Raw genomic sequence first — 72089 nt, 5'->3', positions numbered from 1 at the left:
ATGCTTAAGTTGCAAAACAATACCAGCTTTGTTACGACTTGTCACAGCTTTCTGGACTGATGGCTGTATAAAAAGGTGAGCGGGTTCAACTATCACGGCATATGCCGGTGTCAAACACCTGGGCAGAGTTGATCAGTTATACATTTGTATTTCACCGCATGAGAAAATTAATTTGTGGCTTGACAGCGGGTGAAAACCGTCATTTGCAAGACAGCTTTATACCTGACGAGAATTCTCGTAACAATCTCACAAGATCTCTTGTCGTGGGATCTTTTCACACCCCTGCTAAATTCTCAAATGCCCAATCCTAAATGCCTAAATGCCCATTCCTAATTGGCCAAATGTCCAATTGTAAATACCGAATGCGTTTTTAATGCATAATTTTAGTTTTAGAATTAGTTTTAATTCTGACCCAAAAATCCCTCTATACATTTCTGTGCATATGTCAATGAAGTAGTCAATGAAGAACCTAATTATGACAATTGATACACAATAAAAGTATTGTCATCAAAACATTGATGTTGTTCTTCAGCAGCAGCTTGCTTCTTAAAAAGAATATTGTTGATCTCACAGATGTCTACTTTCTGTCTGGACAGATGAAATGACTACAATAGCCACAAAAATCTCAGAGCAAAGACGAAAATATAAATCTAAAATTTTCTCATATCGTGCCACTCTCCTCTTTTGCTGGAAGCTGCATTCTGTGGAATTACTAGATTGAAAAAGTATTTTTTTACCTAGGTAAACATTTTACCTTCTTCAGCAGACAGTAGACATTGGTGGAATTACCAAAATACAACCCACTGCTGGATAATATGTGAAAAATAATGTTCTGATTTTACCCATAGGTTTTGGGTACGGAACGCTATGACCAAATGACAGAGTAATGTCAGGACACCACTGGGGCTAAACCTTCTGCTGCAACTCAGAAAAGAATTACTGTCTGGACCAGGGGCGTTGCTAGACATAAAGCTCTACTGAGGCACAGGCCCCCTCATCCCCCATGTATATTTTGATATCTTTTTGATTGACGTGTGTGAAATGTGTTAGAATGTGCCTTACCAGCTTCCATTGCTTAGTCCATTAATATTGGTACTGTCATTTTAGAAAGGGCTTTGACCGGAGCATAAGCACACACCTGAGAAAAATCTGCTGTGGGTCCTGAATGGAAACCTCTTCTAGAAAAATGCACTACTGATTTAAATGGACCTCTGCACTCTGCACAGTCATCATAAAGTCTGATATGACTTATGCTGGCTGTACATCTCTGGCTGTGCTCGTACTGACTGAGGCTGCCTGTATTTTGCCTGGGTCTGGGTGACCTGCTAAAGACGTACTGTTGAAACTTACTTGAAACTTGACACTTACAGAAAGAAACTCCGGCCGCTACTGTCACTGATGCTTGGACTCGTCGGGAGAGAGCAGCGTTAACGTAACTTTTTGCAACTGCTCTTATAAATAGGATACAGAAACAGTAGTTCAGAAGTCTGGATTGACTTTCTTTCTTTTTTTATTTCAGCTGGTGTGGTAGGCCTAGGCCAAATGCTTTGTAAAAACCATACTCCTTGCTGCTGTTATGAATATGATATTAGTTAAAAAGTCGGGAGAGACTGCTTTCTTTGGGGGGTGAAGAGGGGTGGTAGTGAAAGCAGTGTTTCCCATTATTAGCCTATAATTTGGATAATTATCAACACTGAACTTTTATTTGCATGTTGCTGTCTGCACGAAGGTATCTCTTCAAGGAGGAACAGGCGGAATGATGTGACAAAAACTGTTTTAATGTACAAATAAAATGTGACTATAGTATTAAGGTAAAATTGAAAAAATCTGAAATGATCCTTTAAACGCCTTGTGATGCTACTTTAGAACATAATATTGTTTCTATCCTGAGCTCATCAGCCGTTTACATCCACTATCTGTAATTAAACACATTGTATGTCGAGGTGCTTTGCTGATGTTTGGTACTTACACTGGACATCTATGGATACAGATGTGGAGTTGATCTGGCCATACTCATTCTCAGACTTGCAGTGGTAGATCCCGCTGTCCTTAGAGCTGATAGAGGTGAAATGATAAACGCCTTCTGGTCCCTGAATCAGTGTCTGGTTCTCCTTGTACCAGGTGTATTTAGCTGCTGGGTTAGCATCACTGCTGCAGGTCAGAGTCACTGAACTGCCCTCCACTATCTCAGCAGAGGGACTCACTGACACAGAGGGAAGCTTTGGAGCATCTGGGGACAAAAGAGAGACAACTTATCAATATTTGTTTACAGGCCTGTTTTTAGGCATGGGGTGCTACGAGCTAGGAGGAGCAATATAATTATTTTGATTCATTATTCTGATGTCCCAGTGGTTACTTATCCACCTGCTTTAGAAAACTAGCTAGCAACAACCACTAATAGACCTGTACGTGAAACTTGGTCACAGGTGTCGTCTTCATGACCCATCTTTCTGAAGAAACTTGGTGGCCTCCCACATGAATCGCAAATTATTCATTTAAATTCAACTCAAAAGAGGATGAGAAGCCCTGATGATAGATGTTCCTGAGTCTTGCTCCAGCTGCTGTTTCTGTGTTCCTCCTGCTAATAATGTGTTCAGCCTCTCTTCTACGTTGACAACACTGCACAGGACTGAACTGCCCTCCATGATTTTACCAGAGGGACTCGCTGACACAGAGGAGGTCTTTGGAGCATCTGGGGGAGATGTGTTAGGATTATTCTAGGTTAAGGGTGTGTTACTACAGTAGCACATCTGGTATTTATTATAAACTGTGAACAGCTGTGTGCAGCAGCATTTTAGGGGAGAAGGTGGTCTGATGAATGGATGTGTGACGATTTGAATCCCAAAACTGCATAAAACTCCCAAAATCTCCTGAGCTGCTCAGTGAGTTACAGCAGACTGTTAATGTGCAGCAAGTAGGAGGATGTAGGTATGGTCAGTAAAATCTTCTGCAAAGACTGGACAGATTTAAGCTGTGTGTTATTTTTAAATAAGCTGTTTTACTCACATTTCACATTAATGATGTATTCAGATGTCTTCCTCCCCAGCTGGTTCTCAGCTGCACAGTAATACTCTCCAGAGTCAGAGGACTGGATGGAGCTGAAGACAAGCTGTGGTTCTTCACTGAGCAGTGTTTGGTTCTCCTTGTACCAGGTGTATTTAGCTGCTGGGTTAGCATCACTGCTGCAGGTCAGAGTCACTGAACTGCCCTCCACTATCTCAGCAGAGGGACTCACTGACACAGAGGGAAGCTTTGGAGCATCTGGAGAAGAGATGAACATGAATTACTTAAAGATTAGAATATGTTATCAATTATTATTAAATATTTTCATTAAAACTTCTCTGTGTTTGTCTCTTTTTGATTCTCTATAGTATTTGTCACAGCAGCTGTCCAGAGTGCTGATCCTTGTAAATAGTTTTGCTGAGTCTACATACCAGACTGTATAAAATCATTGGGCTTGATTTTTGTTTATACTCACAGCTGTTGCATCATCATCTACACATTTGCTATGTTTACAAGAATGAACAATAATCTTCAGTCTTGTTTGTGTTCAGATTCTGCTGCAAAGAGAGTTTTAGTTTGGTTGTAATAGTTTGCAAATGTTTCCAGTTTTATATTATTTCATCCAGCATCTGTGGTTGTAACAGCACTTGTGTTTTTAAGTTTAACCACTACTAACATAAAGATCGTCTGTCTGTTGAGTCTGTCAGGAATAAAGAAAGAAACTGGTAACTCCATTTAACTTTTACTATGAAAAATTAAAAGTTAAAGAATAACAATATCTGTCTCAGTCAAAAACTGTTCAATTAATCTAATTCAGAGCTATTGGACATGACATCATCCATAGATGTAATTGAGCATCTCAACCCTAACCCTTATTAGACTTAAAAAGAATTACTGTCTGGACCAGGGGCGTTGCTAGACATAAAGCTCTACTGAGGCACAGGCCCCCTCATCCCCCATGTATATTTTGATATCTTTTTGATTGACGTGTGTGAAATGTGTTAGAATGTGCCTTACCAGCTTCCATTGCTTAGTCCATTAATATTGGTACTGTCATTTTAGAAAGGGCTTTGACCGGAGCATAAGCACACACCTGAGAAAAAATCTGCTGTGGGTCCTGAATGGAAACCTCTTCTAGAAAAATGCACTACTGATTTAAATGGACCTCTGCACTCTGCACAGTCATCATAAAGTCTGATATGACTTATGCTGGCTGTACATCTCTGGCTGTGCTCGTACTGACTGAGGCTGCCTGTATTTTGCCTGGGTCTGGGTGACCTGCTAAAGACGTACTGTTGAAACTTACTTGAAACTTGACACTTACAGAAAGAAACTCCGGCCGCTACTGTCACTGATGCTTGGACTCGTCGGGAGAGAGCAGCGTTAACGTAACTTTTTGCAACTGCTCTTATAAATAGGATACAGAAACAGTAGTTCAGAAGTCTGGATTGACTTTCTTTCTTTTTTTATTTCAGCTGGTGTGGTAGGCCTAGGCCAAATGCTTTGTAAAAACCATACTCCTTGCTGCTGTTATGAATATGATATTAGTTAAAAAGTCGGGAGAGACTGCTTTCTTTGGGGGGTGAAGAGGGGTGGTAGTGAAAGCAGTGTTTCCCATTATTAGCCTATAATTTGGATAATTATCAACACTGAACTTTTATTTGCATGTTGCTGTCTGCACGAAGGTATCTCTTCAAGGAGGAACAGGCGGAATGATGTGACAAAAACTGTTTTAATGTACAAATAAAATGTGACTATAGTATTAAGGTAAAATTGAAAAAATCTGAAATGATCCTTTAAACGCCTTGTGATGCTACTTTAGAACATAATATTGTTTCTATCCTGAGCTCATCAGCCGTTTACATCCACTATCTGTAATTAAACACATTGTATGTCGAGGTGCTTTGCTGATGTTTGGTACTTACACTGGACATCTATGGATACAGATGTGGAGTTGATCTGGCCCAACTCATTCTCAGACTTGCAGTGGTAGATCCCGCTGTCCTTAGAGCTGATAGAGGTGAAATGATAAACGCCTTCTGGTCCCTGAATCAGTGTTTGGTTCTCCTTGTACCAGGTGTATTTAGCTGCTGGGTTAGCATCACTGCTGCAGGTCAGAGTCACTGAACTGCCCTCCACTATCTCAGCAGAGGGACTCACTGACACAGAGGGAAGCTTTGGAGCATCTGGGGACAAAAGAGAGACAACTTATCAATATTTGTTTACAGGATGTTTTTAGGCATGGGGTGCCACGAGCTAAGAGGAGCAATATAATTATTTTGATTCATTATTCTGATGTCCCAGTGGTTACTTATCCACCTGCTTTAGAAAACTAGCTAGCAACAACCACTAATAGACCTGTACGTGAAACTTGGTCACAGGTGTCGTCTTCATGACCCATCTTTCTGAAGAAACTTGGTGGCCTCCCACATGAATCACAAATTATTCATTTAAATTCAACTCAAAAGAGGATGAGAAGCCCTGATGATAGATGTTCCTGAGTCTTGCTCCAGCTGCTGTTTCTGTGTTCCTCCTGCTAATAATGTGTTCAGCCTCTCTTCTACGTTGACAACACTGCACAGGACTGAACTGCCCTCCATGATTTTACCAGAGGGACTCGCTGACACAGAGGAGGTCTTTGGAGCATCTGGGGGAGATGTGTTAGGATTATTCTAGGTTAAGGGTGTGTTACTACAGTAGCACATCTGGTATTTATTATAAACTGGAACAGCTGTGTGCAGCAGCATTTTAGGGGAGAAGGTGGTCTGATGAATGGATGTGTGACGGTTTGAATCCCAAAACTGCATAAAACTCCCAAAATCTCCTGAGCTGCTCAGTGAGTTACAGCAGACTGTTAATGTGCAGCAAGTAGGAGGATGTAGGTATGGTCAGTAAAATCTTCTGCAAAGACTGGACAGATTTAAGCTGTGTGTTATTTTTAAATAAGCTGTTTTACTCACATTTCACATTAATGATGTATTCAGATGTCTTCCTCCCCAGCTGGTTCTCAGCTGCACAGTAATACTCTCCAGAGTCAGAGGACTGGATGGAGCTGAAGACAAGCTGTGGTTCTTCACTGAGCAGTGTTTGGTTCTCCTTGTACCAGGTGTATTTAGCTGCTGGGTTAGCATCACTGCTGCAGGTCAGAGTCACTGAACTGCCCTCCACTATCTCAGCAGAGGGACTCACTGACACAGAGGGAAGCTTTGGACCATCTGGAGAAGAGATGAACATGAATTACTTAAAGATTAGAATATGTTATCAATTATTATTAAATATTTTCATTAAAACTTCTCTGTGTTTGTCTCTTTTTGATTCTCTATAGTATTTGTCACAGCAGCTGTCCAGAGTGCTGATCCTTGTAAATAGTTTTGCTGAGTCTACATACCAGACTGTATAAAATCATTGGGCTTGATTTTTGTTTATACTCACAGCTGTTGCATCATCATCTACACATTTGCTATGTTTACAAGAATGAACAATAATCTTCAGTCTTGTTTGTGTTCAGATTCTGCTGCAAAGAGAGTTTTAGTTTGGTTGTAATAGTTTGCAAATGTTTCCAGTTTTATATTATTTCATCCAGCATCTGTGGTTGTAACAGCACTTGTGTTTTTAAGTTTAACCACTACTAACATAAAGATCGTCTGTCTGTTGAGTCTGTCAGGAATAAAGAAAGAAACTGGTAACTCCATTTAACCTTTTACTATGAAAAATTAAAAGTTAAAGAATAACAATATCTGTCTCAGTCAAAAACTGTTCAATTAATCTAATTCAGAGCTATTGGACATGACATCATCCATAGATGTAATTGAGCATCTCAACCCTAACCCTTATTAACATTAAATGTAGTAATAGCATATTTTGTACTTTAAATATTCCTGAATCCCGCCAAAAAATCACATAATAGAAAATACTTTCTAAATTTCATGTCACAACGTTTTGTCTTTTTAATTATAAACTGATGCTGCGTCTACATTAAGATCTAGAAGACTACAATATGGCTATGTCTGAAATTATAATTGTATTGATGTCAGTGCGTAAGCATGTTTTTTTCCTGACACAGTGGAGTAAACTCACACACTGAAGGAGAGCAGAGATCCTCATGTCCTTTTACAGCACAGGAGATGATGTCTCCAGGATAAAACTGATCTTTATAAGAAGATGTCTCCACGCTTTCCATTTTCTGTCCATTCTTGAACCAGACGTAGGAAGAACGATCAGGAAGACGACAGCTGCTGTGACAAAGCAGCTCTGCCTCAGTATAATTCTGGTAGACTGTTGATCTGATCACCTGCACCTGGAGATCTAAATCTGTGGAGAAAAAAACAGAAATGTTTGTCTTTATGTGGAACTGAATCACAACATACACAGAGATGTAAACAATAGAACATTATAACAATCATATAATCAATTAATCACACAAACATCACTATTCTGCACGTTCACTTGTCATCAGATAGTTTAAATGTGCTGTTACAGTTTGTGTTCATCAGTACCTGTGACAGTCAGAGTTGTACCAGGTAAACTACTCCTCCATTCAAAGCTTCCTGCTGTGAATTTGAAGTGATACTCAGCTGAGTCGCTCTCTCTCAGGTCAGTGATTCTCAGAGTGGAGCGTCCTCTCTCTGTTTCAAGGACCTGAACACGACCTGCATACTGGGAGTCTTCACTAAGGTCCTCAGGCTGTGAGGGATTCTGCCACTGAAGACTACGTTCAGGTCTGAACCAGAATTTAGATGTGATATATGTGGAATAACTGTTGTAAGTACAAGAAATGTCCACTGATGAGCCTTTGAAGGCACAGATGCTTCTGTCAGTGTAAGTCACTCTGCTGCAGGTTTGACCACGAATACCTGAAAGATAAAACAGTTTAAGACCATCTTTAAACCAGATCTGGTGAGGAGTCACGATGAGGGTCTCTTTATTTAAAATACATGTAGTGATTCGGCTCCACCAGATGGTGTTATGTTAGTGGAAGATTGAGGAGTAAACTCACACACTGAAGGAGAGGGGAAACCCTCCAGTCCTTTCACAGCACAGGAATAACTGTCTGCAGAACCAAAGTAGCCTGAATAAGAAGATGTTTCTTTCTGAATTTTCTGTCCATTCTTGTACCAGATGTAGGAAGGACGATCAGGCAGACGACAGCTGCTGTGACAAAGCAGCTCTGCCTCAGTAGTAATCATGCCAACGTTTGGTCTGCTAACCTGCACCTGGAGATCTGTGAAGAAAACACAGAAATATTTGTTCTTTATGTGGAACTGAATCACACACAGAGATGTAAACAATAGAACAATGTGACAACCATCTAATCAGTTAATCACATGTGTAGCATGTCTAATTATGTTTTTAATACATTTATGAGAATTAATAAAAAATTATGCATTTTAATATTCAGAGAATATTTATTCATAAAGCTCTTGTTTCGCGGGCCACCACCGGAGATTTAATTCACCCAGAGTCTCCGGACCTCTGGTTAGCATTTTAATAATTATACAATTATTACTAGTGATCAGTTAGTTAATAATCGCTCAATTATCTTAAATCAATCAGTCAGTCTCATATTGAAGGGGTAAATTCTCGTGGCAGGGACTTGGAGGTAGGCAATACACAACACAATTCCGGTGATTACAGTGAAATTTATTAACTAATTAAGGTGACATAAATGCAGTTAAATATTCATCAAAGAAATAAGCAATGGCTAAACAAACATGAGGCAAACAAGAATGTTGAGTTCTATGTAAAATGGCTTCTCTTGAGGGGAGAATTTGATTAAAACGGGCAGCTAATGAACACAAGCTATGAGTTTTAGGAGTTAAAGATAATCTATTAACAAACTACTGGACATCACTGATCACAGAATGCAGGGTTTTGGTTTTACTGCTTGTCGTTTCGCCCAGCCGAGTTGCTGGTCGGCGGCCTCACGCTGGCAGAGTTCCGTGCGTTTTCGTTTAGGACGGCTTTAAACCGTCGGCCAGTCGCTTTCTCTGCCAGGAAATTGACAGAGGTTTGGTCGTTCTTTGTTACTGCTGTCTGGCCCACGTGGATGGGTCTGACCTCAGTGGGAGCAGTGCAAGTTAGCTCGACGAATAAAGCTTAAAAAGAACTTGGTTGTTCTCGAATTAAACTAGTGTAACTTAACGGACTGATAACTTTTAACAAAAAAAAACAAAGAAAATAAAAAAGCAAGTAAAGTTGCTGGAAACTAGGGAAAAATCGAGGTTGCGCCGCTTCACATGTATGGCTTGAAACGAACAAAGAGCCTTTGCTGTGCCAGGTCGAACTTCTTAGGGTGTTGCGGGGAGACGGGGCACGCTGGGCGCATGCCGAAGTGCAGGTGAAGAGAACAAGAACAAGAGAGCGAACAAGGGCGTGTGTCGCTGCTTTTGTGGGTTGGGACGTGGTTCCCAGAGGGCAGTCCTTTGTTCCCCTGAGGGAGGGCTTGTTTCCGGTTTCCTGAGAGACTATCTTATCTTTAACTTTTTAATATGTCTATTCAACAATCTATTTGCGCGTATTGTATCAAATATCTTCCCACAATCAAACCTTAATTGTCAAACGGTTATACCGTTCTTAGTTTAAGCATTTGATAAAAAGGAAAACAAATGTCAGTAGTTAAACCTAAAGGTTAGCATTTCCTAGGAATCGACATCGGCATTTCAGAAAGATGGCATGTAATACTTATTTTGTCCACTTGGGGGAGCTCGGGTTCCATGAGGATAGCTTTGATTAATCCTAAATCAACCTTTTGCTCAGGAGCAGGGGAATTTAGTTATTTAACATTAAATTCGAGCTGGAAAATTACTCGAGTAGTATAGGATGACATTTCTTTATCATATCCTTTCTAAAGGAAGTGTCATAAAGTGTTGGGAACAAAGCATTGGTTACAACATAAAATGAGGCAATGTCATTGATCCTTGTTGAAAATTAACACTGCAAAATTAACTTATTTAGATTCTTTTCAACAACAATATCAACACCAACGTGGTAACATAACTACTCAAATGGAGTGAAGAGACCTAGTTAAGTAACTTGAAGATTATTTAATTAAACATGGTAATACTTTGAGTTTTTTGAGGAGACAGTACTCTTTGTTTACATAAAGAGTTCAGGGCTGTCCTCCTCTGGTGTCCTGGAGTTTCTCACGTCTGGGTGTGAAGAGGAGAATATCCTTTGATGTGAGGTTAACAAAGAGGGAGGTCAGTTGCCATGGTTAGGTGTGTGTGTGTGTGGGGGGGGGGTATCTTCAACTTTGTTGAAGATACGAGAAGAAGTTTCGTCATTAATCCAAGAGACTTTTTCAGTTCTGAAATGACTAGCAGAGAAACTCAGCTATTTAAGCTCTGCGGGATTGTTTGCTATGCTCATCGATACCGCTGGTTGTAGTGCTCCTGGCTGTTGTAACAACAGTCATTATGGTCGTTAGAGCCACCCGTGGCCAAGTCTGAACGATCATCGCTGGCATCTTTACCTGAGGCCGAGAGGAAATGCTTGTTAAGTTTCCTGGGAAGATTGCTTTTCTTTTCTTTTCCTCAAGAAAAGCAATCTAGTGTATGCGGTCCAATGCACTGAGGAATGCACAGACCTGCATACTGGGGAAACTAAACAACCACTACACAAACGCATGGCTCAACACAGAAGGGCCAACTCCTCAGGTCAAAACTCAGCAGTTTATTTACATCTGAAGGACAGAGGACACTCGTTTGAGGACCACCAGGTGCACATTTTAGACAGAGAAAATGGATGGTTTGAAAGAGGTGTCAAGGAAGCCATCTACTTCTGGGTTGAGGTCTGCGCCACCACTTATCCTCCACTTATAATGCTGTACTTTCATCACTTCCCAGGAAACTTAACACACATTTCCTCTTGGACTCAGGTGAAGATACCAATGCTGGTCGTTCAGACTTGGCCGCGGTTGGTTTATGGACTGTTGTTACAACTGCCAGGAGCACTAACGAACCAGTGGTATCGATGATCTTGGCAAACGATTCCACAAAGGTCAAATAGCTGAGTTTCCCTACTAGTCATTTCAGAACTGAAGAAGTCTCTTGGATGAGGGACGAAAGATCTTCTAGTATCTTCAGCCAAGTTCAGTTGCCCTTGACTTTTACCTTTTTTGGATATACTGTGTGACCTGGATGACTGAGAACCTTCACATTCACGTGTCATCAGATAGTTTAAATGTGCTGTTACAGTTTGTGTTCATCAGTACCTGTGACAGTCAGAGTTGTACCAGGTAAACTACTCCTCCATTCAAAGCTTCCTGCTGTGAATTTGAAGTGATACTCAGCTGAGTCGCTCTCTCTCAGGTCAGTGATTCTCAGAGTGGAGCGTCCTCTCTCTGTTTCAAGGACCTGAACACGACCTGCATACTGGGAGTCTTCACTAAGGTCCTCAGGCTGTGAGGGATTCTGCCACTGAAGACTACGTTCAGGACTGAACCAGAATTTAGATCTGATAGTTTCATAACTGTTGTAAGTACAAGAAATGTCCACTGATGATCCTTTGACAGCACAGATGCTTCTGTCAGTGTAAGTCACTCTGTTGCAGGTTTGACCGTGGCCACCTGAAAAATGAAATATTTTTGATAATTATTATTAAAACTATTGTCTTTATTGCAGTAATTCACATCTGGTTGTATTCCTGTGGAGTGAACTCACACACTGATGGAGAAGGAAATTCCTCAAGTCCTTTAAGGGCACATGAATAGCTGTCTGCAGGATAAAAGTAGTCTGAATAAGAAGATGCTTCCTTAATTTTCTGTCCATTCTTGTACCAGATGTAGGAGTTTTGATCAGGTAGACGACAGCTGCTGAGACACTTCAGCTGTGACCATGTACACGTGTAAAACATGCATGATTGTGAGCTGCTCATCTGCACCTGGAAACCTGTATATGTAAAAAAACAAAATTATTATTTTACATTCACTGTAGTGTTTCCCAAATGTTGAGCATGTTGGAGCTAACTGACATGGTTTCCAACACAAATGTTACCTGTGACAGACAAAGTGACTCCAGGTGAACCATAAAATCTTCCACCTGGTTGGTTTGTTATGAACCTGAACTTGTACTCAGCTGAGTCGCTCTCTCTCAGGTCTGTGATTCTCAGAGTGCAGATGTTGTTAGAACAACTGTACTGCAAACGACCTGCGTACTCTGAGTCTGTTCTCAGATCCGTATATACATCTCCATTCATTTTAATGAACCAGAATGATTCCTGAACTGTAGTATCACGGCCATTTATTCTGGATGGGTATGTGTAGGTGCAGTTTATTTCCACTGTTGATCCTTTTAAGGCACAGATCTGAGTAGAGGTGTAAGTCACTCCCCAGCCATTCTGAGCCTGTATCACTGTAACACAGAGCACATCAGAAACTACAGTCAGACTCAACAACATCAGGACACAGACTTTCATTTGTAGTGGAGGTGCTTCAGTGTGTGAAGCTACATTTTCTACATCTTCTTTGGCTCTCATGCCATCCCACATTTAAGTCAGTGTTTTTTTAATGGATATACCAGTATAATGTGAAACAAGTTGTATCTGGTTTATGTCAAAGTGAACAGAGCTATGAGAATGATTTTGTTAATCAGTTAATCTCAAAGTGCACTGAGGCAGGACATCACACAGAGGCTGCACTGAAGGAAGAGCAGCAATATACTGAAACTGAAGTATACAAAAAGCTCTAGATTAAATATTAGAAGGGTGGAGCTCGGCTTCTTTCCTTCCTGTGGTCAGGCTGCTGCAGAGTGTGAATGATACTGCATGGTGTGATATAAAACATTACAGACTTATTCTACAGAGATAAATTGCCACAACTGCCAAGGTTTAAGGAAAATTAATTTTTGCTGACTCCCATGTCTGTTTTAATCATTAATGAATTATAACTGTATCAGATCCATTTTTAAGCATTTGACCTGTTATGCTTTCAAACACAAGCACAAAATTTAGGTTGTTCATAATCAACATTTTATGTAGCTCAGATCATAAAGTTTACATTGTTAAGGTATAAGCGTGCAGAGAGTCTGCTGGTGTAAAAAAAACCTCTTGTCTGACGTCTTGTAAAGACTTCAATTTGAAGAAAGAGAAGTGAATGTCTGGTTTTACAGAGATCGCAGCAGAGTTCATAACATCACACATCAAATCTTATAATTTACAAAATTCTCATTCTCAGATTTTCTTAATTGTGCTAACTGCATCATAGTACAAATGTAGATGGACAGTACCTTGTACTGAGAGAAGGAAGACAATAAATCCACTCGCTGCTGCTGTTAAACTCATAGCTGCTCCTCACGTCTGTTAAATCAGCAGGTAGATGAGAAGTCCTGTATGTCAGTTAGTCAAAAAAATTGGAATCAAAAAGGGATGATGCTGTGTTTGAGGACAGTTTGTCTCTCTGTGCGTGGGACAGTTGTTGATAAGTTGTTAAACGCTGCCCTGGCTTCCTTCCTCTTTACATTATTAATATGCATCAACAGATGATTGAGTCTGTAAATATCAAGTCAAATGAATAAATTATTAGTATTGTTCTTTTAATCTTAATTATTCTTACTGTTGTTTTGCAAATAATGTAGAAACATCTTAAAACATAGTTTAGGGAAGTAACAATGATGTTTTATTAGTGGGTCCCTGTTGTGTTTATCTCAGTGGAGGACAAACATTAACAAGTCAGCATATGGGCGAGGCTTTATTAATTGCTGCTGCTGGTTTCACTTTCCACTGATCAACAGTTGGTGCTAAAGAGAGACAGCAATGTGCAAATAATGGATTTAATATAATAAAAGGATTCTGCCACTGATGACTACACTGAGGACCCAATTTTCATTAATCTTCTTCATGGTTCTCATACATGTAAGTAATGTCCACTGGTGAGGAACTTTGGAGGAACAGATGCCTCTGTTGGTGTGAGTCACTCTGTGCACGTTTGACTTTATGGACACCTGACGAGTGGCGAGTAAAGCTAACTCGACACATCTCCGTCTCTTGTCTCCTCACTTATCGCACTCCACATTGGTGACCCCGAAGTGAGTTGGATACAGCTGAATTATGTCACAGAACAACGGGGGCAGAAATGCTGCTGCTACTGCCAATGGCGTGGCTAATGTCGGCGCTATCTACGCTGCCACTGTCAAGTTACCGGACTTTTGGCAGCACAATCCACAGCCGTGGTTTCAACACATCGAGGCCCAGTTCCAGCTGAGAGGAATAACACAGGACGTCACAAAGTATTTCCACGTGGTAGCGGCCTTAGGTGCCTCGATGACAGCCGGGGCTATGCCGCTTTTAGAGGCTCCTCTGGCTGACGGCAAGTACGACATACTCAAAACATTCCTGTTGAAACTCTTTGAACTGTCGGAGCTGGAGAAGGCGGATCGCTATCCCTGAACAGCCTCGATGATGGCAAGCCATCGGAGTTAATGGAGAGAATGCTAGCGGTGTTGGGCGGATCCCTCGTTTCTCTTCGCCCACATTTTTCTGCGGCAACTTCCAGCACCCGTGCGCATCGCACTGCGCCAGCTCCTCAAGAGACTACCGAGCGTTGGCTTTGGAGGTAGACAGGATTTTCCTCGCCAACCGGCAACAGATTGTCCATGCACTGCTGCCCCTCCAGCGCACGTCCGCCCACTTCCACCCACGGAGGACGACCCAGACACCACAGCTGCTGTGACGGTCCGTCGACAGCGTAAGGATGGGTGTTATTACCATTCCAGGTTTGGGACCAAGGCCAAACAGTGTTGTCAGCCTTGCAGTTTTGGAGCCCAGGGAAAAGCCAGAGCTGGTGCTCATTAGCAGCTATGGGCGCTGGCTGTGACTGCAAGCTGTTATTCATCACACTTTGTCCGGCTGGCAGCTGCTGGTTGATTGTGGGGCTCAGCGCAGCATCCTGTCGACAAAGCCTGTGGACACCATGGCTGGCGGGCATGGCCCCCCGATGGACGCCGCCAATGGCACACCCATTTGTACCTATGGCACAAGGTATGTGGAAGTGTGTTTCGGCAGGCGACGTTGCGGCTGGGACTTCGTCAAGGCCGCCGTGTCTATGTCGCTCCTCAGGGTGGATTTCCTCTGCGCTTACAGTCTATTGGTGGATGTTACAAACCGACGCCCTCTCTTTTGCTTTGTACCCCTGCATGCTGGGAGGGATTGGGGCGCTTTGTCTGTCGAACACGCTTGCCAACCATGGAGCTCATCACCAGCCCGTGGGCTCCCCCCCTGCACCTGGTGACCAAGGCTGATGGCGGTTGGCGTCCCTGTGGTGATTTCCGTTGCTTGAACAACGCCACCACCCCCAACTGGGACCCTGTGCCGCACATACAGGATTTCTCCGCCCACCTAGCCAGCGGCACCATTTTCTCGAAGGTTGACCTGGTGCACGGTTACCACCAGGTGCCTGTCCACCCGCTGGATGTCCCCAAGACAGCAGTCATCACACCCTTTGGCCTTTTTGAATTCCTACGGATGCCTTTTGGCCTCAAGGGTGCAGTGCAGACGTTTCAGCGCCTAATGGACTCGGAGGTGCTGAGGGACATGCTGTTCCTGTTTGTGTACTTGTTACGACTGTTACGGGGTGTGGTGTGTGGACAGAGAGGACCCAAATGCAGCGTTCAGAGGGAAGGAGGTTTATTGGGGGAAAAAGGGTGAGAGGGACTGGAGTGGAGGGAGAGTAGGACGTCGGGGAAGTACTGGCACGGGGAACCAAGGAGAACGGGGGCCAGGGAGCCGGGGAACACGGGCCAAGGAAGCGAGGAGAGGCAGGGGAACAGGGAGGACGCCGAGAGGGAGGTCCGAAGGGGAGTGGGCCAGTGGATGAGCCCAGCCGAGCGGAGGACGAGGGTGAGTGTACCTGGGAGGGAAACAAACAGAGAGACAAGGTTAGGGGGAGACAATGACAAGGCACAGGGTAAGTTTGAAAAAACAAGAAACGAGGAAGCCTGAACACAGGAGTGGCACCAGGTATGGAGCAACGACGATCAAGCAAGGATGGTGTGGAGAACCGGGGTTGAAATACAGGCTGGGATGAGGTTGATTACTGGCAGGTGTGGCAGGATGACGAGGTGGATGATGAGTTGCAGGTGCAGGTAGTTGGCTGGGCTCAGGAGCAGAGGGAGAGAGAGCACACGGGGGAGAAAACACAGAGAGGCGGGCAGAGAACAGGAAACCGAGGGAAAAAGCAGAAAAACTGATAAAAAGTAGAAAAAACCAGGACACTCACCGTCAGCCGGGCTGCCACCACAACAACGACATTCTTGTGGCCAGCGCGTCCGCAGACGACCACCTGTTCGGCCGGCTCAGTGAGCATGGTCTCATCACCAACCCGGCCAAGTGCGAGTTTGGCCAGTCGTCCATCACTTTCCTCGGCCACCACTTTTAGGTAGAGGTGATGATATAGCAGTTCCGGCTTAACATGGTGTGGTCTTTTTGATCTGACTCACTGTAGAGTGTGATGTTATATTGAAGTGGAGAGTAAAGCTGACTCGACACATCTCCGTCTCTTGTCTCCTCACTTATCGCACTCCACAGTATCATATTAATTATTATATTAATTATTTTTATTAATCATGTCGCAATGACATTTATGCGGGTGCGCAACACTTGTTTATTTTAGCCTGTTTATCTTATTAATGTAAATAATAATTTAAATGAAAACACAACAGTTGTTGGTAAATTAATTAGTGACCTACAGATGCATGATTTTACTTTTAAGGCGCGCCCACCAGAATCCGGAATTGGATGGTGAACTGATATTGGAAAGTTAAATGACATGTTAATCTGAGCATCCTCATTGGCTATTCAGTAGAACTTGTAACTGAAGGTTTGTTTTCTACCTGTAGAATCGATACGTAACTGTAAACTTTGGGCTTTTCAGATATTAAAATTCACATTCAAACATTTCCAGACAGCTACAAAACATTTTCACAAGTACAAAACTTTTCCACACAGCTACAATAAATTTGGGACAGTATATATTCCGTTGTCACGATGTGTAGAGTAGCGAAACAACAGAGAATGCTTCACGTTAAGTCCTATGGGGGATGTAAAAAACAGTTTATCCTATCTTGACAGTGGAGATAACTTGAGAGTTGAGCCTGCACCAGAAGCGACTCCACAGTGGAGGTCTGCAGTTGGACCCCTCTCAAACTGCAGAGTTGTTGTGGAAGCTGGCTGTTTATTTCAATCAGCAACTGCAACACTTTCAAAAATGATACAGCTAGCAAAGTGTGATAGAGATGGGTTTCTGTTTGATTTCAGTGTGTTTAAATATAGACTGGGTGTTCCGGGTGTTATATGAAAGGGAAACAGTATTTCTAAGCACTTTATTCCATTTAGCACTGGAAAACCTAAAGCTTACATTCTGCTTTAATATTCTGCTACATGCTGCTGCTGCTAATAAAGACTAAAAGTAAAAATATTTGGAGTTGAACGTACCTCCAAAAGTATTGGGACAGTAAGGCAAATTCCTTTGTTTTTGTTGTTCACTGAAGACATTTGGGTTTAAGATCAAAAGATGAGTTTGAGACAAGAGTTCAGAATTTCAGCTTTTATTATTCACATCTAGATGTGTTAAAAAACTCAGGACAAACCACCGTTTGTATTAGACCACAGCATTCTTAGGTGAGCAAAAGTAATGGAACAAATAATCTTAAAGTAAATAACATTTAATATTTGGTGGCATAACTGCCCAAACCTGCAACCCATCAACATCACCAAACTGTTGCATTCTTCATTTGTGATGCTATTCCAGGCTTTTACCGCAGCTTCTTTCACTTCTTGTTTGTTTTGGGGTGTTTCTCCCTTCAGTCTCCTCTTAAGGAAGTGAAATGCAGCTCTATTGGGTTATGGTCAGCTGATTGACTTGGACAATCTAAAAACTTCCTTCCTTTGTTTTGTTAGCAGTGTGCTTTGGGTCATTGTCCTGCTGCATGATAAACTTCCTCCCCATTAGTTTCAGTGCATTTCTCCGTAAACTGGCAGACAAAATGTTTCTGTCCACTTCATTCTGCTGCTCCCATCATCAGTTACATCATCAATAAATATTAATGAGCCTGTTCCAGAAGCAGCCATGCACGCCCAAGCCATGACATCACCTCCACCAGGCTTCACAAATGAGCTTGTATGCTTCGGATCATAAGCAGTTCCTTTCTTTCTCCACACTTTGGCCTTTCCATCACTTTGCTAGAGATTAATCTTGGTCTCATCAGTCCATAAGATTGTGTTCCAGATCTTTTGCGGCTCATCTCTGTACTTTAGTCAATTTTAATCTGGCCTTCTGATTCTTCCTGCTGATGAGTGGTTTGCATCTTGTGGTGTGGGCTCTATATTCCTGCTCTCTGAGTCTTCTTCCAACAGTGGATTATGATACCTTCACCCTGCACTGTGGAGGTCGTTGCTGATGTCACTTCCTGATGTTTTGGGGTTTTTCTTCACAGCTCTCACCATATTTCTGTCATCAGCTACAGTTGTTTTCCTTGGCCGACCTGTTGGACGTCTGTTGCTCAGTACACCAGTAGTTTCTTTCTTTTTCAGGACAGAAATTGTTGTGCTTGCTATGCACAATGTTTGTCCAATGACTCTGGTCGGTTTTCCTTCTTTTCTCAGCTTGCTTTTCTCCTACAGACAGCTCTCTGGTCTTCATGTTGGTTCATCCTCTTTAACAGGAAATGCAAACTTAAACTAGTCATGCAGAGATATTTAATGTTTGGCCAATCAACCTAAAAGGCAACACCTGGGCAACAAGAAATGTCTGTCAGTCACATGTTCCAATAGTTTTGATCACTTGAAAAATGGGTGGGTTCAAACAAAGGGTGGTTTGTCCTGAGTTGTTTAACACATCTAGATGTGAATACCAGGAACTTGTCTCATACTCATCTTTTGATCTTAAACCCAAATGTCTTCAGTGAACAACAAAAGCAAAGGAATTCATCTTACCGTTCCATTAGGGGACCGAAAATGTATCCTCCACAGCCCTCGTTCTCCATTGAACTATTTCAATACTGCACTTTCCATCCAGGTGAGTCCTTCTGGTTACAGTTCAGATTTCTCACCTCTGTAGTCTCTATGGGTTCATTTGGTTGGTTGTGCATGAAACTTGGCCACAGGTTTCCTCTTTATGATCCTTTTCTGTGAAGAGCTTGGTGCCACATAAATCACAAAGAATTTATTCAAGTTAAACTTAAAAGAGGACAAGTAGTACTGATGACTGGATGTTACTGATGTTATTGGATGTTCTCAACCACTCAAGTTGAGAAGCATCGGCCAGTTTCACCATTTCTATCCAGATGTATTGAATAGGCAGTCTTCAACCAAGTCTTAGAATTCAACTCACTGAATGACCTCCTAGATCCATACCAGTCTGGTTTTAAGAGTGGCCGCTCTTATTTATTTTACTTGAATTTTTCATTCTCTATCAGTTTTTTTCTTATGTCTGCTGTTCATTGCTGTTATTCGGCTGCTCGTCTCCTGTTGTCCCCATCATCTCGGTGCAGATCAGACTGTCTCTCACATATCTGCATGGATGAAGGCTTGCCACCTTTTAAATAAACCTCTCTAAGACGGAACTCTTGGTCATTCCATCCAAGCAGTCTATCCACAATTACATCAAATTACAAATTGGCTCCTCAACCATCACTCCAACCAGAATGGTGAGAAACTTGGGTGTCATGATTGATGACCAGCTGTCCTTTTAAAACCATGTTGCTGCTGTCTCTCGGTCATGCCGCTTTGCTCTATACAACATAAGGGAAATCAGGCTCTACCTCACTCAGTAGGCCACCCAGCTTCTAGTACAGGCCATGGTTATCTCTTGCCTTGGCTATTGCAATGCCCTCCTAGCACGTTGTGAGGGACCAGGCAGTTAGGCATGAGGAGTCAAGAGGGAAATTTAAAGGCCCCATCCTGTTCTCTTTATATATGTTTCTGTTAGGGGCTATAATAGACAAGCACAACCTATAATTTCTTTGTTATGCAGATGACTTGTAAATTTATCTGCCTATGAAACCTGATGACAGTGTTGCACTAAACTGCCTGCTTAATGGCATTAATGATATTAAGTTGTGGCTATCTCAGAACTTTCTTGATCTGAATGAAGATAAAACTGAGTGTATTATCTTCAGTACTAAATGCATGTCAAACAATCCCACTTTAAGTCTGGGAGCTTTGACTTCATGCGCCAAGCAAACTGTCAAAAATGTGGGTTTGACATTCGATTGCAGCTTGAAATTTGACAAGCAGATTAGCAATGTTGTCAGAACGAGCTTCTTCCAATTTTGTCTCCTGGCTAAAGTAAAGCCTTTTCTTAATAGGCACGATCTAGAGAAGGCTATCCATGCCTTTTTTAGTTCAAGGCTAGATTATTGCAACTCTCTTTATGTTGGTCTAATTTAAACGTCCATCTCAGGTCTTCAACACATCACTCCTGTTCTATTTACACTACACTGGCTTGCGGTGCGTTTTTGAATCAATTTCAAGATTTTATTGTTTGGTTTTAAAGCCTTAAATGGCCTAGCCCCAGAGTATAGGCTGTTGCGGTCTGTTACAGGCTTTAGTAGTCCCGAGGTCGAGGTACAAGCAGTGGGGCGATCGGGCCTTCGCTGTTGCTGTATCAAAACTCTGGAACAAGCTCCCCCCTGACATTCGCACTGTAACGGATGTTGTTCATTTTAAATCAAAACTTAAAACTCATTTATTTAGAATGGCTTTAATCTGCAGTAGTGGTGCAACAACTTCCCCCTTTTTCTGATGATTTTAGGTAACCTTATCTGGCTTACTGTTTTCTAAGCTTCATGTTTTTTTTCTTGTCTGCTGTGTTGTTTATTCTTGTTTGATGTAAAGCACTTTGGACACCTGTTGGTTGGTGTAAAGTGTTACATAAATAAATTTTGATTGATTGATAGTCAGTGAGTTTGACCGTAGTTTTTTGTTTTTGCCCTGATTTTCGCCTTGTGTTTTTGGTACCGTCGCCTGGACCTTTTGTACCATCTTGCAATAAAGTAATTGCTTATTTTAAAGTTGTGCTCTGTGAGTCCATTTCCAGTGTGAGTCTGATACATTCTGACTTAGTCAAAAACTGTTCAGTTAAGTTATTGGTCATGACATCATCAATAGTTATACTAAGTAGTTTAGTAATAAAATCGTTAAGCATCTCTATAACAAAAACATTATATTATAACTACCAAAACAATGAATGCAGCAATTACATATTTTGTACTTCTCAATCTTGAAAATTTACATAATAGGAAAGGATTTAAAGATGTTATATCACAACATGTATCTGAATATTGCTTTTGTAGTAGTAGTAGTTATTTATTTCTAGAAATATAAATGCTGTGTGTCTACATTAAGACCTAAAAGACTTCACAATGGTTATGTCTGAAATTACAGTTGTATTCTAATTTCTGTGTATGTGTGTTTTTTTTCCTGACACAGTGGAGTAAACTCACACACTGAAGGAGAGCGGAAATCCTAATGTCCTTTTACAGCACAGGAGATGATGTCTCCAGGATAAAACTGATCTTTATAAGAAGATGTCTCCACCCTTTCCATTTTCTGTCCATTCTTGAACCAGATGTAGGAAGAACGATCAGGAAGACGACAGCCGCTGTGACAAAGCAGCTCTGCCTCAGTATAATTCTTGTAGACTGCTGATCTGATCACCTGCACCTGGAGATCTGTGAAGAAGGAACAGGAATATTTGCTCTTTATGTGGAACTGAATCACACACAGAGATATAAACAATAGAACATTATGGTATGGTATCATATAATCAATTAATCAGACATAACAATTTTTTCCCATTAGGATCACTATTCTGCACGTTCACTTGTCATCAGATAGTTTAAATGTGCTGTTACAGTTTGTGTTCATCAGTACCTGTGACAGTCAGAGTTGTACCAGGTAAACTACTCCTCCATTCAAAGCTTCCTGCTGTGAATTTGAAGTGATACTCAGCTGAGTCGCTCTCTCTCAGGTCAGTGATTCTCAGAGTGGAGCGTCCTCTCTCTGTTTCAAGGACCTGAACACGACCTGCATACTGGGAGTCTTCACTAAGGTCCTCAGGCTGTGAGGGATTCTGCCACTGAAGACTACGTTCAATCTGAACCAGAATTTAGATCTGATAGTTTCATAACTGTTGTAAGTACAAGAAATGTCCACTGATGAGCCTTTGAAGGCACAGATGCTTCTGTCAGTGTAAGTCACTCTGTTGCAGGTTTGACCGCGAATACCTGAAAGATAAAACAGTTTAAGACCATCTTTAAACCAGATCTGGTGAGGAGTCACAATGAGGGTCTCTTTATTTAAAATACATGTAGTGATTCGGCTCCACCAGATGGTGTTATGTTAGTGGAAGATTGTGGAGTAAACTCACACACTGAAGGAGAGGGGAAACCCTCCAGTCCTTTCACAGCACAGGAATAACTGTCTGGAGAATCAAAGTAGCCTGAATAAGAAGATGTTTCTTTCTGAATTTTCTGTCCATTCTTGTACCAGATGTAGGAAGGACGATCAGGCAGACGACAGCTGCTGTGACAAAGCAGCCTTTCTTAGTATAAATTATGTCAACTGTTGACGTGATCACCTGCACCTGGATACCTGGATCTGTGAAGAAGGAAGAGGAATTTTTATTTTAGACCGACCTGTCAACATACACACACAACACATATATATTATTGTTTCTTAGAGGGTGAAAATTTGAAAATTCTTAACATATTCATGAAAATGTTACCTGTGACAGACAAAGTGACTCCAGGTGAACCAGTAAATCTTCCACCTGGTTGGTTTGTTATGAACATGAACTTGTACTCAGCTGAGTCGCTCTCTCTCAGGTCTGTGATTCTCAGAGTGCAGATGTTGTCAGAACAACTGTTCTGGAAACGACCTGCGTACTCTGAGTCTGTTCTCCATTCATTTTAATGAACCAGAATGTTTCCTCAACTGTAGTATCACGGCCATTTATTCTGGATGGGTATGTGTAGGTGCAGCTTATTTCCACTGTTGATCCTTTTAAGGCACAGATCTGAGTAGAGGTGTAAGTCACTCCCCAGCCATTCTGAGCCTGTATCACTGTAACACAGAGCACATCAGAAACTACAGTCAGACTCAACAACATCAGGACACAGACTTTCATTTGTAGTGGAGGTGCTTCAGTGTGTGAAGCTACATTTTCCAAAACTACTTTGACTCTCATGCCATCCAACTTTGAGTCAGTGTGAGATGAAGATAATCTCATAGTACCAACTTGTTTTAAGGTAGTGTGAAAATAAGATATCTGAATATTTTATATATATAAATAAGTACTCTGATTTATGCCAAAGTGAACAGAGCTATGGTGAAGTCTACAAATCATTCATTGTCACCTGGAAATATATACAATATGTAACACAAAGGATGAGTCAAAGATGTTCTCATGATCTCTGCACTTGCTTAAGTGTGCTGAGGCAGGACATCATACAAAGGGTGCAGTGAAGGAACAGCAATCTATTGAAACTGTGCACTTTAACATAACATTTAATGAACAGGATAAAAAAGCAGAAGATTAAATATTAGAATGGTATGTTTCATGAAAAAAAAGTCTGCTTTGCTCAGTTGCTTTCCTGTCTGTGGTCTGTTACTACAGAGTGTGAATGGTGTGTGTATTGAACCCATAACCAAAATAGTCTTCATTTACTACAAGCAACATCTTTAGTATTATACAGTTATTTGACCCATTGTTAATACAAAAATATTCATTAGTGCGATTTCAAGTTTCCACCTTTCAACTCCTACAGTAAGTGATTTCCTGTAACATGAAAGACAAGATTCTGATTCCTGTACTAATAATGCTATTGGAGAGTCTCGAAATTTACTCTTATACATATCAACGCTGGATAAAGTTGAGTTTGGTGGACGGAAGGATGTTGGAAGATCCACAGACTGATGGATTTTATCTACAAATTATTTAGAGTACTTGGTTTGAAGATGCTGGTGGTTTAAAAACAAATAGCATGCTGTTGGACATCTTGTAAAGACTTCAATTTAAAGGAGACCTATTACACTTCATTTTCAGCCATATGTTGTGGTTCTGTGATTCATACGGTAGCATTGCATGATTCAAAGTTTTAAGATTCTATTTTATACTGGCCCTTCATGTAGGCCCTCATTTCAGCCTTTGTCTGAAACAAACTAGATCCCACCACATTGCATCACACATCTAATCTTATTATTTACTAAGAAACCCACCCTCCTCTTATATTCTGAAGTGTACTAACACGATATAAAGATGGACAGTACCTTGTACAGAGAGAAGGAAGACAACAAATCCACTCGCTGCTGCTGTTAAACTCATAGCTGCTCCTCACGTCTGTTAAATCAGCGGGTAGATCAGATACATGAGAAGTCTTTGAAGACAGTCTGTCTCTGTGCTTGGTACACTTGTATTAAAACAGACACTGAAGTGTTAAAGGCCGCCCTGACTTTCAACACATCACATGTTTTAATCACTTTTTTTCTTAATGCTACACTTCATGTTTCTTTACAGACCCAGTCCACATAGTATGATGATGTCTCTTGTTTAACCCTTCCTTTTCCGTAATGTTGAAAGAGCTAAGCTGTAGGCTACATTCCTATTTATAGTTACTTTTGCCTGAAGCAGCTGAAAACTCTTTGATTTTCTACATCCTTGATTGCTACCTAGCCTCGCATCATATTGGCTCCATCTCGTCATCATCGTCTATTAACTGCATCCACGTTTCCATCACTTGCATATTTTCCTCGCGTCTTAGTCCTTCACCCCTGGGAAGCATGGAGAGGGAGAGGGAGATGCTACTGATGGAGATACCTCAAACAAAAAAACCAAACATCCACAAGTTGTGCCCCATGCAGGGATCAAACAGGCATACCCCCACCTGCAGGTGTTCACTGAGGGCCCTGCAGAGGGCACTGTTCCCATTGCTATTTAGCCTACCATCATTGATGTAAATTGGGTGGACAAAATAATGGAGACACCAGTAAGTATAGGGGTTGCCAAAGTTTTTTTGATTGTGGGCCATATACAGAAAAAAAAATAAGACCTAAAGGCCTAAATGTTTTCACCGTCAGGTAATCCATTATTGCAGGTCAAGTAGGCCTAGTTGTTCCAGATGACTCTATACATACAATGCAATTCCTTACAAAAAAGCTCAGTCAATATTCTAGTTTTATCTATGAAGGTTCCCAGTCATGTAGGTCATAGTTATGCAAGGAAGGTTAAAATCAAGGGCAACTAAGTTTGAGTATCTTCAACCTATTCCAGTTGTGCTTGATTTGAACCTTCCTTGAATATTCTACTTTATTTAAAAAGATTCTTCGTGGGCCAATCTTTTAAAATGGTCACCCCTGGTATTATAATACAATACAATTCTACCACACCACAATCTTCAGCCTCCAAACATGAACATAAAGTTCAATCACTAATTTGATAAATCAGTTTAAACAACAAGTCGACATTATTTCATCACACATGAATTCATCAGTAATTATATATATTGTATATATATATATAGTATATATACATAATATACATTATTCTGAATAATAAATACTTTTATTTTTGGTTATTTAATTATATTTTGATGCTTATACTTTTGTACTTTAACTTGTAACAACAGAGTATTTTGTCACTGTGGTGTTGCTACTTTTAGGAAGTCCATCTGCCATCTACTGCTTCAGGCCGCAGCGCACAATGTGCAGGTGGAGGTGGACAAAAATTGGGTTGAAGATGCTGCTCACCTCCTTCACTAAGAATAAATCTAGATCTAAGGCATTTAAAAATGTTGTGCATAAGGTACAAAAAAAATGCTCACAAACTATAATTTCAACACATAACTGTGTAAACACATACTCATTTTAAACCATGTAAGGAATCCAGTGACTGTACAGCGGGAATGTAGATGTTGTAGCTGGCTGAAAGACTGGCAGGGTGCAGCAGAGACGATGTTGGCACACCCCGAATCTCATTTTGTGTCTCTGCACTGTTAAAAATATCTACTGAAGGTGCAAAATTTGCCAAATGACTTGGCATAGTTGGAAAATGGTTGGCAGAAATGTGATGTTTACATTATTATAGAACTGGCTTCTAACCTGGGGGTCATGAGACTGATGGCCTCTAAAGGTTATTCAAATCAAACAGTCTGATGACGGTCAATTATTTTTTTTAATTGAGCTGTATCAAGAGACTGTCATGATCAGGTCTCTGGGAGACATTAGTTTGGGGGGGCTGGAGCCAATCCCAGCTGAGATCAGGCGCAAGGCGAGGTACACCCTGGACAGGTCGCCAGTGCCTATTGAGTACTTTAAGTATATTATTTTTTGCTAATAGTTGTCTACTTTTACTCAAATTAAATTTTGAATGCATTTCATTTCAAGTTTAAGCAGCGAGCAACAATTTAGTTACAGTAAACGGGCCTGACTCAGTTTAAAAACTGGTTTACAGCAGGTTTAATGCAGGACTTTAGTAGTATTTCTACAGTAGGCTAAGGTATTGCTACTTTTACTAAAGTACAAGATCTGAATACTTCTTCCACCACTGCCCACGTTGTGCAAGAAGCATGGCATGCCATGGATGATACATAGATTGGTGGGGACTGCGGGAGGAAATTGGAGTATCTGGAAAACATGCAAAACCCCCACAACAAGGTTCAAACCCAGAAAGCTTCTTGCTGTGGGGCAACAGTGACTCCTAGATATGGTAAATATATGCTAGAATAAGCATCATGAATGAATCCTTACTGTTTCCTGCAAGCCAATCCCAAAGAGAGAGAGTCATCAGGGGCGAGGTTCACCGCCACGGGAAGACAAACCAGTTTCGGTTTGGAGGGTGTGTACCTTCCACTCTACCGACCTGATGGACTTGTCCCTGCATCAAACACACAGCAGGCGACTTGCTCTATCATACGCCACCTCACTTCTGCTTCTCCACTCACTGACCTTCCTCCCTGGAAAAGATGCCTCTCCAGTCCACTTTGTCCGGTAAGGGCTCCTCCGGATCCTTCCAGGCCGAGAACACACAATCGGGTGGGAAGTCGTTTGAGGAGCTGAGGCAGGAATGTCTGCGCAAGGGCGTCCTGTTTGAGGATCCAGACTTCCCCGCCACCGACTCATCGCTCTTCTTCAGCCAGAAGGTTCCTGTTGAGATTAAATGGAAGAGGCCCAAGGTATGTAGGCTCATGACATTTTAGACTGGAGGTTTTAGGGGGCTTGGTGCGTGTCTAATTGTCTTAAACTAAAGGTCATTCTAAAGGCCATTAGGTCTTCTTAAATTCAGTTTTTTTTGTTGAATGAATGAAGTGTTTGTGTCTGAAGAGAGGTTATGCAGACTGTTTTATGAAAGGTCACTACTAGCTTTAATAATCTAGTTGTTTCTGGTGATAAAACTGGTCATATTTACAAAAACTCTGTGAAGGCTGAGTAAATGGAAACCAATAAATTGCTGCACCAAATCTGTCAGGTGACTGAGTGGTCTTATTGCTTTTAAAACTGAAAAGATAATTTAAGTATTTATCCAGCTGTAGCTGCAAAACCAGTTCTGCAGGAAAACAGTGTAAATAGAGTCAAGTGCAGCGCAGAACACAGACTTTGTTCCCACATGCCTCAGTGTTGTCTGCAGTAAAATGTTTGTGAGCTGCAGCTACATAACCGTGCCCAGAGGTCTAATTCATTTGGTTTTAGTGGATCGGCTTTAGACATTAGTGGAAGCTTTGCGATGATCCTTCTTGTTTTGTTTATAGAATGGTTTCTAACGCCACAGGACACTTTAATTTCCAGCATCTTTTACCTGTTAACACACCTTCAGCAGCACTGCGCTGGCTAGAATAAACTGGGGACAAGTCATCACTCATGTTCGTTACAATAACTACACATTGCTCTCTTGGGCGTTCCTTCAGAGTAAATGCTTCAGCTGCCTGCATGTGCTGTCTGTTTTCTGTGACTGGGATTTCAGGCTGATTGATATGCCTGGAATGTGAACACACCTATCAAAGGCACTGTCTTTGTCTTTTTTAACGAACCAACCTGTTTCTCGACCCTTCCGCAGGAGCTCTGCGCCAACCCAAAGTTCATCGTTGGAGGTGCAGACAGGACAGACATTTGTCAAGGACAGCTCGGTTGGTGCTGAACTTATCTGCACGAGTAATTTTGGTCTTTACTGTGCAAATGTTTCACTCATTTACCCATGATGCACCTGTTTGTCACCACAGGGGACTGTTGGCTCCTTGCAGCTATTGCATCCTTGACTCTCAAAAAAGAAGCCCTGGCACGAGTCGTCCCTCACGACCAAGAATTCGATCACAATTATGCCGGCATCTTTCACTTCCAGGTACACCACCGGCTGATTGGCTGCAGACTGATGAGGCATCTGAGCAGAGATGGTTTATTGGTCGACATTTGTCCCTTTGACTGAGTCTCATGTGCTGATCCTTTTCATAGATTTTAGTCTAATGCAGAATGTAAGGGAATAACTATTTAGCATCTAAGGTAGGCCTATATAGTGTACATTTACATTTAGTGGTAAAAATAATTATTAATTAATTATAATTAAGCTTTAGCATTAAGCATTAGCTCTACCCAGTTATCCTTTGTGAGTGGTCGGCTACCACAGGACGATGTGCACAAATTAAATTAACCCACTCTGGTATTTATCTGGTATTTAACAAACATTATAAAAACAGATGTGGCAAGCCCTTGAAAATATAAATACTGAACTGAGTTTTAGTCTATAGATTAAACATCAAACACTTATATTGTAGGATACTGTAGCTGGGGGATGAAGCAGTAAGTTTCACTTCCTCTAATAGCTGTTAGATTCTGGCTGCAAAAAGTCCAAACTGTTAAATTAAAAATGAAACACTTTTTTGAAACAGTTTTTTGGGAGCATGTTTGCTTGACAGACAGGTGTCTCTGCATATCACATTTAACTCAATAAATTCACAAAACAACAACATATATATACAACAACATATTTTTACCTTTTGTCTCTTTACAGCTTCTGTATTATAAAGATATTAAAAAAGGAGATATAGGCAGAGGATGGAAAGTGTTTTGTGACAATCCTCTCTGTTGCTCTTTTAGTTCTGGCAGCACAACAAATGGCTGGACGTTGTAGTGGACGACAGACTGCCGTCAGTGAGAAATAAACTCATCATGCTTCACTCAGCCTCCAACGACGAGTTCTGGAGCGCCCTGCTGGAGAAAGCCTACGCCAAGTAACAACACTTAATTTTATACCTCCTGAGCCACAAATGATAAACATAAAACACTTTATATCGACTCCTTCCTCTAAAATTACAGTCCCATCACAGTGTACCTCTGTAATTTTATCATATCTGCTTATACTTTGCTAAAATTATAAAGCTCTAGTAGCTGTAGGCTACTGTTTAAACCCACAATTGGGCCTATCAAGTTTTGAAACAAACTAACTAATTACTTTAAAGTTCTTAGTACTTTTATGACAGTGGACCTCAAAATAGGGATCATTCTCTGTGCTTGTTGCTGTTATATGCAGATTGAAAAGGTTCATCCTCTAAGGAGCATAAATGTTCTCAGAACATTTCCTGGCATCGATGGACGACAGTTTAAGTCTGTTGGTTGGTCTATTAGTCCACCACTTTGGTGGTTAGAATGATTAAGATAAGATTTTGTACAGACATTCATGGTCTCTGTGAATATCCGTGGATTTTCTAGTGATAGCGAGTTCGAATCTTTTTACTGACTCAAATCTTCATAACTCGTTCATTAAAATTAACTAATCTTTTTTTGAGTCATTTGATTCATTTGAACTGGATATTGTGTTGTGCTGCAGCCCTCTAGTGGGCGATGTAAAAAAACAGTGCTGTTCACTAACACGGTAGGCTGCCTGGTTTGCTTTATTTGAGTATAATGCACAAATTAACCTCTTGATCATTCTCTATCATTTTTCTATAAAGCCCCATGGAGCCACAACCAAATTCAAACCATGTAAAAACCACAGAAATATGTTGTTAATATTCATTCGCCACTACTCCAGTTAAATCCGTCCATTTTCACAATCTTTCCTGAGTATACAACCAGACCAGCCATATGTAGGCTATGCATATGTAATTACAATCATTATACAGTGGATAGAAAAAGTCTACACACCCCTGTTAAAATGCCAGGTTCTTATGATTTAAAATAATGAGATAAAGATAAATCATGTCAGAACTTTTTCCACCTTTAACGTGAACAATTCAATTGAAAAACAAATCGAAATCTTGGAGGAGGAAAAATGAAAAATGAATGAAAAAAAACCTCAAATATCCTGGTTGCATAAGTGTGCACACCCTTAGACTAATACTTTGTTTAAGCACCTTTTGATTTTATTACAGCAGTCAGTCTTTTTGGGTAGGAGTCTATTAGCATGGCGCATCTTGACGCTGAAAAAGCGCTCCAAATCTGTCAGATTGCGAGGACATCACCTGTGCACAGACCTCTTCAGATCCCACAGATGTTCAATTGGATTCAGGTCTGGGCTCTGGCTGGGCCATTCCAAAACATTAATCTTCTTCTGGTGAAGCCATGCTTTTGTGGATTTGGATGTGTGCTATGTGTCGTTGTCGTGCTGAAAGGTGAACTTCCTCTTCATCTTCAGCTTTCTAACTGACGCCTGGTATTTGGAACTGTTCATAATTCCCTCCACCCTGATGAAGCTGAAGAAAAACAGCCCCAAAGCATGATGCTGCCACTACCATGCTTCACTGTGGGTATGCTGTTCCTCGGGTGATGTGCAGTGTTGTTTTTGCACCAAACATACCTTTTGGAATTATGTCCAAAAAGTTCTACCTTGGTTTCATCGGACCATAACACATTTTCCCACATGCTTTTGGGGGACTTGATGTTTGTTTTAGCAAACTTCAGCCGTGCTTGGATGTTTTTCTTTGTAAGAAAAGGCTTCTGTCTTGCCACCCTACACCATAGCCCATTCATATGAAGAATAAGGGAGATAGTTGTCACATGTACCACACAGCCAGTACCTGCCAGAAATTCCTGCAGTTCCTTTAATGTTGCTGTAGGCCTCTTGGAAGCCTCCCTGACCACTTTTCTTTTCGCCTTTTCATCAATTTTGGAGGGACGTCCAGTTCTTGGTAAAGTCACAGTTGTGCCATATTTTCTCCACTTGATGACGACGGTCTTCACTGTGTTCCATGGTATATCTAATGCTTTGGAATTTCTTTTGTACACGTCTCCTGACTTATGTCTTTTAACAATGAGATCTATCTGATGCTTTGAAAGCTCTCTGCGGACCATGGCTTTTGCTCGGAGATGCAACTAAGAAAATATCAAGAAAATCCTACTAGAACAGCTGAACTTTATTTGTGATTAATCAGAATCATTTTAAAATAAGAACCTGGCATTTTAACAGAGGTGTGTAAACTTTTTCTATCCACTGTAACTCAAAAGGACTCATTCATATAGAAGCCTAACATCCTTATCATAAGCGGAGATAGCGTGAGTGTGGCCACCCCAGGGCCCCGACTGGTAGCGGGCCCCGCATGTGGGCTTTACAGTTTAGCTTCGTTGATGCGGACGAGCAACAACGCTGCATACATGTACAATTCAGCAGCTCTTATCAAATGAAACAGTCTCTTCACTCATGGTTTCAATGGTAAAGCACCACAAGAAAGACAATTACCAAGTGGCCTGCCCCAGATTAATGACTTGTTTTTAATACCGTGTGTTCTTTTTGTGCTTCTACTACATTCTTCAAATCTCTCTGTGGCTTGCTTTCGTACATCGTCTTGACGGGTGTATCTAGCAATTAACACAGGGAGCATTTCAGAATAAGTTGGTTTGGTGATTAGTGCTTGCTTTTGTGCTTCTACTATGATTAAGTAAGCTACGTAGTTAAATTGTTTCTTTTTTGTCGAATTTAACTGTGTTTATTGTTGATAAACAATACTACACTGCACTGCATAATACACTGCAGAGCTTCTGGTGTGAGCACAAACATTTAGTAGAATGGCTGCGATCAGGTCTGGCAGCAGAGAAGCAGACGGACTCAGTGGACTTTTGGAGTGAGTCCGGGGTCATGTAAACTTGGTTTAAATGACTTTGTAGCAGGTGGGCCCCATGATGAAGCTCCGCCCCCACTGTGCTGAGAGTCTAGATCCACCCCCAGTCCCTATCCATGAGTAACATCTATATATTAACATCAGATTTGTGGGGAATATATTAAAGTAACAACACATTATATTAATACAATTTAAAAAATGTAATAATAATCTGGATCAAGCCACCAAGTTCTAAAAAGAACTCCAGCACAGAGAGAGGAACAAAGAAATAAATACATTATATAAACGCAGCAGTTTGGCAGGTCTGGACGCAGAATGGGCCACATCAGGTCCGGATTCTGCAGACAGAGAAACAAACATGAGCACATTGCTCTCAGACACTGCAGGTTGTTCACCAATCAGGAGCCCGTAGATCATCACTTAATTTTCCATTTTGCTCCATCAACTAAAATTTGTTTGTTACTTCAGGTGATGATGATCAAAAACCTGCAAAATTAATAACATTCCCATCAGCCTCTGCTGTACTGAGCTAATGTTAGCATACTAACACATTAAAGTAGAATGGTGAATGGTGAACTTGGTAAATATTATACCTGCTAAACATCAACATGTTAGCATTATCATAGCATGCTAACATTAGCATTTAGCTCAAATACCTGTTGCCTCACATAGCTGAAAGCATGGCCGTAGACTCTTAGTGTGTAGAAGCTGACATTTTGGCCTGAAGGTGGTGCTAGAAAAGTTCAGCAGGTCACCAAAAGGATCACGTTTTATCATGAATATCCAGGAGAAGACCACCATCTTAAAGTTTTTAAAATGTGACAGCTTTACAAATCTATCAATTGTTCTAATGCAAGTACATCTTTAAGTCTAACTTTCCACTTTATCACTTTAGATTCATGTTTTAAACCCATGTTAACCACTGTGACATGTTTTCGTGTTTATTTTAGAATGTATGGCAGCTACGAGTCCCTGAAGGGCGGCAGCACAATGGAGGCCATGGAGGATTTTACCGGCGGTGTGGGGGAATGTTATGAAACCAAGAGCGCTCCAGAAAACCTGTTCAACATCATGAAGAAGGCCCTGGACAGAGGCTCTATGTTGGGATGCTCTATTGATGTAATAGAAAATGTTCTTATTCATAGCATTTCATTGTTGTTACTTCCGCTCCTCATATCAGAAGTTTAGAAAGTTCTTAGCCAAGATCTTTTGTTTTAAACCTCTGTGCATTTTGGTCTTCTCCAGATCACAAGCTCTGCTGAGTCTGAGGCTAAGACGACCACCGGCCTGGTTAAGGGACATGCATACTCCATCACAGGCCTGGACGAGGTAAGACTCAGAACAGAGAGCTCACATCTGGTTTTGTGTAATTCCGTGTAGAATCAGTATGGGTACTGCAATCCTTTTTATAGTTTTACTGCTAACCTCAAATACAGATTTATGAAGTTAATTTCAGTTATTTCTGGCATGAAGAAAACTTTCAGTCACACACAAAAATAAAGTCAGTGTGCTCTTATAAAACATGCTAATGCAAAGATCATTTACCTGCAACCTGCAACTTCTCAAGAAAAAAAGGCCTTTGAAGAAAAAAAAAGAAATACAAATTACACCTAAACTCCATATTGAGAAAGTTTTAAAAAAGCCACAACTGAAAGTAAAAAGTTTTGTAATCTGGAAAAATATTTGTGCCTTATTTGTAATGATAATAATACAGTAATCAACAATCCATAAGCAAAGTCTTACTAACTTTAAACAAATTACATTTTTAGGTGAATTTCAGAGGTAAGATGATTCAGCTGATCCGAATCAGGAACCCTTGGGGTCAGGTCGAGTGGAATGGTCCCTGGAGTGACGAGTAAGCATACACAATACATGGGCTCCTGGGCAATGCATGCATGTAAAAGTCCCCTCATCTGCCCTCTGTAGCTCATTTTCATTTCCTTGTATTCTTTTGTGTCTGTTTCATAGTTGTTTTGCGTCTGTCTTTGTCGTTTTTGAATCATTGTGGTCATTTTACTTATTATTGATGTGCCATTATGTCTATTTGTTGTTGTTTTACGTCTCTCTGTTATTGTTTTGCGTATCTTTGTGGTCATTCTGTTTTTGGTTTTTTGCTGCTTTACATCTCTCTGTTTTCATTCATTCAATTGTTTCATTAAATCTAGAAAACTTTATATAGAAACACACACACACATGCATGGATATTACATATCTCTCAGATTCCTGCATTTTAAGGTTGTAAAATATTAATTGTCTGCTGTCTATTTCAGTTCCAGAGAGTGGACTTATGTTGACAAAGCGGAAAAAACTCGCCTCCAGCAGGATTCAGCAGACGATGGTGAATTCTGGTGAGTCCAGGGCCCTGTTTAAGAAAGCGGGTTTAATGAAAACTCTGAGTAAGTTAAACCCGAGATGAGGGAAGGGAGAGGGAGATCAGATAAACTCTAGGTCCTGTAACCCCGGCAACTTACACTGTGAACCTAACCTGCTCGGGAAGAGGTTTACTTCAACTAACGCTGAGTTTCTCTCTGACTCCTCCCCTCCTGCAGAGCCTGAGGCGTCCTCAATCAGACTGTTGATATCAAAGCACATATTGGAACACAGTTACGTCTTTAGAAACATCGAAATTACAGTTAAATAGGCTATTAGTTTTTTTTTTACCCAAACATGATCTTGAACATGACGCTTTTATGATCAATCTATCATCGCCTCAGCACAGAATAACATCTATAAACTACACTGTCCTTTATAACACAGTGACTCTGTGGACATTAAGGCAAAACACTTACCGTGTGCTACAGTGCTGCAGTAATCACTGTTTAAAGTAATCTGTATAAAACTGATCAATGAACAGTAACCTTTCATATTGTAGTGGCACAGATTGAACATTCCTATTGTAGTTGATCTATCTGGTCCAAACAAAAGATGAACAAACAAATTTAATTGTACACAACTTTGTTTACTACACATTAATGTGTAGTAGATATGCAGGGACGTAGTGAACGAGAAACCACAAGTGGAATAAAACACTGAAAAAAGGCCAGAAATATTACCCTAATGTGCATAAACATTTCATGCCTTTGGCCACATTGAGAAAAAGTATAATGTCCTGGGCCATCAGCCTTTTAATTACAAATACAATACACTCCCAATGGGGACAGTGATGCTGGGACTGAAGGAGTGCTGTCAGGTCAGGTGAATCATGTAGTTGCAAAGTTCAACACAGAGGTGAATTTCATCCTTCTGGCACGAGCCCCATCTGCAAAAGTCTAGACTTTTCCAAACCCCTGTAGAACTCTGACAGTGGGAGCTGCTGAGTATTTTATCACATTCATCTCCAGAATCTCCAACTGCACATCCTTCTGTTGACAACAGGTTAAAGTCCTTCTCGTTGGCAGCAACATCTTGAAAGTGCTGCTCAAACTTTATGATCGGTGATGTGACCGATATGTTGGCATTTGGGAAACTAGAGATTGGTCCCAGCAGAGTCTGGGAAGCGTTCAGCACTGCCATCACTGTTTTGCCTTTCAAAAAGTCGAATCTTCACAACACATGATATTATGTGTGCAAACATTTGAGAACCAGGCTCAACTTTTCCTTGCAAGCTTTTGTTCAACGTGTTCAGATCAGGTTGGTGAGGTCTGCCTCAACAGTCAGAGGTGCTCAATTCAACAAAATTGGCCAATTTTAGACCTGCTCCAGGACTGTTCCACAATTAAGCCAGTGCACAGCTATATATAGATATATATCCCAGAATTATGCATCAATTTACTACATGAAAGCCTGAAACTCTCACTAGTTAAGGACTCCAGTTTGCAGCATGGTACTTATCACATGTGTTGATGTTTATATCCTAATGTTGACAAGCAGTGAGTGATTCCAGTGAGTGTGTTTGTGACTCCAGGATGGAGTTTGAGGACTTCAAGAGGAACTACGACAAGGTGGAGATCTGCAACATGACCGCTGACTCCCTGATTGAAGACACAAAGCACGTATGGGAGACCAACGTGTTTGAAGGAAACTGGATCCGCGGCTCCACCGCTGGAGGCTGCAGGAACTTCATCGGTGAGACCACCAGATTAGAGAATAAACTGAGATTTAAACATTTTTCTTAGAGATTCTTTCCAAAAACGTCACCTACACTTATACTATCCAATACTGGTCTACTGGCAACACCTTAGACAGTAGTAGAGTGATAACTTGTTTCAGTTGATATTCCAAACTGCCTTCTAAAGGTCTGCATCTTTAATCCACAGACACATTTTGGACCAACCCGCAATTCAAGCTGCAGCTAGTGGATACTGATGATGATAACGACAACTTGTGCAGCGTAGTGATCGCTCTGATGCAGAAGAACAGACGAAAGCTGAGGAAAGAAGGCCTGGACATGGAGACCATCGGCTTTGCAGTGTATGAGGTCAGAAGAGTTGGAGTTTCACACTCCTGCTCAAACTGTTTCTTTTAATGGTGTTTAAAGAATAAAGAAATTAGAAATAAGATTTAAAATATACATTACAGTGTTCCCTGACAGTGAGGCAGCATTTCACAAATGCAGAAAAATAAAAAAAACACACAATTGGTGAAACCATCAGGTTTAATAAATGTCCGGTTCTCTCTGTCTCGGGCTGTTCAGGCTCCAGATGACGAGGACCACCAGGGGAAAGATTTCTTCCGCTACCAAGCGTCCAAGGCTCGCAGCAAGACCTACATCAACGTGCGGGAGGTGTCGGAGCGATTCACGCTGCCTCCTGGGAAATACCTGCTGGTCCCAACAACCTTCCAGCCCCACAAAGAGGCCGACTTCCTCATCAGGATCTTCTCTGAGAAGAAGGCGGACGCTCTGTGAGTATTTCGCAGTGAGTGGTTGTGGGTTGAGTTTGGACAAAACTCAGGCAGAAATCAAAATGTCAACGTTTTTTTGCTGAATCGTTCATAAATCTTTTTGTAAGTCAAATACCCAATCAAATTAGCCCCCAAGTAATTTCATCTGTGTGTGTTTAAAGGAAAATTTAAGTGTCCCATGTTGCTGTAAATGCAGCAGCTTCCCTGACTTTTTAGAAAGTATGTGCAAATTATCTGCAATCATATTCTTTATCATGATGTGTGGTTCTAATCCACAGGGAGATGGGGAGCAACGTTGACGCTGACCTCCCAGAGGTACGTAGATCACCCAATAACTGATAATCAATCAATCACCCACTCCTTTCTGCTTGTCTGCTTGTACTGATGCTGTTGTTTCCACCAGCCGCCCATGCCCAGCCCTCCAGAGGAGGAAACAAAAGAGGAGAAGGGCCTGAGGAGGCTGTTTGACCAGCTGGCGGGTCCGGTAAGAAAGCAACAGCTTCACTTTCATCCCTCCACATTTACTTTAACTTTCTTCACAATTACCCCACACAGACACAGACCTGAAATAATTATAATTCTGCTTCTTGTTTGTTGGGTTTGTAAATAAACTGTTTTTTATATGCTAACAATGTCAGGGACTTTAGTCTTTCAGTTTTTTGTGGAGTTATTCTGCCTCCCAAGTGGCCAGAAACTGTTAATGCAGCTTTAATGTAATATCATGATGGGACTCAACAGTCAACATCATTCTTTCACCAGAAGAATGTGAATTTAAATTTACACTCTCAACTTAACTTGGTATCAATATTTCACTTTGAAATTAGGGTTATTATTATAAAAACCTCATATTGGTAGACGTAACAGTTCTGAATTTTATTAACATATTGTATATACAAAAAAAGGTTTCTTTTCAGCAAAGTTTTGTTTTCATACCCTGGTGTGTCTCCAGGACCAGGCTATCTCCGTCAATGAGCTTCAGCAGATGCTGAATGGCGTTCTGAGCAGACGTAAGTGAATTATGTATGTTTTAATGTCTCAGTTATTCACTTTAGTTTAATTTAGTTTTTCCCTTTTTGATTTAATTTTACTAAAGCCAACATTTTTAACGTCTTTTTACAGATACTATAATACTTGCTTTGACATGCTGTATGGAGTTCCACAAGGGTCCATTTCTGGTTCTCTTCTGTAAAAAGTTTCCTATTTGCTCTGTCATATCTGTTATCATAAGTACACAGATGATATGGAAGTCTATATTTACTCCTAATTACATGAGCATTTTATATTTACTGTGAAACTGCCTGAAAGACATCAGTCTCAAGACGTCATGAAATGCCCTTCAGTTTAATTGAGAAAATAATGAAATTCTAGTGTTAGGTGCAAAGGGTCATTGTCTGTTTATGAGATTGTGCTTTACAATTAAGCTTGAACTTGTTAACCTGTTATTTTCAAGTTCAGAGACCACAAACCGCATTTACAGGAGTCAGTACTCCCAGCATAGATACTGTTTGGTCTCATAACACCTGTAAAAAGTCATATTTTCATAAACAAACCAGATGTATCACATTAATTAGTAAACTTTAGAGGTGCTGGTTGACAGATTAAAGTTACTTTTGGACACAACTAGGCTAACTATTTCCTCCTGTTTCCATTATTTATACTATGGGTCAAGCTAACTTGCTGCTGGCCGGGACCTTAAATTTAACATATCTCTTATCTAACTACACGCCACAAATATTTAAACATTCCTTTACATGCAAATGTAAAGGAATATTACACAGTAGTGATGGTGCCCCCTTAAATGAGAAACACCTTCTGAAAGCTTTCAACTCGGTTTTCTCTGAACAAATAGCACCCTCTTTTTATTCTATACTGTAAAACAGTGTTTCCCAACCTCAGGGTCACAACTTCTTCCATAATAAGAAATTCTAAATCAACATTCTTCTTTTCATTCTGTTAAACTCTTTAAAACTTTCAGATATCAATTAGGCTAAACTTATATTTTTGGTATTAAACTATTTGTAGAATGAGATTCCTGTGTAGGCTACAGAGGATTGTTTCAGGTTCTGTTGCCCCACAAAAAGGGAGACAGCACCTGTATTAACGGGGTTGTCTCGCAGCAACCTAATAGCATTTACATTGCATAACATTTACATTTAGTCCAAAGTGACTTACATTTGAGAAACAACAAAAAGCATCAATACATTAAGATAACAGCACCATAAATTACATTTATGTAACCACACTGACAAAAATCTGTTTTGGCTGTGACATTTGACCTTTATACAGTCTACAGTTGCAGCCCTCTAAAGTTTTTTTACTCATTACTTTTAAGGCTATTCATGGCTTGGCTCCTGATTATATTTTAGATATTTTAACTCCTTATGAGCCCTCCCGCGGTCTAAGATCTTCTGGCAAGGGCCATCCTGTCTGTTCCTGGAGCCAGACTAAGAACTAAAGGTGACCGAGCATTTGCTTTGGTTGGTTGATTAGGGGTCACTGCATCTTCTTTACATTCCTTCAATGTTTTATCAAATTTGTGATGCACTGCAAAAAACAACCTAAATATCTTGAGTTGTCATGCAGTCTTATAGAATTATTTTGTCTTCTGTTGTGTCTATTTTGTCTTCAGGAAAAGAGATCAAATTTGAAGGCCTGAGTCTCGGCACCTGCCACAGTATTATCAACCTGATGGACGTATCCTTGCACATTACTGACTGACTCATTTCAGACTTGTGATTTCAGGCTTTAAAAGTAAACCTCCCTTGACTCGTACAGTGTCTGCAGCAGTTGTTATCTGTTAACTGTGTTAATCCTGTAAAATAAGATTTTTAAACAACACAGTTTAGATTAGAAGGAAGAGAAGGTATGATTTGAAGAAATGCATAAGATGAATGCCACAGTGCTTTCTCCTTGACAGTAAACCAGGTGGACAACACAGGCAAGATGGAGTTCCAAGAGTTTAAGGTCTTCTGGGAAAAGATGAAGAAGTGGATTGTACGTGTTGATTAATCTGGTAAAACTGTGAATCAGTGATGAAAGAAGTGTGATCTTTTACATTAGTAAAAGTACTTATACCACAGTGCAAAAAGACTGCATTCAGTTTTACTTAAGACAATTACAGAATGCATTATATTATTGGATGTTGAGTATTGATTGTCCATCACCGGCGGTATGTTGAAGTGTCCTTTGTCCTTGGGCAGGAAACTGAACTCGGAATTGCCCCCGATTGTTGTTCCATCAGCGTATGAATGTGTGTAAAGTAAAGGCGATGTAGTGTAAAAAAAGCACTTTGAGTGGTCACAAAGATTAGAAAGGCTATGCAAATATAAATGCTCTGAACAGTTTTTGCCTCTAAAACGTTATGGAGTAGAAGTATAAAGTATTGAGGGATGATTGAGTCAAGTAAATTACAAGTACCTCTAAATTTTACTATAGCATGTAGTAGTAAATGTACTTAGTTACGTTCCATTAACTGCTGTAAATCAGCTCTGGCAGTGGAAGTTTTGGGAGTGTGATTCTTTGTGTTTCAGACTGTAAAGGTGATCTTGTGTTGTTGCAGATGCTTTTCTTGACCTTTGACACGGACCGCTCAGGGAAGATGTCGTCCTACGAGCTTCGCAGTGCTCTCAAAGCTGCGGGTGAGAGTCGACTGAAGGCTGTTCAAACTCTGTGAAGAACTGTTTGCAGACTTTATTTTCTCTAATATTTTCATTTCATGTCATTCATTAGAAATTTCTTGGTAGACATTTTTAGACATGTAGACATGATTTTCAAGTTTTAATGCATTCACACACAGCACATGTCTTCTTCAGATATGAAGATGGTAATACACTGACATTTATTTAACATATTATATGTAGTTTTCACAATGCAATATTTTTCATTTGACAAAAATGTTGAACTTACTAGGCCCACTTACTAGCTTTTTCTGCAGCTTTCTAAAAACATCACACAGTTAAATGAAAGTTTTGTTTGCAAGGTCAAGACTGAACTTTCTTGAATAGAATGAAAAATAGCTTATACCCAATATTGTACATTACATACACTGTATAAGCTGTATTAGTGATAGTAAAAGTGATAAAGTATAAAAATAGTTTAATGATTATTTTTTATAATTAAATCTCACATATTTGGGTTTGAAGGCTAACAGTGTTGCTTTGTTCCCATGAAGGCATGCAGCTGAACAACCAGCTCCTGCAGCTGATTGGCTTGAGGTTTGCTGACGACAAATACGAAATCGACTTTGACGACTACCTCACCTGCATCGTCCGGCTGGAGAACATGTTCCGTACGTAAAAAAGGACGATATAATGAATAATCCCCTAGATTTAAATAAATGCCTGAAAATGATCATAGGAGAGATTTATTGGTGTTAAATCAAGAAAGTTACTTACCAATCTGTGCTGACCCGACCTCTTTATCTTAACCAGGAGCTTTCCAGGCTATGGATAGGGGAGGGAGGGGACGTGTGAACATGAACCTCACGCAGGTAAAACCGCATCCTTTAATACCGCACCTAATTTTGTTTCTGATCACAAGCTTTATATTACTTATTTTTTTGTCTTAATAGCTGAATTTAGCTTGTGATGTTCTGGCACTTGATTTAATTGCAGTTATTTTTACGTTAACTACACTTCTCTTAACTCACAGTTCCTGATGCTGACAATGAATGTCTGAGAAGAAGCTGAAAGCAAACAGAAGCCAAGAGAAGAACAAAACACAACGGACTGTCTTGGGGTGCAGTGTGTTGAATACTCTGGCTACAACAGATGCATACAAACATTTTCTTTTTCTCAAAATCTGTTTTTGAGCAAATAATGTCACATACTATCTGCAGTATAGTGTTAAAATATGGGATAAGAAGTTTAAGTTTGTTGACTTCATATTGTTTTATTTTCTTTGCTCTCTGCATGAATGAATATATACATTTTGAATAAAACATCTGGCTTTTTTAATGTGAAAGATCCCTGAGTTGAACAGGATATCAGTAACCTTTTGTAATTAATCAAGATATACAGTATATTAGCAAAACAGAATAGGCTGTAGTTGGACTGAATTAACAGTTTTTTCTCAATAACTTGTTACGGTTTGGGTAAAGCGGACCCAGTGCAGACACATAGCGTAGATGTAGTAAAAGTTTATTAAAAGTTTATTTAACAAAGGAGCGATTATAGAAGCTGTAGTGCATGGTGTGGGCAGGGGTCAGGCAAGTTGTAGTGGTAAGTCCAGTTCCGAGAAACAGGTTGGCTAGTTAATCCACAACGCGTGATTGCTGGTGCAAGCTCCAAGAGTCAGATGGTATAGAAGTAGGTATAGAGTCGCTGGAAGTCCGGAGTATTTAAATCATCTGATAATTGGATGACTAGGAACCAGTGTGCAGCTTCGCCAGATGTCTGTTGACACGCCTCCAGTGCACTCCCCCAGACACACACATACACAAACAGACAAGAGGGAAGGAGGAGACAGACCGCAGCACTGTCTGTGACACAAGTGCAACAATTAAGGAGTTCCACAGTGAAACACATTAAACCTTAGAGCAAGTGCAGTTAATGAGTGACCAAAAAAAACTCTTCTCTAAAAAATGAATGAATTGTTGATTTAATCATAAATGTTTTGCATGGAAATGGTGGAAGTAATGCATTTTAATTACAGAAATACTGTCATTAAAAATATTAGCAGCAAAGGAGCAACCTAGTTAAATTGAAGGGTTAACACATTGTTGGTTCTGATTTCTGATCTTTTCATGGCAGTTGTTGGTAATAAGACATATGTAAAATAATACTTAATATTAAAATTAAATATTTATTTTTTTATGCAAAAGTGTGATGACAATGAAATAGGAAATACAATACAATACACACAACAACTGCAGTATCTGTTATATACTGAGATGTAGTGTCTTTGATGAGGGGTTAGGAGACTTGGTATCATGCATCATGGACATAGCCATTTAAAAGGTACAAAGTAGGTCACATTACAACAGGATGTAAAGTGAAATTGAGTTTGTAACTCTCTTCTGCTACGTAGCAGACATGCAGTAATACAAAGCAATCATAAATGAATGGTAGACTAAATAAACTATAATCACTGGAGCAGTGCTGAGGATGAGAGTGAAGAGTCTGACAGCTTGTGGGAAGAAGCTGCTCTGCAATGTTGTGGTGTGGCAGCAGAAATTTCTACATCTCTTCCCAGAAGGCAGCAGGGTGAACAGGCTGTGGCTGGGTGGGTACTGTCCTTTAGGATCCTTTGGGCTCTGCACCTCACCGCACCGATATCACTGGTCAGAATCAGAATCAGAAAGAGCTTTACTGCAAAGTAGTACTTTACACATATGAGCTATTTGTATGGCGATAAGGTCTTGCACGTAGACAAACGTACAGTTGACATAAATAAATGTAGAAATATATCATATGAGATAAACAAATGCAAGTTTTATAAGAATAATAAAAGAATAGAGAAAATAATACAACTATTTGAAGAGAAAGAACAACATGGCAGATATTTACATGTGCCATATTCTGGGTTTGTGTTGTGCAGACATATTGCAACGGAGGGAGGATATAGTGTCCATCCATCCATCATCAACTGCTTATCCTGCGTACAAGATTGCGGGAGTATATAGTGTACATAAATATTTATTTGACAAAATATAAAAATATAGAACAACAATTAACTAATATATACCAAATGCCAGGTTTGCGCATGATATGAAATGAAATAATATTTGCATGTGCAGAGACATTTGTATTATTTGAAAGGGGGTTGTCAGTGGGGGACCCGGGACATCTTAATGAGGCCAGCTGCAGACGGGAAGAAGCTGTTGTTTGTGGCGAGAGGTTTTGGTCCTGATGGACTGCAGCCTCCTGCCAGAGGGGAGAGTCTGAAACAGTTTGTGTCCAGGATGGGAGGGGTCAGCTGCAATCTTTCCTGCTTGCCCCAGAGGGAGATGGGTACCAATGATCTTCTGAGCAGTTTAATCACCCACTGCAGAGCCCTTCAGTCCTGCATCGTGCACACCCCATGCCAGTTTGTGATGTTTCCAGCCAGGATGTTTTCTATTGCTCCTAATCAATTAACTATTTAAAAAAGAAACAGATTTAGCAGCGTTATGTTCAAACTGTTTCCTCTGTAAGAACCACTACGCCACAGCAGGTGGCGGTAATGCACCGATAAACTAGTTCTCCAACCGCCAGCGACAGAGGGGAGAAAGAAGTCAGTATGTGGACTACACCAACAATGTGTACTGTAGAGGGAATCCAACCGAGGTCTAGAATAACGTGATTTTCATTATTAATGCAAAAACGTGTATCAATTTAAACTCATTCACAAATCATATCTATAATCATTTTACCAAGAATCAAAATGTACCACATGTGCTCTCCGTATTAAAGCGTATTCACATCATTTGAACTCCCCCCGCGTTGTTCCGATGGTTCTTCCCAGCAATGGCCGCAGCAGCATGGTGAAGGAGAGAACCCAGCGTGGGTAAACAACAGCGACAGTTTCTGGATCTAAACGGTTTTATTATAATAACAACTCCCCTAAGTTTGAAGTTTGATGATCTTTAAACCGCAGTAGTCGAAGAAACCCATCAGAGATTCCGTTACAAAATGGTAAGCTGAACGGAATCTAACCTTGCTAACCGCTGCTAGCTAACCACCAATAAAGCACAGAAAGTAGAAAATAACATCGTTAACTTTATGTCTGATTGTATTAAAGTTACTTAATTAAATGTAGACATGGTTGTAGCTTTGATCAAACTACAATTCCCCCGTTTCTCTTTTTTTGTAGTAAGCTAACTTAGTTGATTCCTTTTTAATGTTAATAAAAAGACATTTGGGAGTAAAACTCAAGTTAATTCTTCGATTGTGTTTTCTTCAGTACCAGAGATTTAGTAAAACCTGACCTTCCTAAAGTTACTTGACATACCCGATTATTTGACAAGCATCCTGTACATGTAAGATGAAAATATAAAATGTGCTGAGATTTTGGGGACACACAGAACCCCATACAGGAATGTTAGGTTATTTCTAACAGCATGAGCCGTGGTTTAATTTCATAAATAGATCAGCTGCTATCTCACCCACAGTATGGACAGGTACAGTATAGAGCTGCACGATTGCGGTTTGCTATTTGATTATAACAGAATAATTGGTACTAGGGGTCTACTTGCTTAATTATCAACTAATGCATGAAATACTGACATTTTGAAATATGTATTTCTCAAGTTGAACAAAGTCCAACACTTTTTCACAACAATATCAAGTAAAACAGGTGGAGGCGGCTAGAAGCAGAAAATATTGGTTGGTCAGTAGCAGGAAGCATGAAGTGCTCTAAAACTTCCTGGTAGACGGCTGCGTTGACCTTGGACCTCAGAAAACAGAGTGGACCAACACCAGCAGATGACATGGCACCCCAAACCATCACTGACTGTGGAAACTTTACACTGGACTTCAAGCAACGTGGATTCTGTGCCTCTCCTCTCTTCCTCCAGACTCTGGGACCTTGATTTCCAAAGGAAATGCAAAATTTACTTTCATCAGAGAACATAACTTTGGACCACTCAGCAGCAGTCCAGTCCTTTTTGTCTTTAGTCCAGGCGAGACGCTTCTGACGCTGTGTCTTGTTCGAGAGTGGCTTGACACAAGGAATGCGACAGCTGAAACCCATGTCTTGCATACGTCTGTGTGTGGTGGTTCTTGAAGCACTGACTCCAGCTGCAGTCCACTCTTTGTGAATCTCCCCCACATTTTTGAATGGGTTTTTGTTTCACAATCCTCTCCAGGGTGCGGTTATCCTTATTGCTTGTACACTTTTTTCTACCACATCTTTTCCTTCCCTTCGCCTCTCTATTAATGTGCTTGGACACAGAGCTCTGTGAACAGCCAGCCTCTTTAGCAATGACCTTTTGTGTCTTGCCCTCCTTGTGCAAGGTGTCAGTGGTCATCTTTTGGACAGCTGTCAAGTCAGCAGTCTTCCCCATGATTGTGTAGCCTACAGAACTAGACTGAGAGACCATTTAAAGACCTTTGCAGGTGTTTTGAGTTAATTAGCTGATTAGAGGTGTCTTCAATATTGAACTTTTTCACAATATTCTAATTTTCTGAGATACTGATTTTGGGGTTTTCATTAGTTGTCAGTTATCATCAAAATTAAAAGGAATGAACACTTGAAATATATCAGTCTGTGTGGACTTTTTGAATGGAATTACTGACATAAATCAACTTTTTGATGATATTCTAATTATATGACCATATATATGAGCCGAGGATTGAACCGCCGACCTTCCGATTAACGGGCAAACCTCCTACATCACAGCTGCCCCTTTTGTAGTCTTGCACATCTGGCTGAAACAAATGTTTGTTTTTGAGTATTCATTATAGTTTAATAATAACCTATATTATAATGTGTATTTCTTTATGTAAGAGTCAATTGACAAAACAATTCTACCCCAATGTCTTATTTAGTAGGTGTTGTGGAGCTTTTGATCATATCACATGATCTTCATCAGCATATGGAGTTTACCCAGGTTTTCATGAAAATTTCAACAAAGGTTGTTTTTGCCACTCTGGCTGCTTAAAAAAAACGGAGGTGGGATTGTATTGTTAACAGCTGTGTCCAAAGTCAAGAAAATAAGTTTTTAATCTATAAAATGCCAAGTCTAAAGAGCCTAAGGTGACATCTTAAAATGTTGTCACTCCAAAACCTATTAAATTTACAGTTACAATATTTAGTTATTTTTACATCCGCCTGTGCTGCTGTGACAATTTGAATTTTACCCTGTGGTGGATCAGTAAAGGAACATCTTGACTTGTCTTTAAAGATAGAAAACATAGAAAAATAGTTTTCGTAAATTTGGTCATTATTAAACTGCATAGACTGAAAATTAGGTTAATCATTAAGTCATTCATTAGTACTCTTGTTTTTATATATATCTGTATCTTAATATTTAAGGTAAGCTGTGAGTTTGCTAACCATTTATCTTAAAGTTCATGACATATTTTTATAAAGTTTGGTGGAAAAGCTGCAGAGTACAACTGCTGGGACACTCCACTGCAGCAGTAAGTGCTTTGCTCCAGGGCACCTCACTAAGGGGTATTAAGAGAGAGAGAAATGATGCTGCTGTCTTTTGCCACCCAGATGTAACCTGGGGATCAAACCAAAGACTTTACCGTTCTATCGTCACCGGTGATTTCCACTATTCACTGCTGTGTTTGTCTCTTCCAGCCTCATCGAAAGAAGAAATCGTTCATCGAGAAGAAGAAGGCCGTGACCTTTCACCTCGTCCACAGAAGTCAGAGGGACCCGCTGGCTGCAGATGAGAAAGCCCCACAGCACGTCCTCCTGCCCGCCACCAAGGTACAGGTTCATCTTTTTGGCTTGTGACCCTTTGAAGAAAAGCAATAGAAACTTGCAACCCACGTGTCACAGGTGGCATATGTCTGTGAGCTGTGAGCAGTTCAACCAAAGAGCTTGAAGAGTTAAAGAAGCTTGACGACGTTAAAACTATTCAGCGTTTGAATAGCAACTTTAAATTGCCCAAACAAATCACAACATAACTTGGTTTGGGAAATTTTGCCTGTAATGTGCTTTTCTTATTTCTCAGGGGGAAGTAGAGAAGAGGCGCGAGGAGCAGAGGCAGTTTGGTGTTTTCTTCGACGATGACTATAACTACCTGCAGCACCTGAAGGAGCCGTCGTGCACGACTGAGCTGGTGGCAGCTGGACCCTTAAGCACTGACAGGCGACTTATTCGTATCTGCGATGAAGAGGAGGAGAATGCGGAGGAGGGGGACACGGACAAAACCATCCCTGTAAGTTGAATCAGCGGTGCATGAAAATCCGGTATACTAAAAATAGGTTTACCAAAATTGGGATGGTTTTGTAAACTTCAGTTACTTGTTGTTGTTTTTGGCCTTGTTTGTAAGCAGTGTTTCAAAATTATGTAAGTGATTTGCTGCTTGTCTTACCACGTATTAGGTAGGGATGCACCTAATGTTCAGCCATCGAAATTAATCGGCCCAAAATAGCAAAAGCACTTTCGGTGTTCGGCCTAATAAGGTAAAAGACCGAACAAATTTGACAGAGATGATATTACATGAGAAAAGTTCTACAGGGGAAACAAATGTGAAAGTAACACAGAATGGCCGAGAGGTGCACTGCATTATATTCTGTAATGATTTTGAATTGTCACCTGCCACCTGAATTTCGTGTTTCCCTTTACATAAATGAAAACATTTTCATCATAACTTGATGTAGGAAAGGCAGAACAGGAAATGTCCCCAGAATGCAGGAAATTAATTAAAATTAATTCAGATTATTTCTATAAAATACTTCTTGTGACGCCAGTATGGTGCATCGCCACAGCTCGAAAGCTAAGTGTATCGTCACATCCCTAATCTGAGCCCTTATATCCCCGCTACTTTTCAACACAAAGTGACGCCCTTGCGTGTCGGTATCTTTTTCTTGTTGCAGTAGACAAATGCACGATATCTATACAACATGTAAATTAAGAAAAAAGACCCTCTTACACTGTCTCTGTACGTTTCTCTGCTTGCGGATCCTTCTCACCTTTTTTACCCCTGACCAGTTTGCGAGCCTGAATTTTGTTTCCCTTTATATAAATAAAGACACTTCCTTCATAGATTGGTGCAAAACATGTCCCCAGAATGCAGGAAATTAAGTGTTTAATGCTTAAACTTTTCATATAATTCAGCATTGAAGATTTCTTAAAAATAGCGTTAAAATATCTCTTTGATCTCATGAGCTAAGTGTCTCGTCACACCCCTAAGTATGATTTTAAACACGGTCCCAAAAACTGAAACCTGTAAAATATTGCGATTTTTTTTCAGGATTATTTAAAGTGGTTTTCTTTATGCAACTGGTCAGATATTGGCAGATGTTATTCGTAGCTGTCACTCATTCACATAATTGCTCAACAAACAAAACAAAGTTAACAAAGGAATGTTGACATTTATCTGGAGGGGAAAACAAATCTGCTCTGAAATGATTCCTGTTGTGTTTGATAAACAGGCAGCCTCCATCAACCTGCCATCTTCAGTGTTCGCCTCAGAGTTTGAAGAGGAGGTGGGACTTCTGAACAAAGCTGCTCCTATCTCAGGTAAGCAGATCATTCAAATTACACTAAGGAGTTTTATCAGCCTCTGCTGGCGACAACTAGGAACTGCAACAATGCTGCTGATCTTTTAGATTAAGCCCGGGGGAAAAAACGCTTGAAAAAAATCTGCAGATTGTGGGATTCAAACAGAAAACAGTGTACTAACAACACCTCCTTCCACTGAAAATGTCCTTTTTATAAGACTCATAAGAGATCAGATACTTAAAAGGCTACTATATGGATACTTGTAAGGTGTGTTTGTAATGACAAAATCATGGTAAACTGTTTTAATGATTTCTCTAGAAAAATTCTGGATCTGTGCATCAACTCGATTTCATGTTCAAAATTTCTAGTTTCATGGTGGTGATTCGCTTTAATCCCTACCTGCTATTTGTTGTCCCCAGCATATGAAGCAGTTGCCCTCAGGGTCAATTGTCAGCATCTTGTTGTGTCTTCTTGCTCACTGGTATGAGTGTGTTCCCTCAGGACCACGGCTGGACATGGACCCCGACATCGTGGCTGCCCTCGACGAAGACTTTGACTTTGACGACCCCGACAACATGCTGGATGATGACTTCATCATCAAAGCAAACACTGCGAGTGGAGCAGTGGACATAGAGTAAGAAAAATAAATATTTTTAATATCTTTTTGATTCCTCAAAGCTTGTCATGATGTTTTAAACTTCTCTTTTCTCACCGCTGATGCTGCACAGAACTGTTTCGTCGTTACGTCTCTGGCTTAGCCGCCCAGAATCCTCTCACATGGCGCCACTCAGCCAATCAAATCTGTGCATCGCGACTCAATTCAGGGAGACGAGAGAAGAAATAGCGAGTCAGTGAAGTGATTTTCACATGGCATGCTCTAAAAAGAGGCACATCAACATTGAAAAGAGTTTTTAATCAACAATGGACAGACTTTTACAATCTTCACATCCGCAGAAAAGTACAGAGCATCGTTTGAGCAAACATACCTACTCAAATCTGAATGGAGCACACACAAAATAAATAAATAAGAGCAAATATGATTAATCCACCTGAAAGAGCAGTGTGTTTTTGATGGTACTAATAATCCTTCCTGTCTTTGGGGATTTCTAAATACACTGGTATACTGTAATACTTTGAGACTTCCCAACCTTAACCCTAGATCTTCAGTTCCTACCGTTATCTTTAGTAGAATCATATCTAACAGAAATAGAGAGTGGATGTGTTTGCTGACAGGCCCGATTTATCAAAATAACCACTACATTGTAATTGTAATTTCCTGTTTGTGTTTAACCTGTGACAGAGGCGATGACGACGAAGATGATGGTGATGATGACGAGTGGGAGGACACAGACGAGGAAGATGACTTCGACTCTGAGGGCGGGTTGTCGGGGGATGAGGACACGGAAGGCCGCGGTCGTGAGTTTATGTTCATGGACGAGGAGACGAAGAGTCGGTTCACAGAGTACTCGATGACGTCGTCTGTGATGAGGAGGAACGAGCAGCTCACTCTGCTGGACGACCGCTTTGAAAAGGTGAACTTTCACTCTTTTTGTTAGGTGAATACTTATATTATTATATTGGGTATAATCCCAATTTTTACAAAAAAGACAGCGGTGGAATTTTTAATATTTTTAACAAAAGCGTGTCAAGAAGCACAGAGCAGATGAACCGGGCAGGAAGTTAGACACAGAATGGCATAGAGAATCTGGTTGATTTTCAAAATAAAATACCCTTTGCAGATTCCCAATTGTATATCACCAATAAACACAGTTAAAACAGACACAAAAGAAACAATTGAACTGCGTAGCCTACTTAACAAAAATCAAGGAACTGAACAAATCAACAAAATCTGAACAAGTCAGCAAAATCAGGTTTTCCTCCAGTTTCGTTTGTTGTTGTAAAATGTACCTGCCCTTTGCCCGCTCTGATTGGTGAGTAGGACTGTAACAGGTGAAGCGTGGCACTTGTGATTGGTTAGCAAGTCTGTCACACAAGGATGACAACATGAATTTCTAACTGCATGACTGTTTAAAACGGGTCAGATGTGCTGTATAATTAACCTACATTTTAATCGCCGTCTTCACGATTAGCTAATCGCGTTCTTTCAAATCGCAATTACAATTTAAAAACGATTAATCGTTCAGCCCTAGTGGACTCTAACCAAGTAAATTTACTCAAGTAGATTACGACAAATCTGAAGTCATGTTTGTGATAATGCTTAAAAATAGGAGCAGGTATTACATTTGCTGCCACATTTCAACCTCTGTTGATGGCCTTTTTCTTTTGAAGATACTCCTTCCCTCACACCTCCACCCGTTCATAGGGGTGTGACGAGATTTCTCGTCCAGTTCAAAGCTGTTGTGAAACTCACTCGATGACATTTTCCCACACGCTGTCATGCCCATAGACTATCTGTACTATCTTTTCATTCCTCACACAGTGGAAAAACAAATGTAGAACTGACAATAGTGATAGGAATCAAGTGAACCTGCTCTCTCACACTGTTGAGTCGCAGCCAGCTTGTGATAGAGCAATATAAACATCTAAAAACTGAGGCACTACATCGCTCCTTTTGGGTCTGCGAGCTGGACTTTATCGATGGTGCTGAAGTTAAAATGTGTGGATTTCTGCCTGATTAGAAGTTCTCTGTTAGCTTTGGTTTTCAAACAGTCTGATATAATAACTAATGCACAGCAGAGTATAGGGCCGGAACACTTAAAGAGTGTACTTCCCCAAACAAAGACACAAATAAGGAAGACTAAATAATGCCTATATGTGTGCTGACTCAGCAGGATGATATTACACGAGACGCTGGTTTCAGGAGAATACATATCTGAAAGAAACACAGAACACTTGAGAGCCTTACAGCATTATATTCTGTTGGAGATTCAGTTGTTGCCTGCTGAATTCCATTTCTCTTTACATAAGTAAAAACATTTCCTCCATAAATTGCTCGAAATGTTCATATAATAAAATCTTGTCTCGTCTCAGTCTCGGTAGCTGGTGAGTGTCTCGTCACACCACTACCCGTGCATGCCATTGCTAGTATGTTTGGACCGTTGTGGGTGACGAGAGAGGGTTATGTAAAAAAGCGTCTGTGTATATGTAGTGAGTCCAGTAACTAAAATCACTTGTGTGGGTCTTTAACTTGGTCATAAACTGCGTCTGTGTTGTTTCAGTTTTACGAACAGTTCGATGACGATGAGATCGGCGCTCTGGACAACGCAGAGCTGGAAGGCTTTATCGAACCGGACAGCGCTCGCCTGGAAGAAGTTATCAAAGACTACTTCATACAGAAAGAGAAGGAGTGAGGAATTAAACTCATGTTTTGTTAGTAAAAAGAAATGTTGCTTTAGATGACCCAGCTGACTGATTTTACATCTTTGTGGTTGTTTATGGATTAGATACCTCAGGCCTGATGACTTGGGTCCCAAAGTACTTCCTGTCGTGAAGGAGGAGGAGGAGGAAGATGATGGGGAGGAAGAAGAGATGGAAACTGTGGTCATTGAGGCTCCAGAAGAGAAGTGGGACTGTGAAACCATCATCAGTGAGTTTCATTTACACCTAAATTCACTTTGCTGTAAAGTTGCATCCAGAATCCAAAATGAACACACATGAATTTATGTTTGGCAGGTCTACCTGTTCCCTTGGCCAGTGATTCAGAATGTTGATTTCAGACAGGTTGCATATTCATTAATTCAAGTCGATTTAGTTTATGTAGCCCTATATCACAAATTTACCTCAAGTGGCTTTACTATCTGTACATTATACAAATAAAAAAACTGCGTAAGGAGCCCTTTAACTGGGGAAAAATGTTAAGGAAGTTACAGACGGCAAGAATATTGATCCGCGAGGACGACTAGCCACCTCCACTGCACAACAGTGAAGCTGAAATCAAACTTTAAAACTCATCTAACTCAGGATATTCCTTTAACACGGCCTTAAACAGGAAACGGAGCCATCAGTGGCTGATGTGGTGTAATGTTTGCATGCGAATGTTTAGAAAGCAACTTGGCTGATGAGCAGTTAAAGGACCACTTTGAAAATGGCCATGCCAGTTTATCCCTTCTCCAAAATGTAGTCTACCTTTGGCGCTTTATTTAGCCCCCTTGCACCCAAGCTAGCATGATTGGTACCAATAGATGCCAAGTTAAACTACATTCAATTCATTTCAAATTAGCTTTAATGGCATGAATGTAATAACAACATTGCCAAAGCATCATATATACACAACATAAGAACAATCAGCCCCATACATTTCATTAAACAATGAAAGCGTAAAGTAATCAAAGCGTATGTGTGTTTGTGTTTAAAAAAAAAGAAAGAAAAAAAGAAAAGAAACATTAAAAAATAAAATAAATAAAACAGTAAGTGTGTGTATTTTAAAAAATAAAATAAAGAAATATAAAAAAATAAAATAAGTAAATAAAACGGTAAGCGTGTGTGTGTTTAAAAAATAAATATTAAAAAATACAAAATAAATAAAACGGTAAGCGTGTGTTTAAAAAATATTAAAAATAAAATAAAAAAACAGTAAGCGTGTGTGTGTGTGTGTGTGTGTGTGTTTAAAAAATATATTAAAAATAAATAAATAAAAAAACAGTAAGTGTGTGTGTGTGTGTGTGTGTGTGTTAAAAAATAAAAATATATTAAAATAAATAAATAAAAAAACAGTAAGTGTGTGTGTGTGTGTGTGTGTGTGTTAAAAAATAAAAATATATTAAAAATAAAATCAATAAATAAAACAGTAAGAGTGTGTGTGTGTGTGTGTGTGTGTGTGTGTGTGTGTGTGTGTGTGGATTAGGTCATCTAGTTTCATGATATCCATCATCACTGTTGTTTTATAGCTGAGGCGGCTACAGCCTCCGAAAATCAGTATTGTCAGCACCCCCAGTGGAGTTTATGTCAGAGATTACGCCACTTAATGGGTTAATATAAAGTTTATCAACTGTAACAAGAGGACTGTTGTGTTTATTGAACTGTGTGAGTCTCGCTCAACTGTGAACGTCTTCTGTAATGAAATTAATCAAGATTCTTAAATAGACTTTTATCTTTCAAACTGATTTTTTTATTTAATCAGGTCTCTGTATCGGCTGAGAGCTGTGATTGGCAACCAGAATTGGACTACAGGGCATTTACAGCTGAGAGCTTTTATTTAGCGTTTCATTTGGAGCCAAAGGTTAAAATCTTATCATCTTTATCTGTTCCACATCGGTGCAGTAAAGCTTATTTGGTCAATGTTAGATAGGAAGTATCACCACAACCAGTTGGACCCATAGGTGTTATTTTCACTCCACATAAGAAACTCTGCAGTAATGAAATTACAAATCTTTAAATGCCAGAAGTGATAAATTAATAATAATAAAATCCTATTGTGTTTTATACATTTTATACTGGGCCGTCTGACACCTCTTGATAGTTCAACAACTGCTTTTTTTAACTTTGATTTGTAATTCCTTTTGGCATAATAATTGGCATTAAAGAGTCTGTGTATTTTTTTCTGACAGTAGGTTTGATAGACGTGATGTTCGTGCTCTTTCAGGTGTTGAGACGTCTTGATTACAGTAGTTTAATGTTTTATAGTGAGACACTGCCAGTATTAATGTATCTGTATAATGTTTCTTGTCTTGTCCAGGCACATATTCCAACATATATAACAGACCCAAAGTCATTAAAGACCCACCAAAGGTATGAAAAGTCCTTCTTTTGTATTACTTCTAACTGCTGTTTGATATGATACCCGTGTAGAAACAGATACTCTGTACAAACAATCCCACACCTGAATGCTTTCCTGAAGTTCCGGTCTTGCGACTTCGTGTGAGACCGGTATGTGACCAACTGGTCGTGCACGTCACACCTACACTTGTGACTGAGACAAAGCTGCAGCTGAAACTGTGAAGGCAACAAACACTAGTCTGCAGAGTACGGACATGTTCTGTAAACTGAAAAACAAACTCTCATACATGACACTACAGGAACCTGCTTGATAGCTTAACGATAGTGTTATTTAAGACGGCCACTTAAACTTCCACTGTGAACTTTTAAAGGTTGCAGATGAGCTCAGACTTTGTTCTGGAAAGTCAAGATGTGAAACACAAAATCAAAGCAGAGTCTGAATATATTGGATTTTACGTAATACTCTTGTCCAGGCACTTTATGATCCAGCCTCTTCAGCACATTGTCTAAAATTTAGACTTGAAGCAGACCTTTTCTTTGTTTTCTTCTATCGGCAGATAAAGCCGATCCGTGTGTCCAGTAAAACGGGTATCCCTCTGGACGTCCTTCCTGCCAGAGGCCTGACCGCCAAGCAGGCCGAGCGCATGACGAGGATCAACGACTCGGACCTGCCTCGGGTCTCCACCCAGCCTCGCCACAGGGAGGAGAGCAAAGAGGAGAGGAGAACAAGGAAACAGGCCATCAAGGACGAACGCAAGGTGAGGAAGAAAGAGGGGAAAAACATTGATGTTTTGTGTCTTTGGCTTAAGGCCCTTCAAATCTTGCTTGTGAGACGTGGCCCTCCCCATGGGGGCTCCAAACAGTTCCAGTGAATGGAAGTGAAAAAATATTATCATATAGAATAACCCGTCCCAAAGTCAGAAACTACTAAATCCCTCAGAACAGACCTTTTTTATGTTTTTGGTGTAGTCTGAAGTTATATTAAGCAATATTAGGCTGTCTTGGCTCAGTTGGTAAATGTCTACGGGATGAAATAACAATCATTATCCCATAGGCACCCAGGAAGTGAGTGGAAAAAAGCAAACTAAGTAGGGGTGACTTTTTCCCAGCTTTCCCTGAGTGGAAGCCCACAGGCTCTGACTTTATAATATATACAATTAAATATTCATGACTAAGCAAAGTAAATAAAATAAAATACATCCTCAGTAGAATTGTGAGATTAAAACTCTGTAATCTGTAGGTGTGGTTTTAACAAATTTGATTGACAGTGTGTTTGTAACAGAAGCACACAATCATACAAAACCCTGATTTATTAACTGAGCCTCGCCCACTTCAGACCTGACAAAAACATGTACAGAAATGTCTCTGTCAAATAATCTGTTGTAACTTCGGCCGCAATTACCCAGTCATACTGAGTGATACATATGTAAAACACTACTTGGCAATAAAGCTCCTTCTGATTCTGAAAATACTTTATTCTTATAAAAAATTTCCTGAAAACACCAAAACCATCATGCTTAATCCACTGTTAAACAGTCCCAAACAAATGCCTATATATTTGTGAGCTGTTTTTAAAGAATCACATGTTCAGTAGAAACAGGCCGGGAGTTTAGAGTTTCCACCGCGGCAGTATGTTGGGGCTCAGCAGTGTTTATGCGTTATTATCGCATTTTTCATCAATGAAGTAATTTGGCGCCATATAGCAGAGTAAGAGTGTCACCTCACTGCACAGCGAGCCGCTAACAGCAGCTTTATGGTCGGAGCAAGCTAGCTGCTGGGTGCTAGTCAACAACATTGCCAAGAAAACTCCTTTTTGTAGTTTGACGTGTCTTTTTAAGACATAGCTAACGTTATATCGTTACCTTCAGGGCACGTCTATCAAGTCAATTTACATACCGCGACAACGCACGCGCTTGTGGAGCAGAATGGCTGTCCACAACAAACCGCTGCGCTGTAGTAACGTAATAACTAAATTTCCACAGAAAGCAACAAGAAAAATAGCTGCAGGCTTCCGACACACTACGCTCCTTAGTTAGTGAGATTCAAATGAGGCTTACTGTCCCTCAGGATCACAACGTTAGTCCAACATCGCCGAGCCTGCTAGCCACATTAGCCGCGCAATGTGCTAACACCAAGTTAGCTAAAGTTTAAAATAAACCGTAAAACAACAAAAACACAGCAACACTTACAGCTTCAGAGTTGGAAGTCAGGTCACGTACAGGCGATCCATCCTTGAGCCGTTACAGAGCTCGTTACGGTTGTGGAACTTTTGAAGCACTCATTTATTAATTGAACACGCCCTACAGTATGAACACTGCGGTTATCGCGACAGCCCTAGTCTTATCCTGTAACAAAACAATCAGATCAGTAGGACGACTGACCTGCTTTATTTTGCTCTTATCAAAGTGTGAGTTACAAAGCCCGGCCATTCTGTGTTTACCCTGCCAACACTGGATTCAAATATTTACACAATGAAGGGCTTCATCAGTATTGCAGTGACATGAAAAACGATGCCAACAAATGATTAAGATATAAAAATATTTGCACAGTACAATGTTAAATTCTGCTTGTGTGTTTTGAATAGGAAAGGAGAGTCGAGAAGAAAGCCAACAAGATGGCGTTCAAGGAGGAAAAAGTCAGACAGGAGAAGCAGATGTTGAATCTGAGAACAAACATTCAAGGCATGAAACTTTAGCTCCCCAACGCCGGCGTTCTGCCCGCACAGACTTTTCACCACGGACACGCTGCTCCTCACTTCAGTGGAGCTGACAGGATGGAAAACAAGAGGACTGACAGGCTCTGGGTTTTTTAAGACCAGAATTTCTTCAAATCATAAAGTTAATTTAACTCCACTTTAAATATAAGGAGCAAAAATCTTGATGTTGTAACAGTTTGAAATCCGGGAAAAGTAAAGGCTGAGTATCGCACCAGAATGTTTTGTATCAAAAGTTGGCTTTGAATTTCTGAATTTACTTTTTCTATTATTTTCTTCTTCTTATGCTAAAGGAAATGCTCTAACTTTAGGGAAATATGCTTATTGACTTGGCAGAGAAAAGATAGATCCCATCCTCATATTTGCACGCTAACAGCCCACTAACTTAGCGGAGCATAAAGACTGGAAACGAGGTAGTGTGGCTCTGTCCAAAGGTAAAAGAAAAATAATCCACCTACCAGCTCCTCTAAATCTCACTAATTATTATGTTTAACCAGTACGAAAACATTAAGGAAAGACAAACCGCCTTGTTACAGGGGTTATGTGCTGGACTATTTCCTTGCTATAAAAGAAACATGAAACTGTCAAGCACACACATTATTCCTGTAACATTTGAGGAGTTTGACTGCTTTTGTTAAATGGGGGAGAAAAAAAGATTTGAGCAAAGTGTTTATTTTGCCCATAAAGCTCTCTGTGCCATCTCAGCTATCATCAGGATGTCTTCACCCACACCTGCAAACGTCTCTTGTTTACAAAAGCAAATAAATATCGTTCACGTCTCTTTATTAAAAACACTTGTGAGATTTCTTGTTGAACTCGTGTCAGGATGTGCTTTCCCCACAGTTGAGCTGATAATCATCAGACAGGTATGAGCATCAACTGACACCACAAAGTCTTTGGCATGGCAACATGTTGGCATTCATTCCACATGCAAACAAGCGTTCAGCAGAAGCATTTTGATAAAATTCACATCTCATTAGAAATAGTGGTCGGTGTATTATTAAAAAAATTGGTTTTGGGTGTTTACCCCCCCCCCAAAAAAAATATATATATACTGTAAAATTTGTATTAATTGTAATCAAATTAAAAACTATATAAAAGCGAGTCTTATACAACAAAAGGTTACACAAACTTACAACTTTAAAAAGATGAGCCACCTTGGGGTAATGCAAAAAAACCCTAATCCTCTTGATGCAAATGAACAACACCCCCACATTGCCAACAGAGCCAGTTTTGCATGCCGCAGGTAAAACAACAGATGGAAACACTTGTGTGATAATTGTAGGTGTGGCACTGCAAGCAAGGTTCAAATGGATTTTTAAAACCAGTTTCTGGGAAAGTCCAGATTGTGTGAGGTGCGCTCCGTTTACTTTTATTATTTTAGTACACTTTTTTTGCTTCTAGTGGTGGGCTACTAAGTCATGTAGGTAATTTGGTTTTATTTGTCCAGGATTTGAAATATGAGTCCCAAGTTTTGCTGCCAAAAGATTCAACTTGCACATCTTTTTGCATAAACAAGTTTCCGTGTTTGCTCTGGACAATCCAGACCTTGTCATAAATACATTTCATTGGAACTACTTTCTACCACAGAAATATTCTTTGTGAAAACTGGTGAAAGTGGATTATTTCTTAGAATATTTGTAAAAAGAGGCAACAGAAATCTCATGTCCAAACCTGGGCAAATAAAACCTAAACTGTCTACATGGTTAGATACCACTTAACACAAGTGGAAACATGCTTTTGTGTGTCCCTTCAAAATGAATACACCTTCCTTCATGAATAACAGCTACTCTAAACCAGCAGTTTCAGCTGATATTAAAAAAACTTGATTTAAAAAAAAAAAAATCTTCCTATTGTGTGCTTTAATGTAGCCGTTCTTAAAAACTCTGCACTGCTACATCTGATAAAATGTTTTAAAGTGGGTAAGAATGAGGCAGATACTTCATGTTGTGGAAAGTCATATTCCAAAATGTGGCTCCAGTGGTCATGTGCATGTAACAGTCTTTTTAAAACTTCTTTGTGTTGCAGTTCTTTGATGTTGTAGCAAAGGTTCAGTCTTTTTCCTTGATTCTCCCTCAGATTTGTATTAAATGCGTAAAAACAGCTCAAAAGGCAACAATATCCTTAAACACGTTTAAAAAGGTACTTATAGGTTAGTGGTTGTTCCCTCCTGGAGCACCCTACAGGCAATACTGAACAATCAGTTTAGATGGAGAGAGGACGGGGTCACTTCAGAGAGTAAAATCTTTCATTCGATCTGCAGTCAAAAAGACGGTTTGAGGGTGATGGGGGGACAGCATCACTCCAAACTTCTCTCAGGGGTCACTTGAGCAAGGCGCTGACTCCTCTTAGTGCGCCGCTTTAAGCTTTATAGTGTGTAGTTTGCCCCGAGCTATAGTGGTACTGAATTAAAAACATTTAACGAATCCCCAATCAGCTGTTGCATTAACACCCGGTGTAACCTGTGACCATCTCTGCATCACCCATGTCCACCTGCAGATTCTGTGGGCGGTCATATGATGACATTGACTCTTCCCCCTTCTCCTCCTCCTCATCAACCGAAGTGCACTCTGTTTTCACAGAGCCATCTGAAGAGTAGTCCTCATTTGTCTTCTGTCCCTCCGATGTCAAACGCTCAGCTTCCTCCTCTGTGCCGGGCTCGTTGACAGTCAGTCTGATCAGAACAGTACTGATGTGTGGGGGGGTCACAGTATAATACTGTTTCCCCCGGTTTGGCTGCAGAAGACAAGGATAGACAAAGGGTTTAGAAACAATTAGAGCAACACAACCACCAATAACTGGTTTGTGTTTTCCAATTTGACACCTTACCAGATTCTCAAGTTGAATGGGAGTTTTCCTCTTCCGGGGCCTTGTCTTATAGATCATGATTGATACCACAGTCAGTACGACAACTAACACGAACAGCAGTATAATTCCCACTGTCACATAGACCCCTGCAATAAAAAAATATTTTAGTTTCACAGTTTGCAAATGTGCTAAAGCAAAGAGCACTTGTATTTTACTCAGATTTACAATTTACATTTCAGACAATGTCAACAAAAAGTTGTATTAGATTGTACAGGTGTACCTAATATAGAGGCCACCAAGTGTGTTGCTGAACAAATAGTGGTTTTTGTTACAGCAAGCAAAATCTGTTTCAATAAACATTAATTAAACCTGCATCAATTTATATTTTAGGTCATTTGGGGGCCGCACAACACGCTGTTATAACAAAACAGACTTATAACCTTATAAAGCTGATTTGGCAAATCTCTTACACACCCTGCAGTCAGATTTTTGCCACACTGGTAAATGTACATCCACTATTCACTCCCCTTTTAGCTCTGGTATGGTCTCCACCAACTCTTGAGAAAAATCTCTGGCGCTAAATACTCAATTTTCTTCACCAGCTAGCCGCTAACTATGTCTGACTGCTGTTTGGTGCTGAGCAGAAAGTTTAAGCAGCTTGATGAAAATGGCTTCTTTCAGCTCATAGTTTGGGTTTTACAGCACATTGACGGTCTGGCTCGGTCAGTGTTTTCAGCAGCAGCCAGTTGTTTTCAACAAACGCTCTGAAAACGTCACCGTGCACGACAGCAGCAAACAGGCAGACAGTTATGTTAGCTATGACAAATTTACATGCATCAGTCTGTCAGCTTGGACCTCAACATCTATAGAGGTAAAATAAATTGATGCACATTATTGTAGTAGTAATATTAACCCAGAAACATCAACTAGTGAAACACTGACAGGAAAATTTTACTGCACAGTGAGTACTTCTGCTTTGACACTTTAAGTACATTCTTCTGATAATTCTTACATATGTTAACTTTACTTTTAAATGCAGGACTTTTACTTGCATGTACTATCCCAGTGTGGTATTAGTATTTTACTTAAGTACAGGATCAGAATTTTTTTTTTTTTACTGTGTCCAGATTATTTGTATGTTGAGAAAACATGCTTGTTTCTTCTTTGTTTTATGTCACCAAACCTTCTGTTTAACCCGTGTAAACCAGAAACATGAAAGACACATTTCTGATGCCGTATACTGAAAGTCTTTGAAGAAACCTTCACCACTTCAGACTTACAAGGTGGGATACTGGGACAGATGTTGTGTGTCTCACTAAACGATACCAATTGATTGTCGACAATCAACGATCCTGTCAGATTGACGCACTGCTCTGCACCCTCAGGAAATTCAATCTCGCGTTCGCAGATCTCTTGGCTCCGTAGGCATTCACCTTCCTGAAAGTCACAGAACACCGGTAATTACGATCAACACTGCTTTTTATCTTATTAGCATATTATTACCATAACAAACAAAGCATTTGACTGCCCTTTGTTTTGGGGTGGGGGCAGAAATCACTGACCTTTTAACAACTCCCTAGTTCTTATTAAACTAAAACTGGTTCCATTTCAGAACTGGTTCTCGATATCCAACCAAAGCGGAGCCATAATAAACAAAGCAACAAACATTTTTGTTTCTTGGAGATATATTGAAATTTCCAACGTCCGGACCTGCAGAACAAGTTCTCACAGACTAACAGGGTGCCGGACCCCGAGGAGATAAACTGCGCTACAAGATGGGAACTAAGACCTCAGTCGATTCCACGGATATGAATTCAAGCTCTGTAATTCATCTCATTTCCTGACGTTTCTTGAACGTAATGAGATTTGAAATGTCTGCAGGTTAAGAGACATATATTAACAATTATTTTCATTACTGATTAATCTGCCGCTCATTTTCACAATTTATTATCGTTTAGTCTTTAAAAAGTAAAAAAAAAAAATTCCCCAGAGCCTAAAGTTAATTAACAGTTCAAAAGCCAAAGACTCTTCATTAATTATCATGAACAACAAAGAAAAGGAGCATTTAAGAATTAAGAGAATACATTTAAGAATCTGGAATCTACAGATTTTTGACAAACTGTTTAGGAAATGACTGAAACGATTAAATCGATCATCAAAATAGCTTATGAACTTTATATAGCCTGCATGGGTAGACCAGCTGTTCTGCTTGCATCATCATTATTAATTATTAATAATATAATAACGTTCACCTCAAGCTGACTCACTGAAAGTCAAAAGAAAGGGGCTACTTCTTCTGAATTTGGCTCAACTTTTGACTGATGTTCCAGAGTTGTAAACGCCTTTTTCATACTATTTCAAATGTCTTTAAGCTTTATTTGTACTTACACCACCTGGAGAGACTGTGAATTTAAAGGAGGCAGAATTGTCAGCCTGCTTCAGTTCACTGTAGTAGTGCAGGGGATTTCTGAACGTCACTTTGGCCCCCGAATCCTCCACTTTCAGATCCACAGGAGGGAAATTTAATTTGCCTGTGGAGAGAAATTCAAATTTTAGCTCGGTAAAAGAAACTTAGCAATGTAAATCTGACCCACACTCTAGTTGGTAACATTTACTTATTTACAGGGAAATAAACACATTTTAAAATCTATATATTACTTACATATTATATCAGCTGTCTTGTGCGCTGAGAAGCTGAATGTTTTAGACGGTGCTGGATCAGACCGGTGGCCTCCCTGTATGGCTGTTACACTGACATAATTAAAGCCCATGTAGCGCTCATTAGATGCCCAGACGAAGTGGCTCAGATCATACTGATGGTCTGTGGTGGTTTCTTCCTCATTTCTTAAATATGAGCAACAAAACAGTGGATTTACTAAACCAGCAGTCAAAGACAGTATTCAGAAAATAATATCAGCATAAATACACAATTTCTGCTGCTGCAGAGCAAACATTAAATTACATTTAGCTCTTAATAAAACTAATTCAAGCACTACTGAAGTTATATTTTCTTATTTCATGTTTAAGGCAGTTGAGTCTTACACAGTAGAACCTTTGACTTGTACCCTGAAGGTGGTTTGTGGTTGCAGTTTGCTGTATTCCCAGCTGACTGTGACTTTGAGATTTTGGCAGCTCACCACCACATTTTTTGGAGACGGAACTGCAAGAAAAGAGGAGAGACCCATAAATAGATGTGTCACCGTACACCCTCATTCATCATCACAAACTATACGGACACCAAGCCATTTGTTCAAGTATTTTTGGGCATTTTAACACAAACAGTAAATAGATGACAGAAAAGGGGTAAAAGGGAGCTGGAAAACATCCCGCAGACTTGAACTGGAGACGATGTGGTTCATGGTCAACACCCCAGACCACGAGGGAAATCTTAACCAGCAGATTGCCATAATATACTAAGTCATACAATCATGCTGCCCGTGTCGCCCTTTCTCCTTTGATTCCAAACAAAGATTACACCCACACATATCTACTCCCTCAAGCAGAATGGGAAAACTGCATCCAGCTAATAACTATAACCTGTTATCTGTGTAGGGTCGTGGGGGCTGGAGTCAATCCCAGCTAACATTGGGCGAGATGCGGGGTTCACCCTGTACAGGTTGACAGTTCATCACAGGGCTGACACACAGAGACAAACAAGTATTCACAATCACCAATTAACCTATCAACCTGCACGCCTTTTTTAAAACTTTTTTTTAACAGGAAGGTCCAATTTAGACACAATCTGTACAACGGAGTCCTGTATAGCACAAGTAAAAATGACTGGATGGCAGAAAGGACTGTGGGAGGAAGCAGAAGTTAAAACTCAGAGAAATCACCTGCAGAAGCAAGAGGCAGTGACGTATGTGTTGTTTCCACACTGAACCAAACTACAGGTGCGAGACAACTTAATTCACACAAGTTGCAAGTTAACTAAGAATACATTCAACATTCACACAGTTTTTGGACCGTATCCCAATCCAGAAACCCCACTATGAGGACTTGTGAAAGCTGTTAGTTGTTGGTCAGTAAATAGCCTCAGAGTGTAATCCAACTGCTTATTAAACCACATGTTGTTTTGATTTCTACAAGAAAAATAAAATAAACAGAAAAGTAAAATTTTAAAGTTGTTGAAAGTTGTAGGTTAAGGTAGCAGGTGCCTAAACTAAACACACTCTACTGAATGCACAGAGAAAAAAAAGATTTTTATCTGACTCCTGGCCCGACAGCAAACAAATTTAAGTGCTACCCCCGCCCTTCATGAAGTTATCTCGATGACCACAGTATTTACCAAATAACATCAACATTTGCCCGTGCAGAAAGATAGATGAGGGCAAACCACACAACACCTACACTGCTATCAACTATGCACAAACAAAAAAAAACACAATTATCTACATATTGGCCCTGGCGAGGTGTGTGGCGCTGCAGTACATACTTTCTACCAAACAATTCCTGTAACACGCCATTACCTTTTCACCTTGTGTCTCCGTCACCACAGCCTCAATAAGGTAGGCAGGTGTACAAATACAGGTATCCCTTGTGGTTGCCCTTCTGCATTCTACCAGCCCTCATTGTTTTGCACTGCCCCGCCTAGTTTTTAGACATCCCTTCAAAGTCTGTTATTATATTTAATCATCTTAGGCATGCTTTTGCGCAAGGGAGTCACTTTGAGTTGAAAAGCGGTGGGGACATAAGGGCTCAGATTAGGTGTGCAACGATACACTTAGCTCATGAGACGAGACAATAAATGATACTGGTTTCGCAAGAATGTGTTGTAGTTAATGTCCTCCCTACTGAGTCAGCACACATGCAGGCATGATTTACTCTCCCGTAAACATGCAAAAACAAGTGTAGTTTTAGGTAACGCCAGCCGCGGCTAGCTCCATTTTAAATGACTCAATTTGACAATATGTCAGGTCATTACAGTGCTTAACATGAAATTGTTCAATTGTTTTAATTGTAGGTTTTTTAAAGGTGAGATCCCAATAAAGAGAAGTAAATCCCTATTTGAAATATGAAGTCATACAGTCTTTTGTGGTTTTCAACCATAGAGTCTCAGACTCTGCAGGATCGGTCTCTATCCAAACATCTCAGTTCATTTATTTAAAAGGTATTTATTTATAAAACTATGACACTTTTATTGTGATGCAAATGTACTAGTTGTTTTAGGTGACGAACTACAAAAAAACCTCAAAACTAAATTTAGTTTTAAAAGCAGTGAGAAACGATATTGCACAGATATCCCAGTTTGGCCTGTGCTGACTACATGGCTAAAAGTATGTGGACAGGTGAGCCCTGGATAGTTGAACATGTAATTTCAAAAAACATAGGCATCATTGAGCCACTACAACAGCCTTCACTCTTGTCGCTACAGGGATTTACCTCCATGCATCAGTGTATGGCATCTAAGGGCCTTTTTTTGTTTTACAAAGCCGGGGAGGAGGGTAATATTTTGAGAAAGAACTCTGAATGTCCAAGACTAAGGATGTGAATTTTCAAGAAAAAAAACTCAAAATTTTACAAGAAAAAACTTGGAAAATCCCATTTCTCAGATGTGCTTGTGTTATTTAAAGCTCTGTCCTCATATTAAAAGCATGGTTGCAGATACTACTTTCACCAACCAGCATTATGAGACACTTCCTTCTGTCCAAAGACCAAAAGCATAAATAATTTGGGGGAAAACTGCAGACATTTGTAAATCAGCAGGATGTGAAACCTGCTCTCTAGACATTTGTGACAAAGCAGCTTATAGCACTGCCAGAGCGAGACTGAAAGCTGGCACCAAGGAGGCAACGCGGAGACATCAGCAGGGACTGGAGAGAGTCCCCAAAAACACCAAAGATATGTGGCAGTGACCCCATCGTGAGGCCACATAACCAGATGAGCTTAAATCCCTTTTCTTCTCACTTTGATCGCCTCAACAAAGACTCAGCTGTAAAGCCTCCTCCACCTCATGTCCCAACCTTCCTCAAGACAGCCACGCTTTGAGAAACTGGTTCTTCAGCACAGAACATCCCATCCAGTCCAGACCCTCAGGCTCTCTGAATATTACCCCCTCCCCCTGACTCGGTAAATGCTGCATTCATTACATATGGGATCTATACTGACAGATGGTGGAGATGGGAAAAGTTCCCATGTTTATGTGTTAATGTTCAAGACAGCTGTATGATTGCAGAGTTGGTCATGTGAAGGTTAAAGACATTGTGCATGTGGTGGTCAATATGACGCTACATCTATTAACTTCTGGTTTTAATTAAACCACAGACTTTGGCTAATGTGAAGGCACTTGCAAATTATTTAGCAGGTCAGATATCTCAGAGGTTTTAGTTGTAATAACAACTTGGATGTTGACGTGAACCTTCTTGTGAACATAGGTTTAGTTCAGTTGGTGAATACTGTAACTCTAGTTACGTTTCCAGGGAGGTGATGAAAGGACAGCATTATAAGTGGGCGATATGTGGTGTCGCAGACCCCCTCCTCTGTTAAGAGACAGCTTTTCAACCCGGGTGTAAATGGCTTCCAAATCCAGTTGCCCTTGATTTTAACCTTCCTTGGATAACTATGACCTGGATGACTGAGAACCTTCACAGATTGTAACTCTTGGCATTCCAGTTCTTCCAAAAATGTGTCAAAAGGCCAGCCAAGTTCTGTCACACCAACCAAACTGGGAAAACCGTTTCGTCATGTTGAAATAGAAAAGTAAAAACTGTTTACACAAAGTCGGGAAAACTTTGTCATTCTATGCTGTGAATCAAGATTTCCATTCAAAACCAGGGAAATCAGCTCTATACCCAAACTGTGTGTTACTGTATATTTAATCTCTACGCAGCTCATTAAAAGGATTTGGAAAGTTTGGAGTCAGTGGATAAGTCACACAGAAACGTGAAAGGACTAGTTAGTCATGTTCCTGAGAAAAATAACAATGAAAGCACTTGACGGAGAAATGGGAAATGACGTGTCAATTACCTCAGGAGAAGAGCTGGAACAGAAACTATTGCAATATAAATTTTTTTTGTGTGTAGTAGTGTAGTAACATCTACACAGCCCACAGAAACCACAATACAATCACATGTACGCAGAAAGAGGCACACATATTCCAGAAACTCTCCACATGATTATGAAATGATGATTTGAAGAGGAAACTGGTGTCATGATTTAACTACCAGCCCTTAAGATGCTGGCTACTTATTAAGCTGATTATAAAAATGGCAATAAACTCCCTGCATGGTAAAAGCAATCGCACCAATAACTACAAGGTGAAGCTGAACCTTGAACACATTTATTACTCTCCAGAAATATTTTTATGCGCACCACAGTGTAACTCAAAGTTCACCAAAAAGTCTGAGAAAAAAAAGTTCGAAACAGCAATTGTAAACACCTTATTTGTTTCCTGTAATGTGGAACACAATTTGCAAATTCATTTTTATAATTTAAAAACAGGTTGTGTTCAAGTAAATAGTGAGTTTGTTGTGAATTAATGTGCGTTTCTTATATTCTTATACTGTAGTGCAAATCAATGAGTCAACCTGTTAAAGGATTGAATAAAATAAACCCTGACTAAATGTTTCAGCCAGAATCAGGTGAGTGACAATTTTATTCTTCTAACTACAACCTCAATACCAGACCTGAAAACAAGACATTTTGACTCTTTGTAACTAATGAGGTACACATATTTGTTTACACATTTTTCTTGTATTTAAATGTTACTTCATTTTTTCGTAATATTTCAGTGTAACAGACTGTATCACAAGTTACCAGAGGTCAAAATCTAGTCTGTCTTGTTTTGTCAACGGCAAAACATCAAGTGAATTTTACTTCCTTTATATCCACAATTCTTTTTTTTTATAGCAGTATTGTAGTTTCATATACACAAAACATCTAATAAATTACTTTAAAGATAATAATGCAGCACTAAGACCAATATGTGCTGTATTATAAGTGAGTGTATGTACTTACCTGACACAGCAGAAGCTCCACTGATCAGAAGTAAGACAGTGAACGCACCATCCAGCAGCATGTTTCAGGCTTTCAGTGTTAATAAAGTCAGCCTAACTTCTCACCACTTAGGAGCCGAAATAAAACGAGCCTTCATTAAAACAGACTTTTGGCAAGTACACCAGGAGTTTCCCAGTGAGATCCCCTCGGTTTCCACAGAAAACTGCCCGTGAGTCACACACCGCTTGGAGGGCAGGAGATGAATCAGTCCAATCACCCTACTCAATCAGCTAAACACCTTGATGACGTCACAGGATACAATAAAGACCGTGTTGTATTGTATTCAAAATAAAACGAATAAAATAACCCCTTTCAGATCGAAACCTCATTTGGGGGGGGGGGGGGGGGGGGGGGCTAGGAACAAGAAAAACCTATAGGCTATCTAGTTTAAAAAATAGATAAAAAATAAAAGGAATAGGAATATGAATACAAGCCCATAAATAATGCATAATAGACATACTATTTAAGCACTAGTAAATGATAGATAATGGATTAATAAATATATTGGACAGACATGTTATCACTCCTAGTAAGGCCTAAATTCATAGATCCATTAGGGTGTTTTAACATGCGTGTTTTTTTTTCTACTGCACTAAAACCATTTATTCCCAAGTATTCAATTATTTCAGGACTCACAATTGAACAAAATATTTTATTGCGAAGGATTTCCGGTTTGCTTTTGCATTATTAAATCAGCCCGTAAGGAAAGCTGGTTTCTGCCGCCACCTACGGTTCACACCCTGACATTACACTGTCACATAAAATATTGAAGACATGCCTCCACCCTTCTGTAATCCGTTTCATTCAAGTTGATTATATTTTAATGTTTCTTCTATCTTTAGCTTTTATTTTACATTCTTTAAATGTTGTTTATATGTAATTTTATTTTACCTTCTGTTTCCTTATGCCATCGTAGTGTCTTCTTGTCTTATGTAAAACACTTGTTAAAAGGTGTCTTTCTTTACCTATTATCCCCACATTATACGGCAGAAGACATTGCAGATAACAGAATAAGATTGGGCTAGTGTCAAATGTACCACACTATTTGTATTTTATGTATTTAACTACATGTTGTACAGCCTTACTTTGCTTCAGCTTGACCAGGTTGCCGTTGTAAATGAGAATTTGTTCTCAATCGGCTTACCTGGTTAAATAAAGGCTAAATAAAATAAAACACATGACCTTTGACATTCCCTCCACATCTCTATTTTTTCACAAATTGAAATAGAAGTTGAGAGAAGAAAAATATTAATTTCAGTGTGGTTATCGCACACTTGCGGGAAAAGTACAAACTGCTCTTAGAAGAAGCAAAAATGCTTGTAAAATGCAGTGTAATTTGAAAAATGTCCCCTGACTAAGATATTCGTCATGCATTTCTGTCATCCCAGCTTATTTTCGAGAACAATCCCGTTTCATGTGATGTGTCTGTTGTCCAGATGTTGTAATTTTAGCCCGAGTTGCTGTGACAAAGCATGTTTATCGCACCGTGCCAACAGCATCCAACTTCAGCAGAGTGAAAAGCAAAGCCTCTTATGGGATTACAGCTGCAGTCTTTTACTTAGTCAGATACAGAGAAGAGAGGAGCGACGACCTATCACACAAACAATACTCTCCCAGGAAAATCATCAAAACAGCTCTGGGACGTATTCCAAATTATTAAGAAGTTGTCTGCAGGACATTATATGTACACTTATATTAATCTCTCCATATGTACTTCAATTCATAAATCAGTTCCCAGCCTTGGCTTGTAACCCTTTTTATAAAAGCCTTTCCGTCACAATTGTCTAGTTGTGTCTCTATGTCACATTTTAGATGATTTATTAAAAGACTCTTCCCCTCTGAACTTCCCAGATGGTTACATTTAAATAGCTATTCAAGACACAAAGAGGTAAAACATTTCCCCCAAAAAGCAAAGATTAGAAAACGCCAGAAAATATTTATCTGGTGAACCTTTTCAGTGTTCGGCCCCTGGGATGGGAACCACTGGACTAATTTAGCCAACTGTTAAAACTAGCTTCAGCTACATCAGTAAAATGCTGCTCTAACATTGCTAAAATGTATAAATGCATATAATACATCAGTCACAGGGTACATACTGCTGCAGAAATAGTACTTTTGATACTTTAAGCACATTTTGTTGATAATACTTCTGTGCTTTTACTGAAGTGACGTTTGAAATGCAGGACTTCCACTTCTAATGAGTGTTTTTTCACTGAATTACTAGTACTTTTACTTATGTAAAGAATATGAATCCTTCTTGAAGTGTAGGTTGGTAACAAGTGGTAGACATACAGAATTAAAGAAAATGCAGTGTCGGGCAGGGCAATGGGATTACTCAGGGTACCATCAGTGGTGTCATGACAGATCTGACTTTACCCATGATCCTCCTTTCCACATCTGTATGCTCGGACCCGGTCCTCGTATTTCTGCCCACTCAGCTCGCCACGTGAGGAGTAATTACAGTTGCCGTCTGCACGCCTGGGCCAGTAATCCTGCCGGCACAAATCCCACTTGCGGTCCCCGAGCAGCGAGCATCCCGCTGGGTCGATCCCAGGCAGATGTTGAACCTGGATTGCAGATATGTCTGTGATCAGCAGTGGACAAGGAGCAACATCTGGACTTCCACAGCAGAGCAGATGATGTATTGTATGCTATTTGTTTAATTAAGCAGAAAGATGACAATGACCAGAGGTTTGCAGGATAACAAAGTAAATTTACTCCAGTAAGTGTCACAGGCACATCAGAGTACTTTAGGATACTTCTACTACAGTAATTACAAACAAATAAATGCCGGTCCCACATAAATTCTGAGGGTGAAACAATGAAAAGAAACTATGTTACTTATTGGTCGTAAGTACATTTACTCAAGTACAGTACTTTGAGGTACTTGTACTTTACTGGAGTTTTTTCTTTTCATGCCATTTTTAGATTCTTTTGTTTATTACATTTAGTATTATTAATCTGAACGTTATAAGATCAATTAGTATAAAGTATTATAAAGTAGCAGAAAATGGCGAAAAATAGTAACGTGCAAATAATAAATAGTTAGTTGCTTTCTACTTCTGGGTAATTATGTTAATAACAGGCTTGTGGAAATCGCAATAAACATAATACAAACACAGATAGGTAGACGTCTAATACACATGACACATTCCATCAATATCAGCAGCACAAAAAATAGATTTGTGTATATGAGCCAAATTAGTTTAGAGAGTAAACAGAGTAGAGAAACATACAACCCTAAAATAACTAGTTTTATAAATCTTAAAAGAATTAAAGAGAGCTGCATCACTACAGCGCATGTAAAACTGTGCTGACCATGGTTGTTCTTGTTTTCTTTTTGAATACTCAGACAGAAAACTGTTTAGTGATAATCCATCTGCCCAGTTATTCCATCTGTGGAAAGCAGGAGATCTCAGATTAACCTTGAGTGATTAAACAGAAAAGCAGCCATGTTAATGTTACTGGAAATGGTCGCAGCTTTTCAAGAAAACCTTAAAAATGTGCATGAATTCAGTAGGTATTATTAAGTGAAAGGTAAAATTTTAACATTAACTTCCACAAAGCAGAAGATCACGTGTGCATCATAGCGCAGTAAGAACGCAGGCCACCCTCCCCAAAATAGGGTTCTGTAAATCTTTGTAACTTTAAGATGCATCTGTGTTCTTTTCTTTATAAGTGCGGATGAGATATGGCAATGCCCACCTCTGGATCCATTATCCTGTTCAACCAATTATCTCACATTACACACACCTGTTCCAGGTTGACTGTGTGTTTACCGCATGTCCTTGTCCATTCTGACTCTGATGAAGACACATCTGTGTTGAAACATTAGTCTTTTTGCACAATTAAAAGCTGCGAGTGAATCAGTGTGTTCCAGTAACCTATTTTGGATCTGCTGTCAGCTTTTACATTGTGTA

The 72089-nt window shown here is 40.0% G+C and overlaps 3 protein-coding genes across 3 annotated transcripts; 2 read left to right on the top strand and 1 right to left on the bottom strand.

Annotated features, from left to right (window-relative positions):
- Positions 1–26848: 26848 nt before the first annotated feature.
- capn9 (calpain 9) lies at positions 26849–41837 on the top strand. Its single transcript, XM_038711933.1, has 20 exons — positions 26849–27164; positions 28043–28112; positions 28206–28324; positions 29077–29210; positions 32984–33152; positions 33279–33362; positions 33803–33888; positions 34304–34381; positions 35938–36098; positions 36290–36450; positions 36667–36875; positions 37154–37190; positions 37279–37359; positions 37825–37882; positions 39505–39569; positions 39801–39869; positions 40435–40513; positions 41047–41163; positions 41306–41364; positions 41526–41837. Exons 1-20 carry the CDS (start codon positions 26955–26957, stop codon positions 41550–41552), a joined length of 2073 nt encoding a protein of 690 aa, XP_038567861.1. The 5' UTR covers positions 26849–26954; the 3' UTR covers positions 41553–41837.
- Positions 41838–44296: 2459 nt separating this feature from the next.
- On the top strand, positions 44297–58152 carry ltv1 (LTV1 ribosome biogenesis factor). Its single transcript, XM_038712301.1, has 11 exons — positions 44297–44488; positions 47103–47234; positions 47482–47688; positions 48908–48995; positions 49479–49611; positions 50278–50509; positions 52157–52284; positions 52382–52524; positions 54613–54665; positions 55211–55411; positions 57238–58152. The coding sequence occupies exons 1-11, from the start codon at positions 44486–44488 to the stop codon at positions 57346–57348; spliced, it is 1431 nt and encodes a 476-aa protein (XP_038568229.1). The 5' UTR covers positions 44297–44485; the 3' UTR covers positions 57349–58152.
- Positions 58133–68373, bottom strand: LOC119898260 (interferon gamma receptor 1-like). The gene is made up of 7 exons (XM_038712451.1): positions 68131–68373; positions 63217–63334; positions 62837–63018; positions 62563–62705; positions 61455–61611; positions 60196–60320; positions 58133–60102 (listed from the first exon to the last, which is right to left on the bottom strand). Exons 1-7 carry the CDS (start codon positions 68189–68191, stop codon positions 59812–59814), a joined length of 1077 nt encoding a protein of 358 aa, XP_038568379.1. The 5' UTR covers positions 68192–68373; the 3' UTR covers positions 58133–59811.
- Positions 68374–72089: the final 3716 nt, after the last annotated feature.

The sequence above is a fragment of the Micropterus salmoides genome, unplaced genomic scaffold (genome assembly GCF_014851395.1).
Source record: "Micropterus salmoides isolate LMB-PRFRI ecotype aquatic unplaced genomic scaffold, ASM1485139v1 Ms_hic_scaffold_1, whole genome shotgun sequence".
Classification (NCBI taxonomy): domain Eukaryota; kingdom Metazoa; phylum Chordata; class Actinopteri; order Centrarchiformes; family Centrarchidae; genus Micropterus; species Micropterus salmoides.
The sequence above is the reverse complement of the archived record's forward strand: the minus strand, read 5'-3'. Positions and strand labels throughout refer to the sequence as shown.

Excerpts from the sequence above, each read along its gene's own strand:
- ltv1 (XM_038712301.1), top strand. Across the intron at positions 49,612-50,277 it reads AGTGGAGCAGTGGACATAGA|AGGCGATGACGACGAAGATG; the intron begins GTAAGAAAAATA and ends AACCTGTGACAG. Across the intron at positions 50,510-52,156 it reads TGGACGACCGCTTTGAAAAG|TTTTACGAACAGTTCGATGA; the intron begins GTGAACTTTCAC and ends GTGTTGTTTCAG.
- capn9 (XM_038711933.1), top strand. The coding sequence starts at position 26,955 with ATGCCTCTCCAGTCCACTTTGTCCGGTAAGGGCTCCTCCGGATCCTTC. Across the intron at positions 33,153-33,278 it reads TGTTGGGATGCTCTATTGAT|ATCACAAGCTCTGCTGAGTC; the intron begins GTAATAGAAAAT and ends GGTCTTCTCCAG. Across the intron at positions 36,876-37,153 it reads GAGAAGAAGGCGGACGCTCT|GGAGATGGGGAGCAACGTTG; the intron begins GTGAGTATTTCG and ends TCTAATCCACAG.
- LOC119898260 (XM_038712451.1), bottom strand. The coding sequence starts at position 68,191 with ATGCTGCTGGATGGTGCGTTCACTGTCTTACTTCTGATCAGTGGAGCT. Across the intron at positions 62,706-62,836 it reads CAAGACAGCTGATATAATAT|GCAAATTAAATTTCCCTCCT; the intron begins GTAAGTAATATA and ends TTCTCTCCACAG. Across the intron at positions 60,321-61,454 it reads CTGTCCCAGTATCCCACCTT|GGGTCTATGTGACAGTGGGA; the intron begins GTAAGTCTGAAG and ends TTTTTATTGCAG.